General features: G+C 44.8%; 3 protein-coding genes across 4 annotated transcripts; 2 read left to right on the plus strand and 1 right to left on the minus strand.

Annotated features, from left to right (window-relative positions):
* The first annotated feature begins 3559 nt into the window (after positions 1 to 3559).
* On the plus strand, positions 3560 to 32362 carry PUSL1 (pseudouridylate synthase-like 1). The gene is made up of 8 exons (XM_009889585.1): positions 3560 to 3621; positions 4809 to 4866; positions 12100 to 12287; positions 19775 to 19924; positions 22160 to 22333; positions 27026 to 27080; positions 31023 to 31185; positions 32219 to 32362. The coding sequence occupies exons 1-8, from the start codon at positions 3563 to 3565 to the stop codon at positions 32248 to 32250; spliced, it is 879 nt and encodes a 292-aa protein (XP_009887887.1). The 5' UTR covers positions 3560 to 3562; the 3' UTR covers positions 32251 to 32362.
* A 6033-nt stretch (positions 32363 to 38395) lies between these two features.
* Positions 38396 to 39454, plus strand: LOC104290554 (lysophosphatidic acid receptor 6-like). The gene has a single exon (XM_009889667.1). It carries the CDS (start codon positions 38396 to 38398, stop codon positions 39452 to 39454), a length of 1059 nt encoding a protein of 352 aa, XP_009887969.1.
* A 2503-nt stretch (positions 39455 to 41957) lies between these two features.
* CPSF3L (cleavage and polyadenylation specific factor 3-like) lies at positions 41958 to 54266 on the minus strand. 2 transcript variants are annotated; one of them, XM_009889586.1, is made up of 17 exons: positions 54239 to 54266; positions 53236 to 53333; positions 52143 to 52216; positions 51696 to 51924; positions 51482 to 51580; positions 51349 to 51383; positions 50508 to 50646; positions 49476 to 49540; positions 48635 to 48824; positions 47850 to 47933; positions 47247 to 47336; positions 46395 to 46557; positions 45489 to 45596; positions 44810 to 44871; positions 43776 to 43918; positions 42926 to 43055; positions 41958 to 42098 (listed from the first exon to the last, which is right to left on the minus strand). In XM_009889586.1, the coding sequence occupies exons 1-17, from the start codon at positions 54264 to 54266 to the stop codon at positions 42033 to 42035; spliced, it is 1803 nt and encodes a 600-aa protein (XP_009887888.1). In that variant the 3' UTR covers positions 41958 to 42032. The 2 variants fall into 2 exon arrangements, with proteins under 2 accessions (XP_009887888.1, XP_009887889.1); XM_009889587.1 differs by lacking the exons at positions 51696 to 51924; positions 52143 to 52216.
* Positions 54267 to 54599: the final 333 nt, after the last annotated feature.

Raw genomic sequence — 54599 nt, forward strand, 5'->3', positions numbered from 1 at the left:
GGAGACCGGGTGGGGGGGGGAAAGCCGTGTGCCCCCGAGGGTCCTCTCCCTCCGCCTCGGGCCGGGGTCCGAGCCCTGGCAGGCCTCCCCGGTAAGGGTGGGAAACGCGGTTCCTTTTACCCTCTCGGGTTTTTAGGTGGGGATGGGTTCTCTGGAGACGCTCATGGAATCATAGAGTGGGTTGGAAAGGATCTTAAAGATCATCCAGTTCCACCCACCTGCCGTGGGCAGGGACACCTCCCGTTGCTCTGGGCCACCCTGTTTCTGTGACAGTGGCCACCGCCTTGTACACCAGCTCCCATGGGAGGGGATTCTGTCCCTCCGCTCTGGGGAGACCCCCCTGCAGTGCTGCCTCCAGCTCTGGGGCCACCAACAGCAGAAGGACATGGACCTGTTGGAGCGGGGCCAGAAGAGGCAATGAAGATGCTGGGAGGGCTGGAGAACCTCTGCTGGGAGGACAGGCTGGGGGGGGTGGGGGGGCTCAGGCCGGGGGAAGAGAAGGCGAAAAAGGGGAGACCTCAGAGCCCCTTCCAGTGCCTAAAGGGGCTCCAGGAGAGCTGGGGAGGGACTTTTTACAAGGGCATGGAGTGATACGATGAGGGGGAATGGCTTTAAACTGGAAGAAGGGAGATTTAGATTAGATATTAGGAAGAAATTGTTTATTTTGAGGGTGGTAAAGCACTGGCCAGGTTGCCCCGAGAAGCTGTGGCTGCCCCATCCCTGGAGGTGTTCAAGGCCAGGTTGGACGGGGCTTGGAGCAACCTGGGCTGGTGGGAGGTGTCCCTGCCCAGGGCAGGGGGTGGGATGAGATGGTCTTTAAGGTTCCTTCCAACCCAAACCATTCTATAGTTGCGCAGTGGAGCGATTAGCTGGAGGTGCAGCCGGTCATTCGCACGTAGGATTGCCACCAGGTTGTGTGCACTGTAGAAAAAAACCTCAAACTGTCCAGGATGCACAGTGTGGTTCTATACCGGCAGTGTCAAAAGGATTGGCATCAATCCTGTTACTACTTAATCTAGTTTTTAATTTTCTGTACACAGTGGATTTGCTGCTGCCATCAGCCATGCAGTAAATCTGCAGTAACTCCTCTGAAGCCAACGTAATCACCCAAGGAAGGAAGACATCTGGGACTGTGGGTCCGGCTGAACAGATCACGTTTGCTGCGGGATGTAGCAATGTAATGTGGCATGGGTAAATGAGGCTAATTACAGTGGGCTTAGTTCTGGCCCTCCACCCACCAAGCACCACAGACAGAAGAACAGTATAAACCCCATCATTCACTGTGAGTTTTATATGAATTTAAGACCGAGAAAAAGGCCTGAAGTGTAAATCTTCACATTTTAAGATAATGCACCCTGTGTAATGTGGACCTGAACTAAAACCAACTCAGACGAACACTAGGGCCAGGGCATCTGAATCCATGACAAAATGTCATGATGAGGCCTTACCTCGGCCATGGACAGAACCATGATGAAATGAGATGAAATAAGATGTTTGGTGCCTAAACTACACTAACTACAGCTTGGATTCACCCCCAGGCCAGGCTCACGTTTCCATCTCGGTTCCCCGACCTGCATGAGTTGTCAGCCACAGTCAAGAGTGTCTTTGTGTGAGCAGAAATCTGACTTACTTAACACAATTATCAGATGCAGGGCGGTTCTGAGGAGCGCAGGAAAAGAAATGAGCCCCACCGATCACCTCAGTCCAAGAGAAGGGGCAAGGTGACCTCTTGTGGCCTCTGTTCTATGTGGTTTCATAAAGGTCAAAGCAATAGAATTTTTATTTTCTTTGGTTCTTCCAGCATAGATGAAAGTGTGTGGATTTTTCTGCCTGCGTGTGTATGCACAAGCTCAGGGATTAGCAATTACCATCCTCTTTAAAGCTGAGATTCATCAGTTTCATTATAATAGAGTCTGGATGCCATTGTGTGAGTTGAAAGCTGGTTGGATTTTTCCATTCAAAACAGATCTCAGATTTGTATGTGGGAGCCAGGGATTTTTCTGTTGCTCTCCCTGTTTTGCTAATAAGCTGGGCGATTGTTTTTACTGGTTTTATGCTATCGATTGTACAGACAGATACTGCAGTTCAGTATTTTAGAAAGATGAATAAAGATTTTAAAATGCAGAACATAGTCACCAAGAACATCTGCAGCCTTTATTATCACTCTCCTAGCCTATTTTTGTCCCTGTAGCTGTTATTTACCCTTGGCAAGTGGCAGCTTGCGCACATCTTGTCACGGGCAGGCGGGAATAGATGGATGCAGGCTTGCCCGAAACGCCTGTGCTGGTTTTCGAGGGGACTTTGCCACGGCTGTTGGCAGAGTTGGGAGCGGTTTGACGTGGGGTAGGTTTGCTGTAGGTTGGGAATATTGGAGCCTTGGAGACAATAATCCCAAGCTCACGAGTAACCCCAAGGCAGGAATGGAGAGAGCGGAGGGCTACTCGCCACCCCACGCGCCGTGCCCTGGGCTTTATCCTCTAACCTTTTGGCCCCACAGAATGGTTTGGGTTGGAAATGACCTTCAAAGGCCATCTAGTCCACCCCCCTGCCATAAACAGGGACATCTTTAACTCGATCAGGTTGCTCAGAGCCCCATCCAGCCTGACATGGGATGTTTCAGGGATGGGGCATCTACCACCCCTCTGGGCAACCTGGGCCAGTGTCTCACCACCCTCAGTGTAAAAACTTCCTTAAATCCAGTCTAAATCTCCCCTCTTTTAGTTTAAAGCCATTACCCCTTGTCCTATTACAACAGGGCCTGCTAAAACTTCTGCCTCCATCTTTCTTATTAAGCCCCCTTAACTACTGATTTTTTTTTTTTTTTTTCTGCGGGAGTTAGATTCACGTTCTGGCACTTGTAAACCTTAATTTTTTGACGTGCTTATCTGAGTCAGGGGGCAGCTGAATCCCCCCAAACTGCGCTAGATATAGCCCAAGGGATCAATTCCCATTACAAATTGACAAAAAACAAAAAAACAAAAAAAACAAAACCCTCCCCAAAAAACAAAACTGCAAACAAGAAGTGCAGCTCGGGTGGTTTTTCATGGCAAAGGCAGAGCCACTCGCCGCAGGACGGCTGCCCACAGCGAAGCTCCAGAGCGGCCGAGAGGATCAAGCACAGGACGGGAGCGGGGCCTGTTCCCTCGGGCCGGGCCGCCTCCGCTCACTCGCTCCAGGCGAACGCAAAACCTCCGAGAGCGGCCTGAAGTGTCACAGCGACGGCAGAGGGGAAGCGCGGAGCCCCGGGGCCGCTCACCCCGGCCAAACCGGAGGCCTTAGGCCCGGGCTGGGCCGCCACCGCCCAGCGGAACGGGCAGCCGTTCGCCTCCCTCACCGCCCCGGGCCCTGAGGCCCAGCCGGCCCCGGAACCTCCCTCAACCACAGCCACAGCCACCGCGGCCCCGCCGCGCCGCCTCAGCCGACCGGGGCCCGCCTCAACGCGGCGGCGGAAGCGGGCGGTGCTGGGCGGGCCGCCGGCGGGAAGAGGCGGGAAGGCCGCCCGCCTGCCCGCGATTCCCGTCGGCCGGGCCCCCCCCCCCCTCCTCCGCCCTAGGCAGCAAAGATGGTTTCTCCCCCAACCCGATACCTAGTGTTCTTTCAGTACTTTGGCACTAAATATAGGTAGGTGCCTCAGCTGGCTGGTCAGCCAGGTGCGGTGGAAGTAAACCAGCGCCTGTTGCGGCCTGGGGGGGGGGGTTGGCCATGGGGGAGAGACAAGGAGGTGGCTGAGGAAAGGGTGGGTGAGCACAGTGATTTTGGTGAGGGATAAACCCTTTGCTGGGTAAGTGAGAGCGGGCAGGGAGCTGGACTCTGCCTTCTGCTGTTGTCTGTGATAGGAAGGGGATGGTTTGGGCAGGAAATGCCTAAAATGAGAAAAACATCAAAGGGCAGAGAAGGTGGCAAAGGTGTGATCTCAGGCTGCGCATGTCTCTGTGTGTGGGGGCGAGTTGCTGGATTTCCTGTAGCGGTGGTGGTTTGTTGGGCAGCCGGTGGTGTGGCCGGTGCACGGTGGTTTGGGTACCTGCGCTGCTGGAGAGATGCAGGTGGAATCTGTGGGTCCTGCAGGAGAATAGCTGAGGTGAGGGTTCCCCAGGCTGTAAACATCCCACTTGTGTAGCCATGCTTGTTTACATTAAAAAAAAAAAAAAAAAAAGTGTGTGGGAGAACTCATGCAGCCCCAACTCATGGAATTGTGCCTATCTTCATGAGGCTTTTACAGAATAATACCAGCACATGCCAAAACCCACACTTCTTTTGCAGTGTGTCACTGTGGGTACTGACCTAAATTACTCTTGAGTAGTTACGGGTAAGTTGGGTTTAGCCTCGGGATGTATCCCTTCAGCAGCTTTTGTGCATGGCTGTGACTTCTGTAGTAGAGAAGGAAGCTCTTCACAAGCTGCCTTCGTGGTCTTTTAGCCCCTTGATGACATCCTCAGGGCCTGCGAGAAACAGACCTGCAACTGACAACCAACTCCCAGCCCTGAAATAGTTTTATCTGCAAACTTTTTTCTAGTGTCTTATCTTCCCAACGTGTCAGCCACCATCTGAAGGGCTACTCCAGAGACTAACATTTAAAGGATGATTTTTATTTCCAGCCTCCTTTCTTGCAAGTAACTGCTGCATCTGTTTTCCTCTCCATTCATCAAAGTGTTTGGTCCCTGCAAATTCCGTAAAAAGATCCAGGTGACTCCGTAGCAAACAGTTTGGTGGCTGTCCCTAGTTAACTTATGGATATGTTGGTGGACTCTGTGTCAAGTCTTTGGGTCTTGATGCATAGCAATAACGATTGTATTTGTTTTGCTCTGCAGTGGGGTTATGGAGACTTCGAATGAACAGTCGATAGTTGGAGTCCAGAATTATTTGGAGGTAGGTGCTTGCTAATCGTATTGTCATTAAAATGAAACCTCTGGGGTCACATTGTTGAGCTACAGATATTATCAAGGATAAATATTATTTTTAGAGTGACACTCTATTAGACACCTGCATAGTGCTAAAGACTGTAATACTCAAAACAGTCAAAGTGCTTTAGAAATGACGACAATATACAGGTGGGATAAATAGGTCAGGGTGAAGTCAGAGACATTAAGATCCTGATCCTGAAAAAGATGTGAACCCTTCAATGAGACTTGAAATTGAGGCATCTGAGTCTGGAACTATGATTCTGAGAGTCCCTGCTCAGGTGCTGGCCCAGCTGAAGGTACTTAAGCATGTGGGCTTCATTAGCTCTTATGGCTTTGCCTCCACTCTTAGAACTGCCTTGGTTCTGAGCAGGCCTAGCTGCTCTGCTTCTAGTTCATATCCAAGTCCATTATGGATTTAGAAACTAGATGCTGCATCCTCCCAGGAGAGGATGTCTCTGATAGACATTTTCAGACACAGAACAAAGCACAGCAGGATATCCATTGTTCCAAAGAAAAAAAAAAAAGAAAAAAAAAAAAAAGCTTCGTTTCCATTCTTCTGGAGTTCTTCTAATATGCTATCAAAAAAAGGTATGATCCTGTCATCACTGTTGTTCCGGTGTAGCTCCCCAGGATTTCCTGGAATGTGAGAATGGCTTTCAGGACCAAAGTGCTGTTTGGGCTTGGAGTGAGTGTGCAATAGGTGTGCAAAAGATGCACTGTTACACTAGTGAGTAGAAAGTGGGTCGCTTGCACAGGGTAAATGTTCAGCACACCTGGATGTTTGTGTAACCTAATGGTAATTTAAATACAAGCTGCTGTTGAGCTGCATTTATTTGAGCGGTGCTGGTGAATCCCGTGTTCCTGTGCAGGACAGGAATGAAAAGGAAGCTGCATTATTTTTCTTTGTTGTCTTAGAAGCATCGTGTACTTTGCAGTGAAGCTTGTGCCTGTTTAGAAGATAAGAGATTGTGGAAGAGGTTGAAACTGATTGCTTTAGGTCAGATCATGCCTTTTTGTTGTTCTGTTTGATTCGGTCTGGCTGTCTAACCCGAGATCACAAACTGTAGCAGTTTGAAGGTGGTGCACCCGCTATGTTTGTTTGTGACAGTCTGTGCTCTGCCTGTATTAGCTACAGTCCTGGTGTTGTGCGGGAGCAGAGTTGTTGAAGAGCTGGTCTGGGAGCAGACTTGCTGTCCCACCCAGCCACTCTGTGACTGTGGCCGAGATATTTCCACACCATCCCTTGGTTTACTGAGAGAGGGTGATAGTTCCTGCATGCTCTTACTAAGCAGTCTGCAGAAGGAAAGTGTGATGAATTATGGTTTGAATAAAAGTTTGTCTAAGAGTTCTCAGGGTGTATTTGTATGGCTTCTTGCCTGAGACCATTGTGGAGAAAGTGTATAAATATTGTGCAAATCTTGAAAGAAGAGCCCCAAAGGACTTTCTATCTCATTTATCTAATCCTCTGAACCATCCCGTGTCTCAGCCCCAGGCGCCGGACTTTGGGTGAGCCCAGCAGTTGTTTTGCATTATCCTAGTAACTTTGTTTTAATAGGCGAATGGGTAGGATGGGTGATTAAAGGAGAAAAGAAGAAGAAAAAAAGAAAAAGATAAACTTATTTGGTGTTGTCTTTTCACAGTATCAGCACTTTGCAGGCCAGTTCTGGGATATGTGCTTTGCTTTCATGTGGTGGTATTGATGCTGGGCACTGCTGAGCAGGGCTCTGTCTATTAGAACCACATGGAAAGTCTTAAAGCAACTTTAATAGAAAACTTCTGGGGCCTGTAGGAATTTGTCTTCCTCCATTTCTGTGCAGCCTTGAACTTCACAACTTTCCAAAGTCAGGAAGGCAACTGAAGGAAAGGGCAAAACTAAATCTGTAATGAGATCCTTATTTTATTCTAAATATGTTCAGTCATTTGTTTGCAGTTACAGGCAAGCAAATAACCTGTGAGGTGTAGACCTTGTGCCATTAAGCCTGTAATGGACTGGTGTGCGAGCGTATACCACAGGCTTCTGTGTGATAAGGTAAAATTGCTGGACTGGGGCTGAGCAGAAGGCCTGTCTATAACCCTCTGCCACCATGAAGCACTGTGTCCTACAGGACATGGAAGCTTTTGTTGTCTTCAGTACTGCTATGTGACAGAGCCTGTCTGGAGGAAATGGAGACTTGTTTCAGTTCTGGGACAGATGTAGATATTTGAAGGAGGTTTTAAAATATCTTTGAGGGGGGTGAGCTTTGCAGACAACACATTCTTTCTTTCTTTCTTTCTTGGAGACAATGTATTTGTCTTGAAGCGCTTGGAAGCCTAGCTTGGACCCTAGTGACGGGTCCAAACCAAAATTCCAGACCTTGCTTCCCCAGATCGGGAAGTCTGAATCCTGTGACTTGGCTCCCTCTGGTTCCTTGTGGAACCTTAGAAAATGCAGGACTTCATGCTCTAGTCTCAATTCTTACAAATGTCTGTACTGTAAAGGAAGATCTGTGTAGCACCTTTTGCTAAAGTGAGTAGCTGTTGCTTGTGCTAACAGGCACCATATGCGAGGCCTGTTAGGATCTACAGAATTAAGTTCCCTTTTATGTTTGGTTTGAACCATCTCCTGAGTGTGCGGTTTCCCATTGTGCTGGTAAATGCTGCCCAAAACTAATTTTCCCCACATGAAGCTCTGCTTTGGCCAGCAGCCTTGTGCTAAGGCCAGATATTATTCCTCATGAAAGGAAAAGGGGGAGTAGGAGAGGAGAGAAAGAGAACATGCACAAACTCCTTCCTGTGCAAGGCAGCTTTGGGACAACCTCCTCCTTCCCCCCCCGAAAAAAAAAGTGGAAGGTAAATGGATCCAGATAACTGTCATTTTCAACCCCTGTTTGGATAATAATTTCAGTGGCATCGGAAATCGTTTTGGAAACCCTTTCTCATAGCAGAAACCACTTTCTCAGCTTTTTCTTCCTCGTTTTCACTTCAACTTTTATCTATTCTACTAAAAATGAGTTAGATTTTTAATTGATTTCAGTTGACACAGCACCCATTGAGTCAGTGAGGCTGTGATGACTTCCAACCAGAAGCTTGCGCGTTATTATTATTTATTAGAACACAGCAACTTATAAGTTGTGCAGCATCCTCGGTAAGGCAGTGGAATCCTTTGTGTCTGTACAACTAGTGCCATTGTGCACGATGAAACCAGAAAGCAATCCAGCTGCTCAGAGAGAGAGACACTTACTTTTCCAAAACATTCCTAATGCACACTTTCTTTTCAACACACCTATCCACAATTGATTTCACAAGTTCCTTTTGTGGTTCCCAGATGCTTTGTAGAGGTAGATGACTACCCTGAGGATTTTTTTTTTATTTAGACTTCAGGGAGATAAGTGGATGAACTTTTGCTTTCCTTCCATAGGTGGTATACATTAACAGGCCTGTTCTCCATGTCTCCCCTCCAGCATTTGTACAGAGTGAGGAGAGAACAGAGCTCTGAGTAATAATAGCAATCTGGAATGTGGATCCATATAATTCTGGCACAAAATGGTGGAAATTTCAACGTGATTCAAAATATGGAAGTGCTTAGTGAATTAAACCTGTTAGCAGAACAGGCCTACTAAATGGAAGTAATACTTTCCCTGGCATCACTGGTGTGCAGGATGTTGGAGGTATAAACTGACACCCTGGGATGCTTGTTGCTGCTCCAGGAATATGATCGTCTGGAAAGACTATAACTTGGGAAGTAAAGACCGAATAAAAACGGATGAGATCTGGCTCGATGAAAGGCCTCCAGCAGGTGCCAAGCCAAGATTTCAGTGTTCGTAACACCTGCTAAAGAGAAGGATATTTGCAAACTCTGTGTCTTAAAGAAAGGAGCAGAGACCTGTGAACTCTGAGCATGTGGGAGGACACCCCAGCTCCTTTGTTCCTGTATCTTCTCTATTGCTTTTCAGCTGGGTGCCCGCGGGTAAAGTGCTTAACGTCTGCCTCAGTTTGCCCCCATAGGAATCCATAGGTGATAACCAACAGGGTAGGGATCTGGATTAATAGCAGTAAAGCCTTTTGAGTTCCTTAGATGAAAGGCCTGCTTGTTTTAGGGGCTTCTTTTTTTTTTTTTTTTTTTGTTCTGAAAGGGCAGGAAAAACTGGTTGCTATCCCAGCAATTACTACATGTAAATAATGCATCTTTTTGACAGATTAAAGTACATGGAAACCAGAGGAGGAAACCATCAGCTGCCTGTAGGCTCAAAGGATAGCTGGATGGTACAGATATGAGACATTTGCATAGGTGAAGTGGTCACTTCTGAATTGCCTGCAAAAAAGTTCAGCAGTTCAGATATTCTTTCTTTAAGGAGATTAATTGGGATGGGATTTGAATGAAATATTAAAATTGAAACTGGAGGCTGTAGTTGGTAGCATAGTAGGCCAGAAGAAGAATCCACAAACAAAGCTTTGAGCTTTCACAAACTGAGATTTGTTGTTGATGGCGGTCACGTTCCTCCTTGGATGCTCAGCACATATATCCCTCAGTCATCTCTCCGGAGAGGTGTGCCTGGGAGAAAATTGTGCTGGAGAAGGGCAGCTGTGAAAATACCATTTGTTGAACCTGTCATTCAGTCCTGCACCTTTGTGGATTTATTGGCTGACCCAAGCAAGGGAAACAACCAGATTTGCCTTGCAGTCTGCAATCCTCTCTCCTTCTCCAGTCTGCTGTCCAAGAGGGCTCAACTCCCACTGGCAGAGGAGAAGAGATCCAAACAGTGTTCTTATTGTCCAGCTTTGTTCAGATGCAGTGATTGAAATGGGATGCAGTGTGGGATCCAGAGGAGTGCTGCCTCCAAACTCCTCCAAGCCCAGAACAAGAAAGGAGGATGTTTTCCATGTTCTCTCCTTCTACTGCCACTCAACTGTGTTCCCACTGGCTGGTTTTTGCCTGATGAAAAAGGAGGGGGAAAAGAGGGTGGAGGAAGGGAGGAGCCTGCAAAACCCAAACATATATTTGCAGAAACTTTGCTCTTAAAATGCAGCTTCTGCTTTAAGACAAATTGCTGAGGCATAAGCCAAGGTTTGCTGCAGAGAACTATTTAATTTCTGTCTGCTTCTCTCTACTTAAGGGTGATAAATAAAGATTTTCATTGTTAATTATAACCTCATGTGAACTCCAAATAGAAGGATTAGGAAGGGGAAAAGGCTAGGGTCGTTTTTGTTCTGTTTCCCAGGCCTTCCCCTGCAGCTCAGTTACGTTTTTTCGTTGCCTCCCTGTGCATTTTAATGGTATGTTTCTGAGAGCTCAGAATCCTGCCTGCTCAAATAGTAGGAGTCTGGAAGGTATTTGTGACTCAGCAGTTCAAACTTTATTGACTCTTGGTGCCAAATTGAAATCTAATAAAGACCACTGTTGGGTTCACTACTCAGGCGGGGAGATGGGAAATTTCTAGCCAGTGCTCTGGTTTTCTGCCTTTTTTTTTGGTTGTTTTTCAGTCTTTCAGATATGCTTCACTCATTCCCTATAACAAATTACATTGGATTTTCTGTCTAAGGGCCTGCCCTCGCAAAGAAAAAAGTTGTATTTTGCGGTGCTCCAGCAACCTGATTAAACACCTTATTGTAGGTAAGACCTGCTATGGTTTTAACATTGCATTAGAAACCTTGGTGTTTTAGTAACTTCCTGACCTACCAGTGTTTGTCCCTTACCAAAACCCACCCTGGCTTTGCTAAACTTAGGCCGGTCTAGGCAGACCCTTAAATATATAGCATCTAATTGATCATGTTAGCATCTCTTTTGCTCTCTCTCTTTTGTATGCGCATCTTGATTAAAAGACACCATATTAATGACTCATATTAATGACTCATGTAGCAGGGTTTTATTTACTTTCCCAGCAGGAACCTGTAGTAATTTACCCAGTTGTTTTTGCAGTGTGTTTGTCAGTGGGCAGAAACAGGGTGGGGATAAAAGCCAGCTGTGTGGAGAGGAAAAGTTGGGAAGGGGAAACAACAGTCCTAGCCGCAGGTGGATTCTCAAGCAAATCCATGCCAAAAACCCTTTGCAGAACCTCAATCTCTGTCCTTCCCTTTGTGTTAATAATAGTAAGTTTCAGCTTGTTGCAATAGAGTTTTCTAACTAATTTTTAAAGTACCTGTCAGCTGCAATGTAATTTTGGGGCCTTTTGGTCCAAAAAGCTTGAATTCTGTGATGGTGTAAACAATGTTTGTCATTTTCTGCTTTAGTCTTGCTATGGCAGAGACCTTAGCGTGAGTGAGACATTGCCTGAATATTAAGGCAACTCTAGCTCCTGAAGAGAACAGTACTCTCAAGGGTTAGCCAAGTCCTGCATTAATGCAACTGTGGAAGTAGGGATATAAGGAAATTCCATCTTGTGACTGCTGGTGGTGTGTGGTTGTCCTGTGGTTATTTGTACCTGCTGGGATAGCTCAGTGTCAGCTCCTCAGCTACTGGTGTGTTTTATGAGAGCTGTGTCTTGATTCTTAGATCTGTTTATATTTATATTTCTCAGTGGGACTATTGAATGCATTACATCAGCACTATGGTAATACTCATCTGGTCCCCTGGCTTCTCCCCTGCTCTCAGCAATTAATGGAAGCGTGTTGCCCTCTGTAACCCTGTTGCCGTTGTGGGTGGAAAAGAACTTCTGCCTGCAGCAATAAGCTGCAGTATTTTACACCATTCTGACCTCCACTGGAAGGAGAGGATGCAGCCCGAGCTCCTTCAGGCATCTTGGCTGATGTCATTCAGACATCCCCGTGTGCTGGTTTGGAACCCTTTAAAGTTTGGGTTCTGCAGCTCTTTAAGAGCCGCTGAAGCGATCCAAGTCCAGTTCTTAGCAGTAAATTGCAGGGGTGGTGTCTGGGTTTAAGTTCTCTATCCCCTTTGCCGTTACTCAGTGATATAAAACATAGGCTAGCAAGATGAATATTTCTTTTTTTTACTTTGTTTTGTACATGTAAGGAAGCTCGCATGATGTTTTGGGTGTTCTGTTTGAGGTGATTTCAGGACAAGAGGTGAGAAGCCAGTGGTGCTACAGAAGTCCCTGAAACAGGCTCCTCTCCATCCCTTTCTATGTAGCCCATTGTAAAACTCCCAATTACTTCTCTGTGTGAACAATAAGGAGACAAGCGGTTAGCAAGGAGGGTGATGTTTTTTCCTAGCTAGCTCGAAGCGAGTCTGGTGTTCATGAATCCATTTCGTGTTGGCTTTCAGAAGGCAGCGCAGAACCTAAAACCCGTTGTTCCCATCAAGTTCCGCATCTCCAGCCGCACAGATACTGGCGTCCATGCACTCTGCAACTCTGCTCACTTTGACATCCAGAGGGCACCGGGGAAGCCAGCTTTTAATGAGAAACAGCTCATCCACTGTCTTAATTACCACCTGAGGCCTGAGCCAATCCGGTGAGTTGGTGGCAAGTCAAAATCTTTTATTTTATGCTTGTTGGAGAAAGGAAGAAATGCAGCCGTGATGTCCTGTCTTCACCCACAAGATACGTTTTCCCCTGTTATGTGTTGGCAAACCACTCCCTTGCACATATGTATTTCTGCTACTACCAGACCCCTGGCACATTAAATCAGTCCTATTCCACTGTTGTTGTTGGGAGACCATCTATGCTGGTACCACTAAAACAAGATTTGTGAGAGATTGGGGTCACTATGTAAGTATAGAATCCGCCGGGATGATTCTAGTTTCACACATGAGCCAGGACATTAGTATTTAAACTTTCAGTTCTGCTTTATTCCCCAAATGCCCTGATTTTCTTTGTTTATCAAATTAGCACTTAGCAAAAACTTGGCTGCAGCATTGCCTCTCACCTGTGCCTATGCAAAAAGACGAGGAACAAGCAAACAAAATTACTGTTAGTTTTAGCATATCTAGTCCTCCCTTCCTGCGTGATCAGCCTCTTTTCTTCCCTGCCTAGACCAAGGCTACCACCTGACATGGTTTAGAGAGGTTACATCAAAAACTTCAGTTTAATGTCTTTGTAGCAAGACTTGATGTTTTACTCAATGGGATAGGTAAAGTCCTTTTCATACTGTACCCAACTGTTAATGACTAGGGAGAGTTGCATTTCAAAGTAGTGAGGAACTTGATACAACAATCTGCTGAGAGCAGAACAGACATTTCTGCTTCCTATTTTCTTCTTCTTGTTAGAGTTGTTACTTCTTGCAGAATTTCAGAGTGAGCTTATTCTGCATGAGACCTAGGTCTAAATGCCCACACTCAAAGGCAGAAAAAAAAAAAAAAAAAGATCATTAAACCAACAGTTTCTGTTAGGAATTTGTATCAATTACATAAGTAATTACTACACCTTGTGAATTTTTCAAAGGGTGGATTGAATTTCATGTTGCTTTGCTTTTCTTTCCAAGCTGTTGTGCAGTTTCTGTGTCAGCTGACAAACAGTTTCTGTGTTCTTCCCCAGACATAGGTGCGTTATTATGGTTAAAGTGTAAATTGAACGAAATGCTGGGATTTTTAGACTAAAAGCCAAATCTGTGCTATGTCATAGAACTGACGTACCATTTGCTAGTAGCTGCTTTGCTGTGGTCTGTTCTTTCTTGTGTTACTTTATCTTATTTGTGTAAACTAAAAACTCTTCAGTGACTTTGTCTATACAGCATTTGGCACAATAGGACTTGAATCTCTGTACGGTACCCTACTGAAGAGTGTGTCAAAGTACTTCAGAGTGTTGTGCAAGAAGATGGGTAATTTATGGGAGGTATTTAGGTGAGCCAAAAAACTTTGATGCAAGATGCCAGTTGGTAATTACTGAGGCCTGGGTTGCTCTGTTTCACATTACTGCAGTCTTTCTGATGTCTGGTGGCATGAACATAAAGGAAGATTATGGAGGCAAATTCCTCATCCCAGAGCAAGGGCCCAGGACAAAAAAGGACATCCATCCCCACCCAGTGAAGGTATTGTTGTAAGAATAGCAACATAGTACGCTCCCCCTTCCTGCTTCACCCAGTCTGCTTTATTTTCTAATCTCTTCTTTGTGAAACAGGGCCTGACCCAAATGCTGACAAAGCAAGGCCTGGGATTTGAGGACTGACATCATCCTTGCATCTGTTCTTGGTTTTGCAAGGGAGGATTCTAGTTCTGCAGGGCTTGGGGAGCAGTGAATCCAGCTCTAAATGTGCAGGTGCTCAAATAGTTTAGCATCTGAGGGAGGAAGAGATGAATGATGGTGTTACTTTTTTTCCAGGAGGTCTTTTGTGCATGTTCTACATGGTGCATACAGCAAAGAGCGAGTTGGTGGAAGCTGTGGCATGCTCTGCAGAAGGTGTTGCTCTGCAGTTCAGTCAGCTGTTTTGACTTTTTCAGAGCACATTGCAAACATTCAAACCTTAAGCAAAGGAAGGAACCTGAGGAAAGCAACCCCAGGTGGCAGAGTCTTCTCTAGCTTTGACTATGCTGGTAGAAATTCAGTACCTCTGGAAACTACGCCCCCAGGATCAGACTCTCCAAGGTGTTTGCCACTGTTTTTAGAAGCAACAAAGCAGATTGCCTGCCTCTGGTTGGCAGTAGAGGTGGGCAGCTAATCCACAGATGTGACTAGGGAGTGAGACGCTCCAGCATGCCCTGCACACGCCAGTGACACCTGCAGTGCTGGGCAGAGTCTAGTTTGGTTGCTGAAACTCTACATCTGCATTAACAGAGTGTGAAACACAGGTTAACTAGCTTGTTGTTCCAGCACTAGCTTACTTGGGGTAACGTAAGTGCTGTGTTGTTCAGCAGTCCCTGACACAACTTACTCCAGACCTTACACTGACTCAGTGTGAAGCAGAGATGGACTGAAGGGGTCAGCTTCTGGTCCAGTGGCTGTTCCCTAGACCGTGTGCTGTGTTGATACAAGGAGCAGCATTAGGTGGAGGGACTCTGCCTCCAGAGTTCTGCTATGTCATGTCTAGAGGGCATATTGACTCCAGGGAAGAAATTCCAACCTATGCTGATAGTCATGTGTGTGAGACAGTAGTGACTTGACATTTACTGCTGTAGCAAGGTACGTAGAGACCAGGATCCCACCTATGTACCTTCTTCTGTAGGTCTATGCCAAAGAAGTGGTTAGTGCCTGTAGCTCTCATGGACTCAGGATTGGGTTTTGCAGTGTTTTCCTGCACTGTTTCTGGAGTTGTATGTCAGTGATGCTTTGCATTTATTTAAATGCAGTGGGACCTTTTATCTGTGGGCTCTCAATTCGGTCAGTGACTGGAGCAGAAGCTGCAGCAACTGTCTCGGAGCCAGCTGCATTCTTTCACCTCCAAAAAAAAAAAAGCACCAGAGGGTGAAGGGGAAGAGGAAGTAAAATCCTTGGAATCTGAGCTCAGGAAAGAGGGCAGGAAGGCACTGTGAGAGCCTTGTTACTGGAGGCACATAGTTCCTGTTAGTGACTGTTTATTTTGTTGTTTTAAATGACCTTTTTCCCTAGATGTTTACAGTTCCTTTGGCAGCCCTCAGACAGTTTTGGGAACAGCATAAGGCCACACCACTTTTTCCCTTTGATTCTAAGAGTCTTCTGACTATGTTAACTTAGCTATCCCTCCATGGGACCCTCTTATGATGTCTCGGAGAGGGCGAGCTCAGCCTAAGGGCAGCATGTGATGACTGTTATGCTGCTTGGGCTTGATGTAGAGCGTGGCTGCAATTAGAAATGCACGACTGTCAGTCCCCAGAAATCTGTAAGGGAAATCCCCCCCGCCCCTTATTTGCAAAAATGTTTTAGCAGTTTGCAGAGTTGGTTGAGTCTTTCTCTGAAAGCAAAGATTTCACGGTGAAAGAAAAGCAAATACTGATTTCACTGCTTTTACTACACAGCCCACGGACAGCCATCCAGTAACAAGTCAGATCATGCATCCCAAACCTGAGATTGAATATTAGCATGATAATGTAAGATTGACAGTTTGGCACTTACAAATCCAGTTCCTCCATTGGCCTCTTAAATCAGCAGCTAGATTCCTCTGCAGTGAGAGGCCAGAACACAAAGCAAATCTCTCTCGAGCTAGCTAAGTTGCATGCTTCACATCTGTGAGTTACTGTCCCTTGACAGCTTTCACCTTCTTTGACATATGTGTAAAGAGTCTAATGCAGCTGCTGTGGGGTGGGGCTGGAGATTATTTCTTTTCAGACTATTGTGTTAATTAAAAGAATTCTGAAGTAGAATTTGACATAGGTGGAGTTTTGGTTGTTATTTTTGCTCAGACTGAAAACTAGGTCAGAATCTATACAGCCTGGAAGTCCAACCCTTTCTGGATGTTCTGGCAGTACCAGGGAACGTGAAGTAGGTCATTGTTTTGATTTCCTTCCTTAAAAGACTAAAGCAGTTGTTCAGGAGTCAAAACTAGCTGCTTTTGCAGCCAGAGGGTACCGCTGCAGTAGTTTGTTCTGCGTGTCACCAGCCACTGAATCTCAGTCTCTCTCCTCTGAGTTCAGGCTTCTAACTTGCCAGTTGTGTTGTCTAGCTTTATTGGAGTAAGTTGTCCTAGAGAGCTAAAACTACTGTTGTAGCCACTTTGAATACTAGTAGTCATACAGATACATAGTTGTGGCTAACTTTGTGATACCATGACTGATCAGTCCGAGAGCACACGGGATTGCAGCCCAAGAAAGGTTGGAGCTAGAGAGCATCTCTAAAAGGAGGCAGCAGTGGGATCTCACAGATGGGAAAAGTGGTTTTTTGTCTTGCACTAAGATCTGACAGGTACGTATCAGGAGGTGATATCTTCTGATAGAATGCAGTACAGTCCTGATCAGTTAGAGTTTGAGTTTATTAGGGTGCAGTCAGCTCTACTTCTCATCCTCCCTTGGGCTGAACCTTTTAAAAACAGTTCAGCTGCTTTGCATTAAGGAGCTTGGTGACGGGCCCGAGTCTAAGAGTATTCAGCAACCATCCCCTCCCTCTGTAAATATTACTTTGCCAAGAAGAATTCTCTCCTAATGCTGAGGAGAAAACTCAGCACTTTCATGTGGTTACAAGCAGGGGGTGATGGAGAGAGGAATTTTGTGAGAACACATTATTGTCGATAGAGCTTGGAAGGGAAACAAGATTCCAAGCTGGCTGACTGTATCATCAGCAATAATAACCTTCTTTGTAGCATGATGGGTCTCTTCTATCAACTGATCTGTCTTTTAGATTTTCAAAGTGCATTTAAAAGGATTTTATCCACAAAGATCAGAGTGTATTTCATAGATAGGGTAACTTCAGGAGGACTTTGCTGTCCCTTAAGTAGGGGTGGTAATACAGTAGGCTCACACCTACTTTGGGTTTTGGTTTTGTAAGCACACAATAAAAGCTGTCTGAGTGACAAGACAGAGCTGGAATTTGTCCCACCTCCTGCAAATTGCCATTTAGTTTCTGTAGTCAGTTGAGAGAGGAGGATGTACTTTTGGAGGACATCTTTGCATTTAATACATTGCATTTCTGGTTAGATGTCTTTGGACTTTTTTTCCTTCAACCTCCTCTGAAATTCAGACTCTGAAAAGGTAAAGCATGCAGTGCGTCTTTGTTTACTAGCAGTCTTCCAAAAAATGGGATCTTAACAAGGCCTGAAATGAAGCTGCTGTAATAAAGTCTGGAAAGACATTCCTAGTTAAAAAGAGCCTATAGTAGCAATTGCATCTGCTAGGAGAGGCAGGAAAGGATGCCTGCATTGAGGAATCATGTGAGCATAAATAGGCTTTTCTGAAAAGCCTCTATCAGAGGGAGTAAAAGGATAGTTATTTAATAAAAATCACAGAAGCAGTAACAAGAAAAGCTCAAGATATATGAAATGCTTGTGGAGGCATGCAGACAGGGGAAAATAATTGTAATAATTACGTTATTGTGTTTAGAAGAGGCTGGAGGTCCCAGGTTCAAACTCCATTGCAGGCTTGGAGGATGTAGTTTGCATTTCTACTGAGATTTTATAGCAGTGCAGCAATCTCCTGGGCTTGTTATTGCAAATCTTTGTGGAGGCCTGTGGCTCAGCTTTAATTTCTTCTTCTGTGGTCTGAGCCTTCGCAGTCAAGGGATATGAGCCAGAGGCACTTGAGCTGGCAGAAATCTCTGAAGCACCAACCTTTTTAAAGTAAATAAATAGGTTTGTCTGTTACTTGGTCCCAAATGGTATCATATTTTTTGGCTGCCCTGGGTTCCTTCTCCTCACTATGCCAAACTCCAAAGACAGAAAGGCACACAGCAGGAGAAAAACTACCTTCTAAGGAGGTGTATCCTCTGAACTAATACCTGCAGCGAGATTATACCCATGTAATCGTGACTCCTTGCTGTATGCTCTCTGCAGTATGGTGAATAGCCAGTACGCTGGGATGAGGGGAAAATCAAATCTAGTAAAAACTGCTGCTGACATGCTCAAATCAATGGTAGCCCTTTGGGGGAGGTGCAGAAACACAGGGAAGCTCTGTTTTCTCCATTGCCAGAGAGAAGGCTGTTTTCTTCTCTGGCAGTCTTTGTACCCTCCCTTCTGGCTACTAGGCTGTCTGTGTTCCATGGTAATGGTGGCATTGGCTTAGAGAAACAACACAATTGCTCCCTGTTGCTTATAGAAGAAAACAGGGGGGGTTCAGCTGCCTAGAAGGCTGCTTCTTGAGGTTAACGGCCCAGATTCAGTGGAAGATAAGTAGAAAGGAACGTTCTCAAAAGCCATTTTCTGCACATATGAAATACAAGGGTTCCCAGGAGGTCTGCATGCAGCGTTCTGCTGTTTTCAAATAACCTTAATCTAGGCAATGGTGGGATGCACCTTTATTTTCATTGCTGCAGCAAAGTCCTCTTCATCCTAGAGGTTGTGGAGGTGAGTTGGGAGGGAAGTGACCTAGTTTCACCTATCTCCATCTGCCACAGAGAGGAATGTAGCCACCTTTCAGAGGGAGCACAGGGGTACCTGTTGTTGGGGGAGTCCTTCCCACTCATGCTTGGGACCATTGTTCTGCAAAAGCAGAAGGGCACAGTGTTGCTAAGGTGTGGTCCTCAGCTGGAGATGGAGGTAGTCAGCTTGCTTTGGGAAGTTACTGCCTCTCACCTTAAGCATGGCGAGGAACATGGGCTCTCAGCCAGGCGTAGTACAATTTGATGGGCTGGATGAGGTGTTTGGTGCAACAAAGAACGCATACTGGAACACCTCTCCTATGAGGACAGGCTGAGAGAGTTGGGGTTGTTCAGCCTGGAGAAGAAAAGGCTCCTGGGAGACCTTATTGTGGCCTTCCAGTACTTAAAGGGGCTACAGGAAAGCTGGGGAGGGACTCTTTATCAGGGAGTGGAGCGATAGGATGAGGGGTAACGTTTTTAAATGGAAGGAGGGGAAATTAAGATTGGATATAAGGAACAATTTTTTTACAATAAGGGTGGTGAGACACTAGTACAGGTTGCCCAGAGGGGTGTTAGATGCCCCATCCCTGTAAACATTCAAAGTCAGGTTGGACGGGGCTCTGACCAACCTGGTGCAGTTGAAGATGTCCCTGCTTATGGCAGGGGAGATTGGACTAGATGGCCTTTAAAGGTCCCTTCCAACCCAAACTATTCTATGGTTCTATTCTGTCAGTTGCCATTTCTCAACTGAAGGACTGATCAGTCTTAGGCTCTTGTGATGGTCTGAGCATCCCCAAAACGTGTTGACAGACGACCCAAAGTCAGTTTCACTGATGGCAGGGGTGATGCCAAGGCTCTTCTGCCTTCTAGTTGACAGATGCCTGTGGCAGCCTACAGGTGCAAATCCTTGGTCCTTGCTTAGTCATTGGCTGTCAGGAGAGAATGATATTTAATTCATTGTAAGTGCAGTTTTGCAAAGAATCCATTGCATGTTTCAGTTCCCATCTATGTGGTGATCGGGCAAAAGCTTTTGAATTAGTGCATGACATTTCTCTCCATCTCCCTCATTCTCTTCTGTCCTAACAGCATTTTGAATGTCTATCGAGTGGCCAATAGCTTCCATGCACGCTTCTCTGCGCTGTCAAGAACCTACATTTATCGGCTCTTGATGGGCTGCACTCATCATTCTGAAATACCGGTGTTCGAAAGGGATCTCTGCTGGGCTCCTGCAGGAGGGTAAGTGTGTTCCATTAAACCTCCCTGGAGAGCTACCTCATCAACACTCTGGAAAGGCTTGGCCTTTGGGGAAGTGGGGATGGGGGTAATTTCCACACGTGAGACCGGATTCCCTATTTGTATTGACAAGGTTTCCTTGTTGAAATCAGTGCAACTGAGTTATGTTCACTGACATCTGAGATTTACGGCTCTTTTTAACTGTACTGTCAGTTGTACCTGTGATATAAACATGCTTAGCACTGCTGAAATACTCAATGACACTGGGTAGAGTCCATCAGCAACTTTGTGTGTCCCTCCCCATGGAAGTGATGAGCATTTCCTCAGATGACCTTGCCAGTTCATACAGCAAACCCATTTGGACAGCTGGCGGAAGGAACAGTGCTCTGATATGATGCAGACAGGCAGAAATGCATCGAACAGCAGATCTCGGAGTTTTAGGTGTAACCACAGGCAGGCAAGAATGAAGACTGAGAAATTTTTTTTTTTTTTTTTTCTTTTCCCCTAGTCCTATTTCTGGTAGCGACTGCATGTAAACCTGCTCTCTTCTTGCCTGTCTGTGTGTTTGAATAGTGAGAGCCAATGACTCTGAGCAACCCTACAATAACAAACCAGTGTATCTAGCTCAGTAGTCACTTGTGTTCTTGGAGTAGCCAGAGTCACAACAAATCAGTGCTTGTATATTCAAGGGAAGAAAAACAAATTCAGTGCCATTTAAAAAACCAACATGATAAACAGTGGGTGAGGAAAAAATAAACAAAACCCAGAAGATAATTTGTTATTTTCCTTTTAGTTTATGTTGTACTGAGATAAACATACATTCAAGAAAACTGGTTTTCCACAACACTATAAAGAAAAACAGGTTTGTAGCCAGTTATGGTAATTTCATCACCACTATTGGAATAACAATTGTGGGTAATGGAAAAAAATGGAACCTCAACTGTCCTAGCAGAGGAATGAAGATGACATTGTCCTAACTTAAATTGCTGACTTTCTTTTCTGTGGGCTGTGGAAGGGAAAAATAAATATGAAATTGCAAAATTAGATGTTATGAGCAGAAAGTGTCTTAATCTCGGGCTTTATGAAATAGCATTTAATTTAGTCCAGACACTGCAGTTAATTTTCTCAAAAGGAAATGCCACATAAAGGATAGGGTGAGCATATTAGAAGTTCTGAATGGGAGGTGTCTTACTAAAAAGTGAGATATTTGGACTGCTAGTAGTGGGGAAGCTCATAGTATGTGTACTACTGAGCACGTCTGGTGTATAATACACATACACAATACACGTTAAACTTGTGTAGGCATCTGAATTCCCAACTAGGTGTTATCAGTGCTTCTCAGTTTGACCAGGATTCTGTAAGTGCTAGTCATTTTTCTTGAACCCAGTGAAAAAAATTAATAATGTTGGAAAAGTTCATCTCGATTTTTGTTTTGTTTTGGTTTTGTTTTCTTCAGAAATGTTTTGACTCCTGTTAAGATCTGAAAACCTTAAGCCATAGATCATGCATGCTTACTCAGGCTTTTCTTAGGAGAAATTTGCAAAAATAGAATAAAAATAAGCATCTGTTCAGCAAATATATCAGTAAATCTGTCTAAATTCTTTTGCTCAAGACTATTTTGAACAGACCTAGATACTTCAAATGAAGAAATCTGAATGACACTTGACCTTCTGAGTTGTACCCTTGACACTTCCTTCTGCATCTCCACCTTGGGTTTACACTGGCTTTTTCTCTGACAGTTTGCTCACTCATTCCATCTCTGTTACTTCCTAATTTCATCTTCTGGCTGTTGCACATCTGGGGTTTGGAAAACCATCAGAGTGTTTGATATTTTCTTACCTGGCAACATCTTTTTCAGTTTATAAGATCCAGATACTGCGAAGGATTTTGATTCTCTTGCCCTATGCTCTAGCCAGCAATTTGAATAGGATTATTTGAATTGAACTGTTATAAGAAGCACAGCAGGATAAAGGTTTGTGTAAAAGTGTGTGCCTGCCAACCCCTCATCTAGCCTGGGGTTTTGAGTACCTTCAGACCTCAGGTCGCTTGGCATCTTGGCTTGTGGTTTGGGCCATTACAAGACAAACTCCGTCTTGCAAAAAGTGTTTCCACAATGCTGCAACATTAAATCTATGTGCCAGGCTTCAGCCTCTCATCAATTAATTGGACTTCAACCCACCTAACATACTTGGTCCCACCTAATGCTCCTTTCCTTTTGCTCTGCATGTTTAATTTCAGCCATCTGAACGTGTCAGCCATGCAGGATGCAGCACAGTTCCTGCTGGGAACCCACGACTTCAGCACCTTTCGCTCACTTAACTCTGAAACACGTTTTCAGTCTCCAGTCAGAACCATCCTCCAGGTAGACATCCGACCCTCTTCTGGTTTCCTGTCCCACCACTATGAACACAGGTGAGAGCCCAGATACTCGGCTGAGGAGCTGCTCTGAGCAGCTGGTGTTTGCTTTGTCTGAGAAACTGCTTCCCAGCACCGCTTTGAGAACTGACCTCCTGTTTGCTGTGCATTGCCCTCAAGGTCCTGTGATGGTGTCAGCAGAGTTCTGCCTAGTGACAGCTTGGGAAGGACATTTCTTTCCCTCTCTTCCCCAAAGTCCTTAGGGAGAAAGATAAGCAGGAAACTGGTCCAGTTATTTGTACATTAAAAGGCAGGATGTTATAAACTGGTGTATGGAATTGAGCACACAGCAATTCCTATGAGGTTCTTCCAGCATTTACACTTGTTTTGGTTGCTAAAGACCAGCTCTGCCAGGGGATGGGACTTTTTCCCTCCCCCTGCTGCTGTCCTAGCTTTGCCTAAAGGCTGCAAATAGAGAGAAAAAAAAAACCCACCCGACACCTAGGTCACTGCCGTAGCTATGCAGATCCACTCAGTTCACATCAGTAACTCCTACTGTCTTCCTTCCCAGGGAATGCTGATGAAGGAAAGTCCAATATTCCTCAGTTGTTACATATGCAAATCATTGTTCTTTCAGGACCAGGTCTTGCAAGTATTGAAATTAAGTGGCTTGATGTATTCTTCCTCTAGCAGAAACTGAAGTTTTTTCCCAGAAAGATGATGAGTATTTATCATCTGAACATGGCTTTTGCTTTCGTGCGGGCTTCTTTCACAGATACATGGGTGTTGTGTTTCAGCTTGAAAGCAAACTTTGCTGTTGTCTGCCTCCAAACCACATTTTCCTGCTTTCTGATTAGGAGAAAACCCTTTTCTTTGTAGTTTCCCCCAGTGACCCTCCATTAGATTTGAATACCTACTGAGCTGTCTGTAACAATAAGTGCCATGCTCCAAGCTTCGGAGCTTCACTGCAGTTTGCAAATAGCCCACTGTTTCTTTTACCATGTCTTAGAACGGCGTATTTTGCCAGCAGTAGTGTGAGACAAAAACTGAAAAGGAGCTGCAAAAACAGAGAGATCTCTATACTCTGGGTAACCCTGGTCTTTCAGTTCCTCCCGTCTTCTCCGATTCCTGCTTTTCCTGCTCAGCGTAGGTGCCTGTCAATGCCATGCTATAAAGAGCCACCCAGTTGGGTATGGTGCTTCCACTGCCACTCTCTGCTGTATAAATGCAAGGGCGTGGGCGGTTAGTGCCAGATGTAAACGCTTACTTTCCACCTTCTTGCAGCTAAGAAACACCATCCCCGTGGGAGAAGGAAGGCTGGAGAGGAAAATGGGTGCTGTCCTGGGGCTGCCTTCCTGCTGTTTGTATTGGGTTGCTATTGCTGACTGGAGAGCTTGGCCTCCCTCCGTCAAGTGTGGTTATGCTTAGGGACACAAGTAACAGTGAAATCTGCAAGATTATCTTGTCCTTTATGATGAATTGTATTGTAAGTGGCAGAGTCCTGAGATGACCTGAAAACAACCATTAATGGTCTTGTTGAAATCACCTGTGAGTGCGTATGGACCAGATTACATTCCAAATCCAGACCTGCTATTATCAGTTGACTGATCTCTGAGATTTAGTACGGATCAGCTCATTTTTGTCTTCAATTTAATGTCAGAAAGGGAAATTGCCATTCTTTTCATAACTTGCTGCATAAACCCATCCCACATAAGGCCAAAAACAGCTCACGAGAGAGAGCGAGTGAGCAAACCTAAAAACGGGATCAAAAGCATCAAGCTAGGTGCTGATGGTGACACATGCAGCCAAACTTGTGTTTTATAGCGAGTCATTTTTGTAATGCGTCGATATAAATTGATTTAAAGAATATTTAGGCTGAAGGGGATAGCTTTGAGAAGCCTAGTTTAATGCATTAAAATGGCATTTTAATTCTCTTAGAATACTTTGGTAGTAATAACCACAACCTTGAGTTTTCTGATCTCAAGAAAAAAGTTGTGGGGTTTGGGTCTTTGTGACGGGCTAGGTGGTGTTGAGAGGGGTTTTTTTTGTTTGTTTGTTCAGGGTTTTTTAAGTACGGTGTCCTAGTTACTTTTAATCTCTCAAACTCTCCCTATGGGAACAGTTGCAGTCATGGAGCTCGGTGTTTGTTTGCCCATTCTGCAAATAAGACAGCAAATATGCCTGAAGTCCACGTGTATTTCCTTGCTGCAGAATGAACTGTTCTTGCAATGAAAGGGCTGGGGTAGCAGTAAAACCTTATAAAGAGAACATTTTTTAATTAGCTTTTTTTTAGCCTAATCTAAGGAGGTTTATTTTCTGTTTCAGAGGGAGGAATCTGTAGAATGATAAACCATGCTCTCTTAGTGAAATAATGCAGCTTTTCTTTCTCATTCTTTCCTTCCATTCTGAACTTAAACCGATCTTCTGAATTGACCACTTGTCTGTTTAAAAGGCTGACTGTTAAAATGATTCCCTCCATCAAACTCAGTTGCTCAGCAACAGTAGAAGTGGAGTTAGTGTCCCATCCATACAAAAAGCTTTTGAATGCTAAGGATGTGTTCAGAGACTTCAGCCCCATCGTTTATTCCTGGAGAGTGATTGCTCTGTCACCTGTTTTCTACCTGAATATGTATTATTCATTGCAAGGTGCTGGCTTCTGCTGCCAAGTGGAAAAAGACAGCTGGATTTTATGCTGGTAAGCAAAATTGTTTGTGAGATTGACAAGAAAAACAAAGTTTGTCTCTTAAAGAAAAATATCTTGTTCTCTTTCAAAGTCTACAAGATATTTTTCCTAACTATCTCGAGCTGTCTTATTGTAGCTTAATATATCTTGTCAAGACAACTGAGACAGGAGTATCCTGGCTACAGAAGGTGTGTGCAATTTGGTGAGAGGGGGATTTGTCCCTACTTGAAAAAAACTCTCTCTTGTGCTTTGCTAAAGAGCTGAGCTGAATGAGGGCCTTGATGCGCTGGGTGTTTGTGCACGTGTGTAGCAATGCACATGTCTGTATGCCACACACTTCGAGCTGGGGGGGGTGATAGAAACATTGTCGTTTCCTGACATAGAGAGGAATCTGGGGGCAGGAGCTGCCTTTGCATATGCCAACTTGCACGACAGGGAGGGCTAAAAGCAGTAATTTATCTGTAAATCCTGTGAGAAAACAGCTTGTGGCTGCTCCCTACAATGATGGTGTCACAGTTTCTCTTCTGCCCTGATGCCCCGTGTGGGCCAGGGAACCATATTGTCCCTGCTTCACCTTTCTTCTAGGGCTTGCAAGAGCTGTCCCCTCTCCCGGGTAATGGGCAGCCCCTTTCTTGATACTCAGGTGTTTCCAGCAAACCCAGCCTGGCCATCTGAACCCTCCAGACAAATATATTGCAGCTGTGCTTTTCTCACAGCTGATTTGAGTCTCCATAGCTCTTGGACGCCCAGTTACTGGGCTCATTGCAGGAGAGGAGAGGAGAGGGGTTGCATATAAATACCTGCTTTTCTGGATTATGCAAGGTAAGCTTTGTCTCTTTGCTGTAGGAAGGCTATGGGATATAAGGATCACTTAGAAACTGTGAGTGAGTTTGTTTATTTTTTTATTGTTCTTTTCGTGTTACTTTTGTCAAAGTGAATTCTTGGATTGCTTGGTAGTGTGGAAGTTTTGAGGTGCAGGTACCAAGGTGAAAACCTGCTCATTTTTGTGCTCTGTTGGCATATCTGATGTATGATCAGATGATATATGATATGTGTGTATGTTTTTATATATCTAGTGGGCATATCAGATTTATTTTTTTTTTATTTGTAGGAAGGAAATGTGTGTACAGGTTCTTCCCTGCAGGACTGTTCCTGAGAACAGGTTTGCATTGGGTTTTAGTGTTAGAGCTGGTACCGGACCATCAGCAAAACTGCAAAAATATTTTGAAAGTAATCCATAAAGTTTTAGCAGAGGATGCAAGCGTCAGGGAAGTGTTGGAATAGTTAGGCTCAGTAGAGTTCTTATAAGGAATATTGGTTACCACCATAAAACTTTCTGGAAAATGCTATCTGTATGAACAGAGATTTGGTGAGGGGAAGGGATATCTTTTTGCATAGTAGCATCCATCCATCCCTAAATATTCATCTGCTGTTTCCTGCTCTCTTAGCCTGGAGTGCTTCCTGATCTGCCATTGCCCACGTTCCAATGCTGCAGCTGGATTCCTCAGGCGTGTCTGTGTCCTGACTTGCTTGTCCTGGCCTTTCCAGCAGCATGTGGATGTCGCAGTAGGCATTGCTGAGTGTTGAAATTCATTCTGCAAAGCCTGTAAGGACCACATGACTCTCTCAAGCCAGCTCCGCGTGCAACGGCAGAGTTGCTTTGCTAGGGTTGGTTGTTTCTTCTTTTCTCCAGGAGGCATCAGACTACATTCCTCAAATCAGTGGTCTCCTAGCAGTCTGCTTGGTTGCACCTTGTTTTATGTTGCCCTTTCCCTTTTGTTTGAATGGTTATATACTTAGGTTTAAGGCAGCAGGAAGATCAAGCCCCATGAAACTAGGTACACACAAAACAGGCAGGAATTGTTTCACCCCAGAAAACATCTGCATCTGAGTAGCAAATGAGCAGTCTGGTGTTCAAAAGCTCATGATGCTGTTTCAGGTTGATTGGGGGCTGTGCAGCTTCTTATTCATTCTACTTCAATTCACCTGTGATTTATATTTCTCTTGTGGGTAGAAGAGCCATTTGAAACGTGATTTTTAAATGCTTTTTTTGTTCCTTTCTTTAGGGGACTGGAGTTTTGGGAGTTGAAGTTCAGAAGCAGATCGTTTCTTTACCGACAGGTACTGTTTAGTGCTGTGTTTGGCACACACTGCCTCCAAGAACTGAAGTGTTGCTATCACTGTAATTATTGATTGGTTTAACAGTGTTGCATCCCTGTGTAGTGCCATCTCTGTTGCAGAGCTGGTGTTACAGCTGTGTGACACACAGAGGGACCTAGCATCAGAAGGGTGAGGTTCTGTAGTCTTTGTTTTATCCGGTAGAACCAGAATCTCTGAAGTTTGTGCCTAAAATGATTGTCCAAAGACACAGAATCGTGTGGGAGGATGGAAAGTTTTGTTTTCCACAATCTTTGTCCATGCAGTCTGAGTGGTAAAACCCAACAGACATATGTTCTTGCTCTGCTGCATGGCACTGGGCCCAGCAAAGACTGCCTGGAATTTTACTTTCTGGCTTTGGAGCATGAAGTAATTCTCAGTGTTACACAAAGGAGCGTTGGGAAGACCTGATTCAGCTATGCAGGCATGACTGCAGGATCTTTCCCTCTGCCATGCTGTCTACTCTCCACTGGGTTTTCTTTGAAATAACTCCAGTGGGGGTTTTGCTGCAGTCCTCAGGGGAGACAGCTCTCTCCGCAACTTAATGGATCACCTCGTTAGGAAACAGTTGGCAGTTCCCATTCTGCCTATCCTGGCCATGGTCACACTCTGGAGACACAGAATAGGCAAGAAGGGGCTTGGTTTTGGGAAGAGAGAGGGGGTGTTTTGTGGGAACAGCAAGCAGCTATTTTTTATTCTGTTTTGACAAATCAAATTTGTTTTTATCCTGTGCCAAGCAACACTCTGTAAGCTCTCTGACAGTGGGTGTCTGGATATGAGCAAGGGAAGAGCAACAACATGCTTGAGAAGGGCTTGATATACAGCAGGGATTTGCTTCATCAGATGTTCTTGTGACAAGGAGAAAATGCTGGTAACCCATTTAGTGCTTTAGAAGGGAAATGCTACTTGGTGACATTGTGCAGAGAGAGCAGTTACCCGTAATGCTCAGCTCAGCCTAATGCCCTCTCGGAACCGTGTTCGCAGCAGCTGCTTTACAGTGCGCTGGCAGGCTGTGGAACAGGCTGGACACACTGAACTGGCACTCTTCTACCTGAGCATCTGCTTCTCCACTCTGTCATAGAGAGGTGGTCCTCTGATCTCACCTCATATAGCTGCTACAAGTATTGACATCTGGATGCTATTGTTAGAGAAAAGGGTTGAACAGTCCCAGAAACTGTATGTATGTATTTTTGCTGAATAACGTACAGAAAGGGGGAGACACCAAGCACATGGCTATTTCAGATGCGTACCATTAGGCTGCGTTTACATTAGCTAACTCCAAGTGTGGAGACATCAAAGCTAAAGTCAGAGCATACAATGACCTCTAGTGAGGGATGGATAAAATAACATCTGTCAGGGATCTGTGCTTCTCTGTGCCATCTGCTTAAAGGCAGGCTCTTGGCACTCCACACTGCAGTTTAAGATCAGAGCACACAGGGAGAGACGGTGCTTGCCTTTGGATAAATATATCTTGGCTTGTTGGACCTTTCTCATTAATGGTGGTAAACGTGATCAGGTTGCTTAGTGGGCTTTGGTTTATTCTTTTGTAAATGTTAACGGGTCAGAAACTTAGACCAATGTTTCATTACAGCACTGCATTTAAGGTTTTGGAGAGCTTGCTGTGCTTTGAAAGGTCATTAATAGAATGAATGTTTATTTGGGCCGAATGACTGATTGTGCCTGCGCAAGTGGGGATGTGTTCTGGCAGCAGCATGAGAAGGTGAATCAGACAGGACCGTGTCTGCTTGACCAGTTTCCCCCACGTGGGCTGGTGCTGCTGTTGCCTGTAAAGTTTGAGACTGGAGGACAATTCTTCCAGTGTGGACAGAGAAAACAAGTAGGAGATGGTGAAAGTGGGATGGCTCGGGCTCAGCCCTTGGCAAGGGCTGAATTTCAGTGTGGCTCCTCTGTCAAATAAGACTTGGGCTCGGCCAATCTGTGGCGTGTTCTCTTAGGCAGTGCAAGCGCTCCTGTGAAAGTGAGTACAGGCAAGCCCAAGCAAAGTGCTGGCAGCTTCTGGGAGGGGGTTCAGCTCACCCCGTAGCTCACACCGGACACATGAAGTTCATTGTGGTGTGCTGTTTCTTTCCCATCAGAGAAGCATTTCTCATGATAGGACTGTTCATACAAGCCTGTTCAGTGGCACTGGGACAGGGTCTAGCTTTTCTTGAGCCTTATCTCTTGCTGAACAAAAGCCTGAAAAGGACTGCCCTTCTCCATCTTTGTCCTTAGTTTCCCCAGAGAACCAGATGTTTCCCTGAACCATCCCCAGATGTTTTTTGCACAAGCTTTCTTGATGCCAATGGGAAGCAGGTAACCGCCTGTGTACTAGTCTCTGGATAAAAGTCTCTCTAGGAGTGCTTTGCTGAGAGTGCTTTTGGCACGAGGTGAGGGTTATTCCTCGACAGCAGCTTCATGAGGCTGCCTTGACATAGGAAGTACCAGGAAGACGAGTGGTCAGTACTCTGCCTTCGGAAGGATGCCTTCAGCTCATGAAAGGGGTGGAGAGAACTGTAGCCACCACACAGGGCTGTAATATATAGCTAGTCACAGGGAATGAGCGTTTGGTGTGCAGGTGGCATTGGCAGATGCAAGTCTTGGCCCTCCTGGAACAATGTGTCTTTTAGGAATATAGAGGGAAAAGCTGTTTTTTTAGCCAAGTGGGTGCTGAAGTGTGAGGGGTGTTTTTGCAGGAGGTGAGCACGGTGGTGTGAAATCTGCGCTAACCCACTAGGTCTGGAATTGCTGAGTGTGGAGGGAGGGGAGGGAAGTTGTGACACACAGAGATGTTTGAAATACCAGTTTGCTGCACTGGGGGGATGTTGTCTGGTGGGCTGTCCTACTTGTTTTTTTTTTTCCTTTTATTTCTTTGGCTTGCTGAGGGAGAAGCAAGCCTCACCTGGAAATGGTGTTGCTTATGTATTAAAAACCTGTGAGCTGAGCTCTCCCAGCAAGCATGTGAGCTTCCTGCCACAGACGGACATGTGGGTGCTGCTACTGCTGTTTCTGAACAGAAACCATCCTCTGCTCAGCTCTCTTCCCATATGTGATGAGAACAAGCCTTGCTCCAAGGCAGTGCTGTATAGCTGGAGATCATTGTGTTACAGGTCCTCGTCTCATTCTTATGAATATCTTTAGTCGTTGGGAGGGAAGACTTAAAGGAAGCGGGGTAATTTTGCTAGTTCTTCTCCCTTCCCTACCACCAGCTTTGGTCACTGGAAGATGCTGTGCCACTGCATGTTGCAGAGAAGCTTAGCTGTGTCATGTTGTCACCCCCATCAGTGTAGAACCTAGGCAGCCCATGCAATCCCTGCTAAAAGGGGAAAGAACACCTTTCCTTCGCAGACTGTGGGGTGACTGTGCCTGCTGGGGCATGCTCGGGGATGAAGGGAGAATGAGAAAGCGAGCACTGGAAATAGTCCCTGTAGGTGTGTGATACCAAAGGCATACAAGGGGCAGGCTTGAACCTGATGGGCAAGTCCGGGCTGTGACTTGTGATACTTCAGTGGCACTTAAAACGAGGGTCAAACTATTCTTTATGCTTCTTTCTTAACACCCAGCTGGACTAGGATCAAAGTGCATGGCACTGGGAACAACTGATAGTACTAGGAACAGTAGAGGAACACCAGAAATTAGGCTTTCTGGGAGCTATGCATTTAATAATAGTGATGTACCTATATTCAGGAGCAGGTTTATATTAAGAAATCATGGTGATACCATTCTTTCTGGAGTGACAGGCATTGAACACTCGTTAGGTTTCTAGCTTGACTTGCCATCAGTAGTAACCGTGGGCTGTTAAACAGTGCAATACTGCTGATAGCACAAGTGCAGGATGCCGGACAGAACTTCCTAATCTCTTTAAGTTTTACAAGGTCAGCTCCTAAGCTGTGTTCTCTGTTTTTCCAGGTCCGAAGAATGGTTGGGGCTCTAGTTGCAGTTGGCCAAGGAAAATTAACACCGCGTCATATAAAGGAGTTACTGGAGATAAAAGATTCACGGGCTTTTCCACCAAATGCCATGGCTCCGCCATCTGGACTCTTTCTAAAATCAGTGGAATATAATGAAGCAGGTAAGTGAATGGAGGGAATGGCATTTGTTTTGTAGGAGTCAGATCTCATGCTGAAGGGCGCAGTAGCACCCACAGTCTTCCTTTACGTGCCGCCTGACCTATGGCTCACAGCTTTGTTCGTTGACACCCACCTCAGAGAGAATGCTTCAGACTGTAGAGGTGTTTACAGCAGTTGTTATGGAAATATTGTGGAGGTTTTTTCCTGGTGGATTTCCTTCTCTTACTTGCAGGGTAGTAAAAGAGAAGTTGTGTTGACAATGACTTTGGGATCTCATGTGAATGATACTTTAAATTCTCATCAGTTCTTGTTCTGTCCCTGACCATGTACAAAGACCAAATCTGTGGTATGTAGGCGCCTACAGATCTATTTCTGTTCACTCACTTCTCCCTTGGTATTTATGAGAGGACAGAGAGCAGATCAGCCTCTTGCTTATATGGTGGCTCTCTTAATTTAACAGCATCTGATCTAAACTATTTAAGTTTTTTAGCTTAAAGGAAAAAAAAAAACGAGAGGGGAGCAGATTTGCAGAAGATAGCAAATAGATGTCATGGAAGTGATAGCAGGTATTTAAAGCTGCAAGGATTAATCCATCTCTGATTAATCCAGTACCCGTGAAATGTGGATACAAAGGATTTTCCACCACACTGCGGACCTTCTCCAGGCTGCCTTGTCTCAGACCACAGACCTCCTACGGGTGGCCTTTGAGCACGCTCTCTCCTGCAGCAGCGGTGCACACGCTGGGGCTTCAGGAGGACGGAAAGGAAAGGGAAGCAACAAAGAGCAGTGCAAGGAGCTTGAATGTAGTTCTGAGCACTCGGCCTGCCCTTGAGAAGGCAGCTGCTGCTCGCTGGGTTTGGCCCTCTCCAGCGGTGCTTTTCCTAACAGTGCTGGATCTGTCTGTGCCAGTGGGGAGGAAGCCCAGCCGGGAAATGAAGACCACAGATTTTAAGTGCTTTCAGGTGGTTTCAGTGCCATCTTTTTCCCTAAATCAATGTTTTCTTTTTTTTTTTTTTTTTCTTTTCCTCCTCTCAGATTTGGACAGTACAGTTTCCCCAGGAGAATAGCAGCTCTGTGAGATACGGCTGTGTGTGAAAGGACTGTTGTGGAGATGTGATGGAGGTTTGCCAAGCGCTCTTTACACAATACATGGTCTTGTCTCAATAAAAATCATTGACTGTAACTGTGGACATCTTCCTATCATGTGTTCTTGCCCTCTGAGACTGCCAAGGGGAAAGGAAGAACAACTCCATGCTGCTTTCAGATAACTGCTTTTTTTTTTTTTTTTTTTTTTTTTCTGAAATTCTGGTGTGTGCCTCAAACAGGAGGAGGAAGGAGTGGGGCTGGGGGTTTTTGGTTCATTTGTGCTGGTGTTTTGGGTTTTTTTTTCCCTTCTGTGGTGTGTGTGGGAGGGATACAGGCTTAGAATGGGGGAGAATGTCGCATTTCCTCTCTGCCTCTCTGCTCTGTAACCCTGGCTTTGTACAGCAAGGGACAGCTGTTACTGTTTGATGGAGTGACTTACAGAAACAGCCTTTGAAAACACTCACCATTTCCTCTCCTCATCAGCAGTCACTCTCTTGCTGAACTGTAGTGGTGTTTGTCCTGTCTCCTGGTACAAAGTCATGTCTGTTGCACTTAGGATGAACAGGGCAAAGTTCCTTTGAGGTCACTTAAACCTGTTTTGATGGCCACAGCCTGGCCTAGTAGCACAAGCAACAACTGCAAGAGTGAGTCAGCCTAAACATGAAATGAAGCATTTTTGGCAGTGGAGGCTCTGCAGCCAGAAGGTGGCTGCCACGCTGTTGCTGGGCTCCAGTTTGCTTGTGGCCACCTTCTGCTCTTCCATAGCTGTTGGTGCAGTGGTACTGCAGAGCACGCTGGAGTCTGTTGGTGATCTAAGGGTGTGTGAATCATAGTGCAGAGCAGGGAGCAGAGATAACTCTTTTTTTTTTTTTTTTCCTTTCTTTTTTCAAGCCACTCTAACCTCAAGTTTTGCCTGCTTGCCCAAGCAATAAAATACACATTGGGTAACTTGTGGGTTTTTTTTTCTCGTGAATGACTCCAGGATCTCTGTCTGTTTTGGTTATAAAATGACTGTTTGAGTGCTAGGTTACAGGAAAGAGGATGAAAATTGTGACTTACAAAGTTCACAGAAGAAACAATACCTGGTGTAAACACTCCTGCAGTGGAAGCAACGTGCAGCTGAGATGCCCAGTACCGCCGTAATTAATCTCCCCTTTGTCCCTGAGAGCAGGAGAATGACAGAGCGTGCCAGTTTGTCAGAGCAGACAGCCCACTTGATCTGGTAAGAGGATGTTCTTTGTTACGTGGCAATTCAAAGCGATACAGACTATCGCATTCAGATAAATAAAGAATCTTAATAACCTCTTGAGAGACTGTGGAGTTTCCGCTCTCTGTTTGCATGGTGGAGGGCCGCGAGGTAGTCAGAGGAGGCGGCAGCAGTTCTGTTTGACCTTTCTTAAGGCCACCTTTGCATTTGGCAGCAGGGCTCCAGTGAGTGAGTGGTCCTGATACAGAATAGGAGGACAGCCCGTTTGTAGGTGTCTCCTCATGAGCAGTGTTGTGTCTCTTCCCCTCTCTGTTCCAGGTAGCAGTTTTGCCAGAGACCTACTTTTGACAGCGTGGGAAGGAAAGGCAAGATACTTCTGGTTGTTGTCTCCCTTCCCGTGGAGCCTGCTGACTGCTAGCTGCTTTATTCCCTCAAGGGCTAATTCCCAAAGAAAATGACAGAACTTTGGAGGAGTCCTGCAGCTCTACCATGGAAGAGGAGAGCTGAAGCTGTGTTGCTAGCATGATACCTGTTTGTGCTTTTCTGGTACAGCCTTGCTGGGTAAGTACCCAGACGCAGGGATGCTGTAACATGCTGCGGTGATTTTTCTTTTTCTTTTTTCTTTTTTTTTTTTTTCTCCACACAAGCAGTGGGGCTTGTCCATCTGTGTTCCAAACCTTAATGTGCCCATGTAGTTTTAGACAGTGGTTTGCCTGAAAGGGAATGGCAGCAAAGTCTTGCTCTTCCTTCCTTTGAGGGGAAGTGAGAGTGGAGCTGCAGGCTCATTTCAAAGCGTCTCAGACCGAAGCGCTGGTACCTGGGCCCAGAGAGGCAGGCCTTGCTCTGCACGCTGCCGGGACCGGAGGGCAGGGCAGGCTGGAGGTGATCACGGGTGGCTTTGGGTGGGAGCACTGTGCCTCCCTCATGCAGTGGATACATGGAGAGAACTCGGGCATGCACTGGTGCTGGCTGCGTGCTGTGCTCTCTCCCCTGTTCTTGGGGGGGACACACTTCACTAGCGGGGCAAGTGCTCTGTCCTGGATCCGAGTGACAGCTTTTCATCTTCACTTCCTGTGGTTTCTCTCTGTAGAGCAACGAGGGAGAGCTCTGCAGGGTGTCTTGCAGGGCAGAGTGTTTGCTCTGGCGTAAAAACTCTTCGCAGAGGAGCTTAGCAGTGACCTCGTCGTGTGGACTCTTTGGAGAGGCTGGTGTACTCATCTGCAGCTTTTACACAAGAGGTGATGATCTGAGCTCCGGTAAGTTAACTTTCTAACTAAATTTATTATGAGTCTTTACAGGGCAGAAAACCAAACCAAATACTAACGCTGTTTGGGTGTTAATCAAGCTAACTGCTCCTGCAGGCTCAGGTATCGCCAGTGGTGTGGGTTTGATTGGGTGGTGTTGGTTGTTTTTTTTCCAGTAGTTGCAATGTAAAAATACCTGCTATTTGATGTTTCTGCAAATGTTTCCCAACTTCTGGTTACAATAAAAACCTATTGCGCTTACGAGCTTGTTATCAAATCCAGTACATGAGCGACCCAGGCTCAGCTGGCCAGGCAGTAGTCCAGAAGCAGGCTCACTGGCTAACTGCAGTTAGCACACACAACTGTTGTGGGCTTTTGCCTTGTTTTTTAAATCCCAGAGCAACTGTTAAAAATAACCTGAAGACGTTTAATTAAAGAACATGATCTCTTAGCTTCATAAAATCTCCCATCAGTGGAGAACTGTGCGAACTCCTTGTCTGAATCATTTTTGGTCTCCATTATTAATACTTGTTACTCATTATGAAGGGGTATTTAGCATTCCGTTCCTTTTTGTGTCGTTGCGTTACTAATTATTTTCAGTTGATTCAATCTGGACATCCAATACATGGGGAGGTCTGTTTCTCTGATTGTTTGACAATGATGCTTGAAAACTAAAACCAGAAAAACCTCATGCTTTACCAGAGTTCAATGACTCAAGCTTGTTTTTGTATGAAAACACTTCTAATAATTAAATTAACTTAAAATCCAGTGGAAACTTTGATGTATGCTTTTCTGTGTTTGTAAATCACATAACTGGGTGCAGAAACAGAAGTCAGCGGTGCTTGTTGGTTGTCTGGAAGAAAGAAGTTGCTCCCCCCCCCCAAAAAAAAAAAACAACCCCAAACCAAACAACAACAAAACAGCTCTGGGGAAGCAAAACTGAATTTGGAATTTGATCAGAGTCCATCCTTCTAAAATGGTAGATAAATGGTACATTATTGTAAGAGATGAAAGTGGCTCTATGCTTGCAAAATATATGTTTAGGTGTAGACTCTGTCACTTCTATTACCTCTCACAGGGAATGAAACTATTTCCGCACAGATTGATGTGCACGGTGGGGTCCTGCCGTGCCTGTGCAACTCTTTAGAACTGGGTAGAAGAATGACTTGTAAAAAGCTTGTAAAATTCTGTGTCAGTGATGTATTATTCCCCCCCCCCTTCTCCCCCTCCACTGTTCCTTTCTTCTGCTGTATTTGAGCTTAAATGGGTTTGTGTTATTCAATGGGCTGCACCTAGGGATGGTGAGCGCTAGTGGGACAAGCGGTGCTGTGACAAGCTTCACCTGTCACTGACCAGCGACTGAGGTATCCGTGTTGCCCACTGGACACTCTTAAGAAAGTAAGACCTAATGTGGGATCCTCTTTCAGCTGGGGAGGGATTTAGGGGATTAAGTGAGGCTAAAGGTGCTGAAAGGAAAGGACATTAGTGTAGTATCATGGTACAAGCAGCTTCTGTGCCTGTGTACGGCCTGGTAACCGTAGTGCCGGGGATCGGGGTGGAGGCAGTTTCAGGGAGTCCTTTGGCAAGACTCGTTTTGGTGGACTTGATGATCTTGATGGTCCCTTCCAACTTAGACAATTCTATTATTCTATGATTTTGCCATCTCACAGTGGTCACTCGGCATTAAGCATACAGAAACCCTTGTGTCTAACTTCTACGGAACCTTGGGACAATGTATGTGGTGTTTTGGGAAAAATTCCTCTTGTTTTGTTTTGGAGCTCTGACCTGGTAGTGTCTACGGATGTCCTTACTGCGCTTGGCTCGTGAGAAGCAGTAGCTAATCAGTCCCTGATCCTAATCAGCCATCCTGATTCTACAGGCCTTATCTTTCCCCAGTTGCGACACTCTACTTTGAACCTAGAAAAGACAGATGTTTGGTGGCTCTTGCTCTGGCAAAACATTGAGATAAAGGTTGTTTTGAGTCCTGTGCTGCTTACAGTTATGGCCATGTGTGGGTTTGTATTAATTCTCCTGTATGTGTGTGTTCAGTCCCTTTGCTATTAGGTGAACGACCCATGTAACCAGATCTGTATGCTTACCTACTTAAAGTGAAACTTTTTTTTTTTTTTTCCTTTCTAATGTTCCAGTTATCACGTTGGGTGCCTTTGACTTCGCTGGTAAACAACCACTGGGAGGAAGTGTGATTTCAGAGTTTCCTTTGGAAAGTACCCGACAAGCTTTGTATTTTTGTGCTTTCAATGGCTCAACTTTAGGAACATTGTGCATATTATAGCCGGGTTTAATTCCTCCACTGCCTTTAAGGGCCTCTAAACAGAGATGTCTGTGTTTGGCTTAGGTACTCGGATTTCTTTTCTGTGTGATGGAGAGAAACTACACTGCCGGAGTGCAGTTTATTGATTACGAGATGTGAGTGACCTAGGTGAGGAGTCCTCCACCTACAGCGTCTCTTTCCCGTATTTGATACACACGAACCAGACCTTTAGGCTCCCTCTGTAACCGAGCCGAGTGCTGCTTTTGCTCTGCAGTGTGCCCGCAGAGTAGTTTTAGGGAGCTGTAAATTCACCCAACAGCTTACACTGAACCTTCCCACTGGTATATGAACTTCAACTAAGGTGTGACAGTGTGGGTGGAAAGGATGGAAAAAACCATCTTTCTCTCCGTCTGCATGCGTGTTATCATGTCTTACAATGACCTGTACTGCGTCCTGTACTGCGTATTCTCCGGCACACAAATGTTTGTTTGAAGAGCCGTGGCACATCTTGGCTGAAGCGCCGAACCGGTCCGTTTGCTGTTCTGTTACCATTGTGTCTGTGCTGCTGATGTTCCACCCTGACCCGCTCCTAAACGGGGTGGGGATGGTGCTGCTGCTTTATGATTTGGTGAACAGCCCGGTACGGGTGCCAGCTGCCTGTTTCACTTCTGTGCTTTAAATGCTGTTCCTTAATTTTAACAGGGAGCTTCCAAATGTGCACTTTATAAAACTGCAGCAGCGAGGTTAAAGCAGTCCAGTCATAGAGCACAGAGTTAACTGGAGTAATGAAAAAGCGCGCCTACTCGTAGTTTTGCCACTGCTGCTTTTCTTTTTCCCTGGGAAGCCTGCGCAGTCCGTCACTGTGGTGGTTTTTAGGGCAGGATAATAACATCATACATTTCTGGGGAATGGCACAGGAGTTCTGGTAGGGCTTAGGAATGGAAAATTAATTACAGGACCTCCAAAGGTTTATCACTGCTGAAGTTCTCCTGTACCACCTCAATTGCAGGCCCACCCTCAGCCAAAGCTGTAGCCTTCTTTAAGTGGCTCTTCTTTTTGTTTTTTGGTTGTTTTGTTGTGGGTTTTTTTTTTTTGGGGGGGGGGGGGAATTGCTACCTCTGTTAATTCAGTATTGTCATGTTGTGATGATTTTAATGCCAGTAGATAATCTGTCTACTGTGTAAACTTCAAATGCTTGTGTTTTAAATGATTTATTCTCCCTTACAGCAACATCACTTTCCACCTAAACATACCGTGCACAGACCTCCAAACCACAGGCTTCACCAGCCACAACATCGCTCAGTTGTGCAGCTTTCGCTCTTTCCCACTTGAGATGAAATAAAGCTCAAGGACGTCCTGAGGTAAGGGATGGCTTAAGACTTTTATACACTCCAGCAGAAATCATGGCAGGTATTTCCTGGACTGAAGGAGTCTCCAATGAGACAGTTGCCAATGCCAGTTCAGAATTCAGCGTGGAAGCAGACTTCCAGTATTCCTTGTTTACTGTCATCTACAGCGTTGTCTTCGTGCTGGGACTGATAGAAAATGTCTTAGCTCTGTACCTCCTGTCCTGCAAAGCAAAGCACATGTCTCAATCCTACGTGTACCTGATTAATCTAGCGCTGGTAGACACCTTGTTTGTTTGTGTGTTGCCTTTTAAAATTCATTACCACCTGAATCGGAACAATTGGATCTTTGGTGACATGGCTTGTAGGATCACTGGGACTTTGTACTATATCAACATCTATCTCAGCATTGCCTTTTTCACCTGCATTTGTGTTGATCGCTACATCGCAGTGTTGCACCCCTTCACGTACATCCAGATCAAAGTCATCCATTATGTGATGGTGGTTGCAGTCCTTTGGGTGGTGGCTCTAAGTGTCACGGTTCCACTTATCCTCGGAGGTCCCCTCCACAACAGTGCTGCGAGGAATGTGACAGCGTGTTTTGAGAACTTTACTACGAGTAGCTGGACTTACCGCATGGCACCTTACAACATCATCGCCTTAGTTTTTGGGTTTGTGATCCCATTTTCCATCATTCTGATCAGTTACCCTCTCATTGCGAAGAGGGTGTCCCAGATCAAGCACAGCGTTCGCAAGAGGAAAGCCCTGAGCACCATCTACATCATCTTGCTCATTTGTACTTTGTGCTTTCTCCCCTATCATCTTACCCACTTGCTCCACTTTTTAATGAGAATCCAGGTCATCCAGAATAAGTCATTTACCAACTTGATCTACAAAATGCGAAGGGTCACCTTAGCCCTCGTGAGCTTCAACAGTTGCCTTAACCCACTCTTGTACTACTTCACCTCTTCCAGCAAGCGATGGCGCTGCAACTTCAAGCTCAGATTCAGATCTAAAATAGTGTACACAATCTGTGACCAGAAATTCGGGGAGTCCTCCTATGTTTATAAAGCACAAGAGAGACACGGAAATAAACACGGAGATGGGAACAACTGATCTACTTAAAGTAATTCCTCTTTCCAACTGTTTCTTTGAAAACAAAGGTGTGAAGGTGTTCTTTCATACAGCAGCTCTTACATCAAGGCAACACTGGAGGGAAGCGTCTGACTGCTGTATATTTTTATTTGCCAACTGGGACAGTACTTGGGGGGCTGTATTCTCTGACAGTCCTAGATAAGGTTTGGTGAAACATGCTGTGTTCGTGTACGTTGATGTTTTGGTCTCCTTTTGTTTAACTTTGGGGTCTTTTCTGGAAAACACAGGGCTCTTTTCTGGAAAGCAGTGCAGCCCAGGAACGGGTTACGTGACAGAAACCAGCCTCCCAGTTGACACTGGCTGGAGTGGATCTGGGCAGTCCTGCTTGGCTTTGCCCTATTTTGGAGGGATCCTGTGTTTTCTCCCTGGGGGCGCACTGTAGCCAGCTGGGTTCACAGACTGCTCTCTGCCTACATTCCACAGCCAAATACGGGCTTCTCTTCCCTTCCTGCGCATCAATTGATTGGCGCCCTGAGGAGTATTTCAGTACAGGGTTTCAAGCATCGCCTGCCTACGGATTCAAGCTGGACATCTATTAATGTGATTCTAGAAGATAATGGATCCAAGTATTTATCAGTCAGTTAACCCTGTGCAGGACCAGTGGGTAAACAACCTCCTCTTGCCACAGGGTAGGAGCTGCACCACTCCTGACAGGGTGCAGTCCTGTTCAAATGTCAACGTGCTCTCTTCAGTCACTGTGTTTATGTCACAAAATGTACCTGACCTGTTTCACCCCTTCTCCTGTATTAACAGAACCACACAGCTTCTGAGAACTGCTGTTTTCCACCCTGTGAGACATGAGACTTTGGAGGCAATTTATCATTTGTGGGTTATCAGAGTCACCAGAAAACCACTGGCCTGGCTGATGAACCTGCTTAAAAGCCAAGGGGTTTACTCAAGAGGATGCGATTTTGCTAACAGATGTGCAGACTCGCTGTTCTGTTCCTTCCCACACCACCCCCAAACTTTACATAGTGCACATGTGCTGTTGGCCTGTGGGCACGCGAGACTGCTGAGCAGATGAGAACGGAAGGGAAATTGTCACAGGCTTGTGTAACAGGGACCAAGGTGTGCCGAACCGCGGCAATGCGCTAGATCCGAATTTCCATTCCAAACGTGCACAGAGTCACGCTTTGACCTGGCACGCTGCAGCGGAGGGCTGGGGTGCCCAGGTGATGCTGGCAACTGGAACAAGAACTGCCATGGACCTTAAAGGCAGGAGGGAGGGGGATTATTGTGGCAGAGTGGTGCGGGGAGATAAATGATGCTGTGCTCTGTGTGATGTGTAACTTCTCTTAGCACAACAATGGACATTACAGCTTCTTCTCATATTCAGCCCATTTTCTGATGGCAGCCGATGTCGTAGTCTACTGTCTGGTTAAGGACAGGAGGTAAGAGGTTTGGGAAATAAGAAGTGGCAGTGTTAGGGGTATGCTGGGGAAAAAAAAAAAAAGTATTATGATGGTAAGCAAGGGTCTGGAATTTGGGAGGCTGTATTGATCAGTTAAAGCCAATCACTAAACCACTTCAGCGATCTGAGCTGTACACAGCATGCAAACCAAGAGCAGATCTGAAATTATTATAATAGAGCTAAAGCTTTGTAACGGGCAGCTCTTGTGGGTGTGCTGTTAGATTTGTTGGGATGGGCCTGACTTGCATTATCGCTATGTGCAGTTTGAATCCTGTTGAACGGACACCTAGAACTAAGGATGGGTCAGCCCCTGACCACTCCCTTCCTGTATTTTGCTCTGGGCTTACAGGAATTTTTAAAATATCAGTCAGAAAACCCACTCAAACTTTTCTAAAATATTGAAAATAACAATTCCTGTGTTGCTCTGCTTGACTGGGCTCGGTAAGAAAAATGCAAATATCCTTGCATGTGTAAAATGGAGATGATGAGAGCCTCTAAGGGAGCATTAGGATAAATTAATCTTTTATATTCCATGAGATACTACTATTTTGGTCCCATTTATAGGCTATAGAAAAACTTCCCAGCAGTGGAAGAACTGTTCTTTCCACCTAAGCACAATTTTTATGTTCTGGACAGAGGAAGGAAAATTTGTTAGAGCCTCCATCCAGGAGTGCAGGTTTCTTGCAGGCCTGTCAGCCATCATCGAGGGAAGCATGGACAATAAAACCAGTTATGGTGCAGGGTACACGGCACGTTTAGAGCTCTATACTCTTGCCCCCCTTATACTTAAACTTTGCATTTTAATTGTGAAGCTTTAAAAGCTCTTGGTTTCACTCAGCACTGAGGGCTTAAGGGAAATGAGCTGTGGGACAGGAAGAATGCTGAATACCTTTTACCTTCTTGTGTAAGCGACTGAAAGCTCTTTAAAAAATGGGCTGCAGTGATACCCGGACAGGCTGCCAGTGGGGGAGGATCACAGTGCTGCTGAACAGTGTACGCTGTCACTGCAGTAATTGGACAAACACTGTAATTCCTTTATTAAAACAAAACCGGAAAGAGATATTGACAATGTAAACAAAATAAAATCTACATCTCTCTGAAACGCCACTGTGCCTGCGGCTGTGTTGCTCACGATGTACTCGGGGGCAGTCCTTTTTTCAGAAGGGATGTGAGATAGCTGCCCAGTTCTTCGTCCTAGAGAGAATGAAGACAAACAGGATGAAAACAATCTTCTACTTGACTTTGCCTGTTTGGGGCAATTAATTCGACCTAGAAATAGACTGAAATAATTCTTGGGACCATCAAAATCTAATGTTAGCTGTGTTCAAAAATGGAAACCAATCCAGTTCACGCAAATGCATTTCTGGGCGTTCTCTCAAAATATCAGTGTAAAACTGGACCTGAGGTCTCTCTTTTGAGGAAAATAGTCATTTTCCTCAAAAGCAAAGAATTATGAACCATTGACATCTTTGTTTTACCCTTAAGGAGACATTTTGTCACTGTAAAGAAAGCACGTAAAAATACAGCCATAGAAAGTATACTTTTAGGAGGATGAAAACATAATGACTTCTGTCTAATCTTACCACGATTTTGTTCACTAGCTTTCTGCTCATCGTTTAAAGTTTTACACCTGAGAAACAGAATAGAAGATACATCCACAGCCTGTATGGCAGTAGTGATACAGCTGAGAGTTTAGAAGCTGGATACTATAGTGTGTCCTCAAAACACAGATACAATTGTAATTAACCATAATTGTATTAAGTGTAAATACTCCAGATCAGTTGCGGTAGTTCAGTGGTCCCAGAGAAAACTGACTCAGTAGAGCTCCTGTAAAATGATTTGTATTAAACCCAAAATGGTGAAGAAGATGCAGTGACTCACTTCATCTTCTTCCAGTCAAAGTACTTCAAAAACAGAGTGGTGAAGACTCACCCTTACAATGGCAACCCGCGTTGCAGGGCAGTTTGGGACTGTAGGGAGGCAAGAAGTTGCTTGAAAAGTTTATCTTCAAGTATTCCTACCTGGTAAGTCCAGGATACGAGCAGGACTTTGGTTCCTTGATCCTCCGAGTGTGCTGTGGCTTGGATAAGAATGGACTCTACTGTGATAGAACCATCGGGGAGATGCTGCACTGAATAATCTTTGAGGACTCTGGTAAGAGAGAAGATAATGATTTATTTTGGATGGCACGTGGATACAAGCTGACAGGTGGGTCACCCCTCCATCTCTGAATCCCCAACACCAGCGGGTGTTACTCCTTTAAGCTGTGTGCCCACTGCCCAGGGAAGGGGAAATGGGGCTGATTTATAGTTTGCTTATTTTGGTGCTTATATTCATTGTGTAGGATTTCCTACAGAATTTACTTCTGGCATTCATAATAGCGATAGCTCCAGTCTGAACCCTGTTCGCTACGGAGTATTGACTACTCGCAGCATCAACCAGCTGCCTGTAGGAAGAAAACAGCTTTTAAGGCCCCTCTGCTGCTAGCTTTTGAGTAGCTTTAAGATGTGTCTTGACCCTATGCTTGATGGTCTCGCTCCAAACAATGCTACCAACTTCAGCTAGAAGCGGTAGTGACAGCAGCAAACAATCAGGAACAAAGATTTCGGGTGGGCTGCTCTAGCTTGGCAAAGACGTGAGCTCGCAGGCTGATTACCAGCCTCTGCTACCGCAGTGTAACCGCTGCTCTGGTTCTGTCAGCTACAGAGGCTGAGATCTGGAGTGGTTGTGTCTTCTGGGCCACAGAGAATCCTCTCGTAATAACTCTCTGGGGCTGGGCGGGAAGGGCAGAAAGGAGGCACTTGTACTACCTATATTAGGAAGGATAAGCTCAAGTCCATCTCTGGGGAGGGAAAAAATGCAAACGCTCACCCTTTGAGATGGTTATATACACGAAGCACTGTCTCGTGTTCCTTTCGCGGGTCCTGAATGTGAACACGGCAGGTGAAACGCAACTGATGCTCTGCAAGGCCCAGCTCCTTCAAAGCCTGCTCGGGAGAAACCAGACGGAAGCTCTGCAGAGGAAAGGTACAAATCCATTACAAGCTATTTCTTTGTGCTTTCTGAAGCTTTATTCCTCCTCTGTGGTCAGCTGCACACAGGTGTGTGTCCATCACCACAGAACTCCAGCAGGTGAGATCACTCCTTTTCAGTCCAAAATGTCCCGGCACATTTCAATACTACTGCAAGCAGTAACAGCAAGGCACGAGCGTATGATGGACCGCAAAGGCAGAGGTAAGACTGGGGCAAAACGTCCACTGAAATAATCACAGCAATTCTTTATTTCCCCAAATTAAAGTTGCTCTCTGAATGGAAGTTGGTTTAACCTCTTTAAGTAAATCATTCCCTGTAATAAATATAAACGTGAGGTTACAGACTAAGAACTTCTCCTTGGCACCTTTCCATCCTTGTCCAGCAAGCCGAGGTCAACCAAAACAGGCTGCTGCTTAATTCTTTTGATTTTTACAGGCACAGGGAATCAGAAACACCTTGGGTTCACAGGCTGAAAGCCACAGCCTCCTCCACATCTGCAGGGGGGCTGGGCAAAAAAACAGACTTTGAACAGAACCAGCTCTGCAAATTTATCCATTTCCTGTGACTTCATCCGTGAGCATTCATGAGACTGACCAGTAAAAACTCTGCCTCCACGACCCCCTGCTCACGAACAGCACGATACTCGGTCTGAAATTGTGGCACTAGTGAAGACTATCAGTCAAGACAACTGACAAGCTGAAGAGTCTGCCCTACGGATTCATCTCCCCAGGTATGGTGTAACTGGACTCTTTCCAAGAACCTCAGACTGCTTACTGGTACTTTAGTTCCTTGGTCGCCCAGCCCTCGCTTACGCATTATAACAACACACACACTCAGAGGACACATGACAAACTACGAACTTTTTCACTTACATTATCCTTCATAATTAACGTGCCATGCATTAGCTTAGGCTTCTTGACATCTGGTAACAGACCTAAACCAAGGGCAATGGAAGAGAAAGTTGACGTGGTTAACGATGACGTCCTTACTTTTCACACAAGGTGACTGCTATAGGGCTTAACAGATTGCGTTTGTGAGTCCCTGCTGAGGTTCAGAGACTAAGATTTTACATCTTTGTCCGTTGACATGCATGATGCTCAAACCATTCTCAGTGCTGAGACAGGAGAAGCCATGCTTAGTAATGCAGACCAACTGCCTCTCTTCCCACATCACTTCCTGATTTTGAGAGGTTTGGGATTTTTCTTAACTTTGGTTTATAAAAGTAATTCCAGCTTTCACAGCCCTCGCTAGTAAAAGCACACCTGGACTTTGTGTTCATGGTGAATGGGCAATGCGTAGCAAACAAGGTAGAGAGTATGTGTTTGTTTTTAAACATTATTGAATATACATTCACAGCACAGTAGCCATTTCATTTCACAGGAAGCCTTCTCAACCACAAAATGCTCATAAAACCTGTTCTTTTGCAGGAAGCACTGCTGTAAGTCACTATTACTACAAGTGGCCCTGCACCACCATTTCCACCCAAGACAAGTCCCATGCAGCACAGTGGCAGGGCCCAAAAGATTAAATTCTTGGTTGAAAATGTGTCACCTATTGCTGTTTCTCTCTTCAGGAGTCCCAGGGATATGTCCACTGGAATGCTGGGGTTGGTGAATATTGTCGTGGTCTCTCCGTTTGCAGGCATGTAACAGTTAACATCTGCAATGAAAACAGCCACGGTCAGGAGGATTGCTGCAGCAGCACTTCCAGTCCTGCACCGCCATCTCCCCCAGGCGGTGTGCCAGCAGCCCTCGAGTAGATGGTGCTGTGATTTTGGCAGAAGACTATTACAGCTCTTCAGGACGGGAAGCGCAGCTTAAGAGCGATCTGCTGAAACTTAATACCAGGGATTTGAAAGAGGCTGAAAAGCAGAACTGCTGCTCAGACTCGAGGCTAACAACCTTACCCGAACCATCAATCCCAATGGGGCGATACCTGCTAGCCCAGCTATCCCCAACTCCTTCTGAGGGGTAACAAGAAAACAGACTGCAAGAAAAGTGCCTGCACTCTGATGTCAACAACAAACTACTGCAAAGAACTCTGCAGACAGTAAGTAACCAGCCAATGTGAATTCTATGCTTTCTCCAAGGAATTAGTTAATTTTTTCCTGGAGCTGATTCCTTGCTAGCAACTGAAGTTGCTAACGTACAATTTCAGCTGTACCCTGCCTGCCTTGGCTTCTTTTAGGAGTCTAAGGAGATACAAGTTCAGGAAATGCTGAACTGTAACAATGCAAATGTAACAAAACAACTTTTACTTCAAGTCCAAATGGGCATTAAAATTAAATGGGCTTAACATGTCAAGTAAGAATGCTACAGATACTGGATTCTTGAGGGTGACTGCTCCTGTAAGTTACAGTACACCCAACTCCATGCTGAGGTCCAGGGGATTAAGTACATGAATGTTGATGCCTTTCTTCTACCACCACTCCCTCTTCAATATCAACACTGTACGTACGGAATTCCTGTTCTATTTTCTGCTTCAGAAACTCCATTTTCTTTGCTTCACCGTGGACCAGCAGAACGTTTCGTGGCTCAGCCTGGCGAATCAGCTGCATTATTCCCTTGGCATCCGCATGGGCACTGAAGGACATGTACTCCACCTGCATCTTTACTTCCAACTGCAGGTGAGCAGAAAGCACAGGCTTTGTTACTCAGGAACTGCTTTGGCTCACTACCGCTTCTGTACTACACACAAACAGACCCAGACTCCTCTGTATTTAGTTCAAAGGAGGAAGCAGAACACCTGAAGTGGAAAATGAGGTTGGAGCGAGCTGCTTATCAGCAGAAACTGAATACGAACGTCTTGGTTTGAGGTAACAACCACTTTTCTTTTCAGTAATTTTACTTTTCAGCTAAGCCTCTTCTAATCAACTGAACTCTCTGAAATTAACAGCACGTACAGAGAAGCTTTCAGTAACTTACGGGATCAATTTCAATTGATTGACCAATTTCAGAGCACAATACTTGTTGCACATTTGCCAAAACAAATCAATACTTAAGGACAGTTGGTATCAGTTTTTTATTATCCCCATCTGCCTAAAAATGTATCATTTTTACCTATCTGACTAATGGTGGCTAGTTATTAAACATAAATATGCCTCTGACAAAGTCTTATGGCAGAAAAAGACACACTGCTGCCAACGCAAAGGGGGGAAGAGCCCTAGTCCAACCCCAAAGAAAATGTTATTTGTGTACTGCCACTGCTGTACGTGGCATATTCCCATTACAGGTACGTGGTCTGGAACTACCACCTGAAGCTCTGAAGAGCTTCCCCCAGATGATCCTCCCTCTTGAAAATAAAACTTACTATTTGTCTTCCTTCCATTTCCAGCTTGCGCTGTCCACTCAGAATCTTATGGCCCACAGTTCCCTGCACGCAGTAGCCTGGCATGATGACCTGAGAAGGAAAGCGGAAACATCTACGAACTCTGCACAGCATAGCCTTTATTAACATAAAAATAGCCACAAATGGGTAATGCTGATAGAAATTTGTGTTCTTCCTGTCTTTCTTACTACCATCCTTCACTGGAAAGCTGCTTGTTTTGTTCTGCAGCTTGTAAACACCCAACTCCGGAACACACATGAAAATGAAATTAGAAAGCAAACTGCTGAAATGTACACACCGCTAAATAAGAATTAATGCTAGTTACAAATGTCTTTGAAGCCGTTTCAAATTAATAAAAGCAATGTTGAAAATTGTGTAAGACATGTACCTCCGCCGCTTGCCCTGTCACGTATAGCAAAGAAAATTCAGAGCTTGACAGAACTCTGCCCTGGGTTGGTTCATGAGAGGACTCATTTAACCCCAGATGCTCGGGAAAAGCTTTCCTGCAGCCTTTGTTCTTCAGACTATATCGGTACCACTGTCACATTAACACAAAACAGCATTTGAGAAAACAGGATTTCTTACCATATTCTTTTCATTCCCTGCCCATTTCCTGAAGATCTGAAGGGACTGTCCTGCATGAAGCATACCAGGGGTTGCAAACACAACCTAGAATTAAAACACATACCAAGAATCACCACAAAAACCAGGTTTTCTTCCATTTCTCAAACCATGACAACTTATAATATGTAAATATCCTAAAACTATGGAGACTATCCACTAATACACATCACAGCACACGTACTACATCATAGGGATTTTTGCTATTTTATTTTTCCCACCTTGTCTAATTTTCAGGTAAACTGAACTACTGTTCTAGGAAATTTTTGTGAGCATCCATAGTGTCTGGTAAAGACTGTGAATGGTTTTATAATGCTACATATCATCACGGAATCATGCTCAACCGATTCCTCTTTCAGCTACTGCCTAATAAAGCAGTCAGACATAAAACCAGCAAGAAGAGATTGTGTCTTAAAGGATCTCCTGACTTAACTCAAAAGAATATACTGTAAAAATTATGGTTTGAATCAGATCCAGAGGTATAGCTTAAAAAAAACACAAGTGTGTGTTTATATATTTCCTCTGTGCATTTTACCTTTCCTGAAATAAAGACAGGAAGATCTTTAATAGTTACGCAGATAAAAGCATTCAGATGGCCAGGCCACAAAAGGGTTTTAGATAGGATGCTGATATTAATGGGGCAGAGGACGCCTAGTTTTTCCAGGCTGCCTGCCTGCCTTCGCCAGTGGTACCAAAACAGCTCCCGGTCACTGCACATCTGCTCCATTACCTCGTTAATGCCCACCTACCATAGGCCCCGGATTGTCTGCGAAGGCCCGATCAAAGGCTTTGATGTGTTTGAATTCAAACATGTTCCTCTGCACAAATGTTTTCCGAATCTTCTGATTAGTCCAGGTGATGAAGAGCTTGTAGTAATGATTGGCCTTCTCTGTCAGTCCCGTGGAAAAATAAATTGGAGCCTTCAAGTTCATTCTTTCCCTGTAGAAAGAAGTGTTCCAGAGACCTGTGAAGGCCAAATTAGGATCCTGGCTATCCATGCTTAAACTCTATAAACCTTTATAGTCGCCAAAGACTTTTTTGTGCATACCCTACTGTCAATGAGCCGTAAAGCAGCATTATGGCAATGCTACATCACTATGCATCAACTTACTACAAAGTAGGTTTTAGTGCAATTCTCCTTCTCACCCGCTACAGCCAACTTCCTTCAATTACAAATATTCATCATTCTGCTATGGGAAACAATTAAAAGCAGTACCATTTGGCATTATCAAAACCATTTCCACACAACGCTTATATGGAACTTTAATACTTGTTCCTCCGTCTCCCATGACAACAGTTTTACAGTGTGGCAAAGATGCAATCAAATTTTTTGAAGGACAGTTGATCCAGAGCGGAGTAGAAAATGACTCTGGATAAGGAAGCGGTTAGTTTACTGCTTAGAGTCAGGAACACTGGGAAATACATGGAAAGAAGTAATTCCGCAACTGCTAGCATGGGCTGACATGCAGAGGAATCCTAATGAGAACACTGTACTAAACAGCCATCAATGAATCCTAGAAACCCCCCCAGGACCGCAACGTGAGGAGGACAAAAGGGAGGTGGTACATGCACAGAAGAGACTGTACTCACCAGAAAGTTTCCAATAAAATGCAAAGTTCCTGAGCACGTCCAAGGGCAAAAACTGGGATAAGAACCTGCAATTAAGGTATGATTTACAGTCTGAGAAACAGCACGTAAACAGCCCTGCAGCATTATCATTTCTGAACTAGTCCCTCAGTTCCCTCTTGCTTTCTGATATTCTTTTGCTGAGCCTGCTTTCCACAGGAATGTGTTCTTCTGCAGTTTTGGCAGGAAAGGCACTGAGATCTGACAAGCACCTAACTGCCTGGCTACGACTTCAGTTTGTACGTACTAAGGAAAGTCTCCGGCAGGACACAGTGCGTGTGAATATATACAGTTCTGTTCTCTCCTGGATAATATGATAACAAGTTGTTGGGATCAACAATTCTGGCATTATTTATGGAAACGGACACTAAGATGAGTGTTTCTGCCCTTGATTGCTTTGTCTGTGCTAGAGTAATTATAACCTTCTTCCCCTCCCAAATTAAGGCAATGCTGGAGCAAAGAACACACAGCTGTTTCGATTTCCAATGTCTTCTTCAGTTAGGTGCTGTCACTTGGCAGCAAAGAGTTTACCACTACTCATTTGTTTTCCAGATCCAGTGGGAAAGCCATCATCTACTTCTTAACGGAACCGATTAGCAAACCACATCCATTACCAAGAGACTCACTCTCTTTTCCATCAGCAAGCCAGTCAGTCCGTCTCAGTTTCTTAATTTACAGGACTAAGAGGACGCTTCAATATACAAGCTGCAAACCAAGTTAATTTTGCCTTTATCCTCCATATTGGCAGACTGTAAACATAGCATTTCCCTTACTGTCTCACTAACTCATAATTTGGTTATCTTCTTGGGACAATTTAAGTGTTTAATATTCTGTCTTTTAAAGTACAGATAGAGTAATATAAAAATGCCTTCAGTTTCATGTAGTGGTCATACAGAGGTGCCTAAGTTAATTACTAGTTGGCTCTGTAGTGCTGTGTAACAAGAGCTTCACAGAGGAAAAATGACATCACTCACTTAGGTTATCAAAATGCCATACCTTTCCTCCTCTTTCTACAGTCTCATGAACTTTCTTCAAGAAGTCTCTTTCTCTGCAGCGTTTGGAATCTCTGATAGTTGTGGCATAGGTGGATTCACTTATTAATAAATCTGGGCGACACTTATCAATCCAGGCAGCACTAAAACAAAAGGAGTTTAAAAATACCCAATCAAATTAAGAGACAGTATCTGGCATATCTGATCTGCAGGTCTCAAAGACGGGTGGAGAATGTCACTGATTCCATTTGCAGATGGGAAAACAGGTACACAGATGTGCATCGGCTTGCCCAAAGTCACCTAGGAGCTCTGCGGCGGCATCAGGACTCCTTTCTTTGCAGGCCATGCCTTCTTTGAATTAATCCAGCTCCCAATAGAGACTACAGATTTTGAAAAGCAATTCTTCTCCAGTCTATTACTTGTTTTAAATGCCTTAAAATATTATTCTAAATAGCATCAATATTATAAATCTCTCATGCATGCCAGTAAAAATAAAATGTATGTTTGTGATTGGCACTCTCTTAGAAAGTATCGTCTATAAATGCATTTAGCACAACAATAAAACATTTCAAACATCAAAGTCCAGTTATTACATAGCCTTAAAAATAATGGATTAATACGACTATAAAGAAGAAGATTACATTAAGGTCTACCTGGAAGAATCAATGTAAATCTGTTCATTCTCATAATTCAAAATGCATTTGTCTTTCCAGCAAAGACATTGTTAAACGTTCCAGTCTCCTAACACAGAATAAATGCTGATAAGCCTCTAATATTAACAGAAACTGTACTAAAATGTTCCTTTCAGAAATACATACAATTCATAGACTCAGCTTCCTACTTACCCTAAATGTCTGTCTGGTGTCATGTTATAATCACCCTAAAGGAAGAAGAAAAATCCATTAATATTCTCAAGGTAACAGGACAAACCACTAACAGGAGATGTAGATATGTATAAATATTGACGTGTGTACTCACAGTGTACACAACGGACTCGCATCCAACCTTAATCTGGAACATGGCTGCTCCTAGCACATGCCCTGCATAGTACGCCTTGATCTCCAGCTCCTCATCCACCTGCACAAACAGGCAAACGCTGCAGTAGCGCACACATTTTAAACAACTAAAATCCTCTGCCTTCTACATCAATGCAGTTGGTCTGATCCAAGAGTACGCAGAAATCATCATTTACCTGAACTGTCTGGTGAAGATGCACAGCGACCACTTTTTTCATACAGTCTTTAATCATTTGGGAAGTGAAGAAGTTAGTTTCCCCCTTCTTATCTACAGTTATTTTCCTGTAGTCCTCCAGGAGGATGGGACAGATGGCCTTGGTAGGATGTGTCATGTAAATGGGCCCATCATAACCGACCATTTCACTGAAATACGGTAAAGCTCCACAATGGTCCAAATGAAAGTGGCTGCAAAAACACACAAAGGCTAAAGGAGATGCTGCACAGGATGCCAGCTCGCCTGGTTCTCAGATCTTGCTTTGGATTTTTAAAGCACTGCATGACATAGAGGAACTAGCCAAAACATGAATGATGGACTGACTTACAACGCGTTTGGGCTGCTAGAGAGAATACACAAAGCTTTCCCGTTTCCTGTTTCCCTCTCACAAGACAGAAAGCCTCCTCACCTGATGATCACGCAGTCTAGAAAGTCAGTCAGCCTTCCATTCTGAGTGATGTAAGAAAAGTCAGGGAAGCGTCTCTGCGAAGACATGAAAAAACAGGCGATCCATTACGAAACAAAGCCAGTTAATACTACGTTACTAACCCAGCAAAACAATGGTGTGAACGACCTGAAACACTGGAAATGTGCTGTAATCGACTCTGAAGCAAAACTGCAGTAAGGCAGCATACAGCACTAGTGCCAGCAATACGGTAAGAGCTGCAGGCGACACCATCAAGCGTTTATGTGCAGGAAGAGTCAAAGAGAAAAAGGACGGGAGGACTGCCAGAGGACTGACAGGGAAACTGACCTTGCAAATAAATACATTACAGCCAAGTTTATCTTCACAGTAAAACAGGTGACCAATGCATTTTAGCTTAGCCAAAGGCATTAAGGCAGAAAGCCTCAAAACCTTTTCTGTAACCGCACATTTGCTCTGTGTCGTGCTTTAACTCTTTCTATCTTTCAGAACATTTTGGCCATTATTTCTTTCCTGCTAGCATCAGGTGACCAAACATCAGGAGTATTTCCTAGCTCTCTCTCCAAAGCATCAGAGATGCATGGTGCAGATCCCACAAGCAATTAACTGCCCCAAACCAAGCATCATGTCAAGAGCAGTCTAGCTAAGGATGGGATTAATACTTTAAAGCACAGAAGATACCTGCCCATGTGAAACACAGAAAGACCAAAACCACCTGGAATGAAGCATTCACAGCTTGCTTATTTTTTTTTTTTTTTTGGAGTCCACAGCCCCAGGAAAGGACAGCTGGATAGCAGCAGTTTGCACAGCCAGATTACTTGAGGGGACGTACCTCTTGCAGAGGAAGGCAAGATTTTGAAGGGGCAATACCAGTTCATTCCCTGCCATAATCCAGCTCCAGCAGCAGCTGGTATGTGTGCCCAATAATGCACACCTAGCTAATGTTATTCCTATGTCATGTAAAACGAGTCAAGCAACATTCAAATAAAAGGGAATAGAGCGGATCAATGAACCAGGAGGTCTGCTGGGCAAGGGCAGGCACCTCTGCACAGCATTCAGGCTTCTCCACTGTACTCACGTCATCGTTGTAGCCCATGTGCATCCCACAGTCAAGCATTACGTTTTTCCCAGCAATAGACACGAGGATACAGCTGCGCCCCACATCCTGGCCAGCTCCTGGACCCAAGCAAAGACGGACAAGTAAGACGTCTCTGGGAGTATTTACATTCACTTCCAAAGACAAGTGTTTAATGGTCTGTACAAACTTCCTAGCCCTCTTCTGATGCAGAAAAGACTACATCCTTTCTTCCAAGTAAATGTGAACTGACTGACTGCATTCCCTGAGCTTATGAGAGGGCCCTCCAGCTGTAGTTGCAAAACTGCAGTAAATACAGCACTGTCCAAACCCGTAAGAGGTTCAGGGCACGTTTGTTCTCTGCCCACTGCTGTGCAATTGCAGCTACACAGTTTCAAATAAGAGCAAAATAATCTCTTATCTGGAAAGGATTACTATGGAACTCAAAAGCTCCCAGTGCTCTGCACCTCCCCCAGCACTCTGCCTCTCAGTGAAAGTACAGACCCTCATTAAACTCTACTTTAAAGTCCATTTCGAGCCAGAAAACTATCCCTCAGGATAAAGCAGTTCCCCTGCTCCACACATCCTCTGCCCTCTCTGTACATAAACGTATCTCACCAATTTCTGTATGACCCAAAAAATAAAATAAAAAAAAAAATGTATTTCTTCTGGATCTTTAGCACTGTTAAGTGAACTAATACTCTGTCTATGCCATCCAACACTGCAACGTGCAACACTTTTACTGGTATATATCAATGAATCCTGTAATCTAAAGAGTTATCAGACTGATCAAGTCCTACTCACTTTAAAGACAGATGGAGAACAAAGACACACTGACAAGAGCCAGGTCAGGATGCTGCGCAGCTGCAACACATATTGCACTATACCGCCATAAGCAGTTTTTGTGGCACGTACGTCTCCAGCAGTGTAACACACATTACTTTGAATTCTAACTTCCAACGCTTTTCAGCGTTTCTATTTCAGGACGATTTTAGATTGGACTTACCCAAGGGAGTGACTTTTATTTCGGGCATTTTAACAAACTCTAAATCTCAAACTGCACGGTAAATTATTTCAGAAACAGTCTACTGGGGGCCTCAAAAAGAAGAGCAGATTTAGCTGTTTTTACAGCTGCCATTTCAATTATTTTTCGGTGTCGGGCAGAAGACTTAAGCAGAAGCCCAATTTCTTCCTAGAGGGAAGACAGAAAACACAAGACAGATCAACGCGCGGACGATTAACAACTGGAACTTCTGGCTTCAGTAATCACCGTCGCCACTACTACGAACCAGCAAACACGGACAGCTCTGCCGCCGTGACGGGAAGAGGCAGGGGGAGCGGAGGGCTCCCGCCCCCGGCTGCTTATT

The sequence above is a fragment of the Charadrius vociferus genome, unplaced genomic scaffold (assembly GCF_000708025.1).
Source record: "Charadrius vociferus isolate BGI_N301 unplaced genomic scaffold, ASM70802v2 scaffold477, whole genome shotgun sequence".
Taxonomy (NCBI): Eukaryota; Metazoa; Chordata; class Aves; order Charadriiformes; family Charadriidae; genus Charadrius; species Charadrius vociferus.

Bases quoted from the DNA above. Each gene is read 5' to 3' on its own strand.
- LOC104290554 (XM_009889667.1), top strand. From the start codon at position 38,396: ATGGCAGGTATTTCCTGGACTGAAGGAGTCTCCAATGAGACAGTTGCC.
- CPSF3L (XM_009889586.1), bottom strand. From the start codon at position 54,266: ATGCCCGAAATAAAAGTCACTCCCTTGG. The intron at 51,581-51,695 runs GTAAATGATGAT...CTGTTTGTGCAG, and splicing joins ATCTTCACCAGACAGTTCAG to GTGGATGAGGAGCTGGAGAT. The intron at 49,541-50,507 runs GTATGGCATTTT...CCTTAATTGCAG, and splicing joins CTGTAGAAAGAGGAGGAAAG to GTTCTTATCCCAGTTTTTGC.
- PUSL1 (XM_009889585.1), top strand. From the start codon at position 3,563: ATGGTTTCTCCCCCAACCCGATACCTAGTGTTCTTTCAGTACTTTGGC. The intron at 12,288-19,774 runs GTGAGTTGGTGG...CTGTCCTAACAG, and splicing joins CTGAGGCCTGAGCCAATCCG to CATTTTGAATGTCTATCGAG. The intron at 19,925-22,159 runs GTAAGTGTGTTC...GTTTAATTTCAG, and splicing joins TGCTGGGCTCCTGCAGGAGG to CCATCTGAACGTGTCAGCCA.